This window comes from Macaca nemestrina, chromosome 3, assembly GCF_043159975.1.
Source record: "Macaca nemestrina isolate mMacNem1 chromosome 3, mMacNem.hap1, whole genome shotgun sequence".
NCBI lineage: Eukaryota > Metazoa > Chordata > Mammalia > Primates > Cercopithecidae > Macaca > Macaca nemestrina.
In genome coordinates this window covers 61,339,222-61,411,310 of record NC_092127.1, presented here as the reverse complement: position 1 = coordinate 61,411,310, position 72,089 = coordinate 61,339,222, and the positions used below count along the sequence as shown (strand labels likewise).

The window sequence follows — 72,089 nt, the reverse complement described above, 5'->3', positions numbered from 1 at the left end:
CCCCCTTTCTACTAAAAATATCAAAAATTAGCTGAGCATAATGACGGGCACTTGTAATCCCAGCTACTCAGGAGGCTGAGACAGGAGAATTGCTTGAACCCGGGAGGCAGAGGTTGCAGTGAGCTGATACCACGTAATTGCACTCCAGCCTGGGCAACAAGAGCAAAACTCCATCTCAAAAAAAAAAAAAAAAAAAAAAGATAATGGAACTAAAGAATTCCTATTGCCTAGTGATGTCATAATGTCATGACATTACTCACATGTTTGTGGTGATGCTGGTATAAACACACCTGTTCTGCTGCCAGTCATAAAAGTATAGTACATACAATTATGTACAGTACATAGTACTTGACAATCAACAACTATGTAACTGGTTTATGTATTGATTCTATTTTTCAATGATCCTTTTAGAGTTTACTCCTTCTACTTATTAAAAACAAAACAAAACAAAACTGTAAAACAGCCTCAGGCAGGTCCTTCAAGAGGCATTCCAGAAGAAGGCATTGTTATCATGGAGATGACAGCTCCTTGTGTTTCATTGCCCCTGAAGACCTTCTGGTAGGACTGGATGTGAAGGGGAAGACAGTGATATTGATGATCCTGACCTTATGTATACAGGCCTAGGCTAATATGTGTGTGTCTTAGTTTTTTTAAAAAAAAGTTTAAAAAGTTAAAAAAATAAAAAATTTTCAAAACAGAGAAAAGCTTACGGAATAAGCATATAAAGAAAGGATTTTTGTCTTAGTTGTTTTTAAAGTTTAAAAAGTTAAGAAAACAAAAAATTTTAAAAGTTGAAAAAAGCTTATAGGACAAGGATTAAAAAAACTCTTTGCACAACTGTTTTTGAAACTTTTTGTATAGTATATGTAATAACACTTAGTTTTAAGCTAAGTGTTATTACAAAAGCATCAAAACCTTAAAAAAATTGAAACGCTTATAAAGTAAAAAAGTTACAGTAAGCTAAGGTTAATTTATTGAAGAAAGACAAATATATTTTATAAGGTGTAGCCTAAGTGTACAGTGTTTATAAAATCTACAGTAGCATAAAGTAATATCTAGGCCTTGACATTCACTCACCACTCACTCACTGACTCACCTGGAGCAATTTTCAATCCTGCAAGTTCCATTCATGGTAAGTGCCCTAAACAGGTATAACATTTTTATCTTTTATACTGTATTTTTATTGTACCTTTACCATATTTCCTGTATATATGAGTCTACTTTTATGAGCTACTTAGCATAGGCAACTTCAGAGACAGAACCTGTATCAGAGATTCCTGGTTGGTATGTTTAGATACACAAATGCTTACCTGTGTTACAGTTGCCTACAGTATTCAGTAGAGTAACATTTGTGCAGATATGTAGCCTAGGAACAATAGCTATACCATGTAAGCTAGGTGTATAGGAGGCTCTACCATCCAGATTTGTCTAAGTACACTCTATGATGTTTTCACAATGATGAAATTGCCTAATGACACATTTCTCAGGATGTATCCCTGTTGTTAAGCAACATGACAGTATAGTCAATTAATTTTTGACAGGAGAGACAAGATCATTCAATGGGAAAAGGATCATTCAACAAATGGTTCTGGGAAAGCTGGATATCCACATGCAGGGATATCCATAATGAAGTTGGACCCTTAATTATACCATATATAGAAATTAACTCAAAATGAACCAAAGACCTAAATTTAAGACAAACTATAAAACTCTTATAAGAAAACGTAGAGGAAATCTTCATGACCTTGAATTTGACAATGGTTTCTTACGTATGTCAACAAAAGCACAGGCAACAAAAGAAAAAATAGATGTTGGACTTCATCGAAATTAAGAACTTTTGTGCATCAAAATATACCACAAAGAGAATGAAAACAAATTATGGCAGAAAATATTTACCAATCACATATCTGATCAGGGATTAGTATCCAGAATATATAAGAAACTCCTATACCTCAACAACAAAAAACCTCAATTCAAATATAGATGAAGGATTTGAATAGACATTACTCCAAAGAAGATATACAAAAGGCCAATAAACACATGAAAAGATGCTCAACATCATTAGTCATTAGGGAAATGCAGATCAAAACCCAAATGAGAAAAACTCACTTGAGTTATTCCCTAACGACTAATGGACCTTTTTTTTTTTTTTTTTTTTTTAGCTCCTTTTACTGTCATTCCCAGTTGAATGGGCTATTCTAAAGCAAACTAAACAAAACAGAATCAGAAAATAACAAATGGTGATGATGTGGAGAAATTAGAAATCTTACGTATTTCTGGTGAAATATGAATGGTGCCTCCCCTGTGGAAAATACTTTGGCAGTTCCGCAAAATATTAAACTTAGAGTTACTATATGACAAGCAATTTCACCCCTAGGTCTGTGTTTAAAAGAATTGAAAACAGGGACTCAAACGCATAATTGTACACTAATGTTAGCATTATTCACAATAGCTAAAAGGCTGAACCAATCCAAGTACCTATTGGCAGATGACTGGATAAGCAAAATGAGGTCCATCCGTACAATGGCTATTCCTCAGCCATAAAGAGGAATGGAATTCTGATACACACGACAACACAGATGAGCCTTAAAAACAAGCTACACAAAAGAAGTCACACATGAAAGGAATATTTTATGATTTCACTTTGTAAAATATCAATTACTTTGGGTACATATGATTCCACTTTTATGAGATACTTAGAATAGGCAAGCTCAGAGACAGAACCTAGATTAAAGATTACCAAGGGGTAGAGGGAAAGGGAAATGGGAATTGTTGCTTAATGAGTATAGCGTTTCTGTTCGGGGCAATGGAAAAGTTTTGGAAACAGGGAGCAGTGATGGTTGCACAATGTTGTCAATGTGTTTAATGCCACTGAATTGTACACTTAAAATGGTAAATGTTATGTTATACATATTGTATTTTACCACCATAAAAACAGATTTGAACATAATTTTTGAAAAATTACAGACTAGTTAACTTCATAGAGATAGAGAAGCAGAAATCCACAGGTGCTCAGAAAATAATCATAAAGCTAGTTGGAAAGAAGGGGTCAGGATGTGAGTGGCTGAAACCAAGAGGGGTGAATTGGAGACAGCTTCAAGGAAAAGCCTGTGGAGTAAGAAGGGAAAGAGGACGGGTGTTAAGTAATCATCATTTGGCAGACTCCACGGGGAAAGCTTTTATGTACTTTTCATTTTACCCTCATGGCAGTTGTGTGTGGTACATCCTGTTAGTCACTTGTTTCATATGAAGGAACAGAACCTTAAGTTAATTAAGTCACTTGCTCAAGGACTCGCCCAGTGAGTGGCAGAGCCAGAAATCAAAACCCAGTCTGTCGCTTCCAGAACCCATATTCTAATTCTGTCAATCTCAACTTTTTTGGTTAAGAACTGGAACAGGGCTGGCTGCGGAGGCTCGTGCCTGTAATCCCAGAGCTTTGAAAGGCTGAGGTGGGTGGGTCACCTGAGATCAGAAGTTCAAGACCAGCCTGGCCAACATGGTGAAACCCCGTCTCTACTAAAAATACAAATTAGCCGGGCGTGGTGGTGGACACCTGTAATCTCAGCTACTCAGGAGGGTGAGGCAGGAGTATCGCTTGAATCTGGGAGGCAGAGGTTACAGTGAGTCGAGATCGCACCATTGCACTCTAGCTTGAGCAAAAAGAGTGAAACTCAGTCTCAAAAAAACAAAACAAAACAAAACAAAAAAACTGGAGACAATGTCCACCCCACAGAGTTGTTGTGAGGGTTAAATGAGAAGTACTTTTTAAACTGGGAAGCTCTAAATATAACAGGATTTTACATTTTTTTTTTTTTTACTGCTTTATCCTCTATTCCCCCATACAAGACTGAGACCTTTTTTTTTTTTTTTTTTTTTTTTTACCATAGTAGATAGTTCACTGAAGATCGTTCTAACATTTGTGCATTTCACAATGGCAAAAACTCTATTTTATTCACTGTTAAAAAGGTGTGTGATTTTTTTTTTTTTTTCAGATGGAGTTTGCTCTTGTTGCCCAGGCTGGAGTGCAGTGACGCAATCTCAGCCCACTGCAACCTCCGCCTCCTGAGTTCAAGCGATTCTCCCGCCTCAGCCTCCCAAGTAGCTGGGATTACAGGCGCCCACCACCACGCCTGGCTAATTTTGTGTTTTTAGTAAAGACAGGGTTTCACTATGTTGGACAGACTTGTCTCGAACTCCTGACCTCGAGTGATCCCCCACCTTGGCCTCCAAAAATTCTAGGATTACAGGCATGAGCCAGTGCGCCTGGCCCTAAATGTTTTTTAAGTGAAGGTGATGTTTGAGTAGAATTTTGAGATGAAAAACATTGCAGAAAAGATGGACAAAGATCCCTATAACAACTGCATTTGAAGGCCAGACAGGCTTCTCATTGGAGTGGAGGGCCAGAGCTCCAGAGCTGGCCTATCATATAGGGAAGAAACGAGTTGAGACAGGGAAACAATTAGTGAGAAATTTGGATCTGAACAGCCTTTGGACTCAATGTGAGATTCTGGGAAGGAGACAGATCTCTGGAGAACATGGGTGACTTCACTGTGTAAAGGATCCTTTGGATGGGAAAGAAGTGACAATCGGCAACAAGATCAGCATTCTGAACTAGAACAGTCGTTGTCAGGAGGGGAGATGGGATTTTGAGGTGTCGGCATCAAACATCGCCTCTGTGCGTACTACTCCAAAAGCTTCCTGAATCCCTACTGCACCAAATGGTATCATTGCATCCTCATGGTCCTCACCATCATCAATGCTATTATCTTCAGTAGCAGCAATAATAACCACAGTAGCAGTGAATATGCTATGAGAGCCTACTGGGTGAAAACCACTAACCAGAGCTACAAACAAAAGTTTAAGCCTCTGCTTTTTTTTTTTTTTTTTTTCTTTTTCTCTTTTTTAAAGATGGAGTTTTGCTCCTGTCACCAGGCTGGAGTGCAATGGCACGATTTCAGCTCACTGCAACTTCCGCCTCCCAGGTTCAAGCGATTCTCCTGCCTCAGCCTCCGGAGTAGCTGAGATTACAGGTGTGAGGCACCACGCCCAGCTAATGTTTATATTTTTAGTAGAGACGTGGTTTCACCATGTTGGCCAGGCTGGTCTTGAACTCCTGACCTCAGTTGATCCACCCGCCTTGGCCTCCCAAAGTGCTGGGATTACAGATGTGAGCCACCATGCCTGGCCTAAGCCTCTGCTTTCAAAGTATCTAAAAAGGTGCTAGATCCTCCCACCACCCTCTACCCTGTCCTCTGATGCCAGACTACTTTTCTTAAATGCCACGTAAATAATGTCATTCAGTGTTGCTGAAAAGAAAACATCATAACTCCTTAGTGTTTAGGCCTTCCAAATTGGGATCTTAATATTTTTTAAAAATAATTTTAATTCTTTTTAGAGTAGATTTTACATTCACATGGCTCAAAAAAACACCTAGGTATATGGTGAAAAATCCTGCTTTCCATTTTTCTCTCAGTTCCCCCATTCGTTTCCTGTGTGCCCTTCCAGGAGGGTTTTTAAGTATGTCTTTTTAATATTTCCCACACCACCCACACAGTTTTCCCATCGGATCATCCTGTCTTTGCATGTGCCTTTGCTGTTTTTCTTTCTGCCTGTAAAATACTCCTTCTACCCGACTATGAATCTATTAAATCAAGAAATATCCAGGTTTTCTCCGGGGTTGTGATTTATTGACCAAAAAAAGGAAAGGAGAAAAGAGGAAAGGAGCTAGCTTCTGTATTTTGGACCCAGGAAGTCAGGAAGAGACAGCAAAATGCTACTGAAGACTTTTGGTGATTATGGAGCAGTGAAAGTAACCTCCCTTTCACACTTATTTAAAAACAAAACAAAACACGAAAAGTCCAATACTTTTTAAAACAAGACACTTTTAAAGCCTTTAAATCTCACTCTAACACCATTAAGTGCCTGTCTAGGAGGATTAATTCCAATTTGACTTCTCTGACCAGATTTGGTGAATCCCATTCCCTTCAGAGCAGCAGTTATCAAAATTATCTGGTTCATATTAAGATGAAGAACATTCTGGCACCCTGAGAAGGAGGATTACTATGTGCAAAAGAGCTGTCCAGTGATGTTGGGGGAGGGTCCTGTGGGGTCCTGTGGGGAGCAGCTGTCTTTCCCCAGCTGCCCCTTAGTTACCCCTGACCTAATGATTAACAAAAATTGCAAGAAACTCCTGATGTTGAAATGTTTATTGTTCACCCAGTTGATAGCATCTGTAGAGCCTGAGACTCATCAGATAGGGCCTTGTTTGTGGATAACATTCTTGTCCTTGCCAGTTTATCTTATGAATGATTGTATCTAGTAGCTTAACTACTAATGATCATATCTAGTAGCTTAACCATTGTCTAATCTACAATGAAGAGAAAATCTGAGCACAAACCAGATTAAACAATGAGCAGATAAAAATATTTATATTGTTCTGAAAAATGGCTTATTTTATTTTTACTTATTTTATTTTTTGAGACAAAGCTTTGCTCTTGTTGCCCAGGCTGGAGTGCAATGGTGCAATCTCAGCTCACTATAACTTCTGCCTCCTGGGTTCAAGCAATTCTCCTGTCTCAGCCTCCCGAGTAACTGTGATTACAAGCATGCACCACTACACCCAGCTAATTTTGTATTTTTAGTAGAGATGGGATTTCTCCATGTTGGTCAGGCTGGTCTTGAACTTCCGACCTCGGGTGATCCACCCACCTTGGCCTCCCAGTGTGCTGGGATTACAGGCATGAGCCACCGCGCCTGGCCAAAATGGTTTAATTTTTTAAACTGTACAATATTATGCTTTCAGAAATCACCCCTCTGAGAATAATCTACAAACTCACTAATTTACTCAAAAGTACCACCACTAAAAATGAAAAAAGATAAAGTATCATAACTAATGTCTTAAAAATATTTGGCTATAATAATTTTACTTATTCTAAGATCATGCTGTTACTACTTGAATTGAGAGCACATTATGGTATATTTGAAAGCTTTATGAAACTGGTTTACCCTTTCCCTATGAAATATTATTGAAAAATAGTATTCAAATACTCTACAGGCTTTATATATTCACTAATTTAATTTCACCGTAAATCACTTTGTATTAAGACACTCAGTATCTGTGAACAGAAAAGTGTTTGAAAATATGCAAAACACAAAAAGGGCAAAGAAAATAAAGTGTACAGGCCAGGGGTGGTGGCTCACACCTGTAATATTTGGGAGGCTGAGACGGGTAGATCGCTTCAGCCCAGGAGCTTGAGACTAGCCTGGGCAAAATGGCATAAAGCCCGTCTCTACAAAAAATACAAAAATTAGCTGGGCATGGTGGCACGAGCCTGTGGTCCCAGCTACTTGGGAGACTGAGGTGGGAGGATGGTTTGGGAGGGAAGCAAATGTTGCAGTTAGCTGTGGTTACACCGCTGCACTCCAGCCTATGCAACAGATAGAGATTCTGTCTTTAAAAAAAATAAAAATAAAAAAAGTGTATTTTTCAAGCTCAAAAAAAATTCTTGTTCTGAAAACCGAGAAGCACTAAATGGAGTGAAAATTATCTGTCACATATAACCCACCAAACTGGAAGATGAAATGGTGCATTTTGTCAACATTACAACCTAAGTCGAGAACTCCCTAAAATATCAATATTTTTCTTTGTATTTTTAATTTACTGTGTTTTCCTACTTTATTCCATAAAGAAATTAAAGTGACTTACAAAATTTCTAACCTTATGCTAAATGGAAATTTTAAAAGCAAATGGTTCAAAGCTAGGATCACATGCAGATTTATAGGTCATAAAGTGTTAGATGGCTATTAAAATTGGGCTGCAATTTTTTTTGAGGTGCTTAACAATCAAAGTAAAAAGAGAAACTTGATAGGTTAAAATTTCACATTCCATTAAATGATAATTTAATCTCCTAGAAGAATGGAAACTATTCCTGTCATTTAGGTCTATAAGACATCTGTGTGGGTTTTCATGTATGGGCATCAAGTGACACCTGGGCATCTTTAACAACATCCTGAATACACACAATAGTGGGTTCTGTCTGTAGTTTCTTCTACCATTAGTCTATGTAAACCAAACGTATAACTGTGCAATGTAAATCAAAAAGGTAATATGAACAAAGAAAAAACAACAGATACCACAGGCAACTTTGTGATAATTCAGAGAATAAAAGTGAGATAGCTTAATAGGGTAACTGTATGTTCTTCAAGATATAGCTTTGCATATTTCCTTCAATTGGGCTTTTGATAAAAGTTGAGCAGGAGGGAATTCAGTACATATTCTTTTACATGGGCCAAGTATTCAGATATTCTCTGTAGTTGAATAAGAGTGATCCATAGACTTGTTTTCTTACCTTATCTTTAGAGATGGGGTGTTGCTCTGTCACCCAAGCTGGAGTGTAGTGGTGCGATTATGGCTCACTATAACCTTGAACTCTTGGGCTCAAGCCATCTTCCTGCCTCAGCCTCCCAAGTAGATGGGATTACAGGTGTGCACCACCACCACCCTCAGCTAATTCATAGACTTTAAACATAAATTAAGACTGGGGGAGCTCACCACCTTTATAAAAACTGGAGGCCTAGTATCATGAGGATGCTTTTGACTGCAACTTCCAGAGAGCCCAACTCAAAAGAACTTAAAGACATGGGTAATTTATTTTAATATTTCTTGTTTTTGAAAAATTTATTTAAAGCTATAAATTTCCTTCTGAAAAATGCTTAGGCAAATCTCATAGATTTTGGCATGGAGTTTTTCTATTATCACTTAAAACCTTTGTGTTTAGTACATTTTTCAGTTTTAAAAAGGTATCTTTTGGTTGTTAACATCTAATTTTATTGCATGATGGCAGGTTAATTTACACTATTCATGATAGCGACAAAAACTTTATAGGACTAAAACAAGAATAAAATATTCTAAGACAAAAATGTAATATTTCCATGAAGTAAACTTTAAAGTGCTAGTAAGGGACATGGAAAGGGATCTGATTAAAGCTTAACACGGCAGCTCACACCTGTAATCCCAACACTTTGGGAGGCTAAGGAAGGCAGATCACTTGAGGTCAGGAGTCCGAGACCCGCCTGGTCAACATGGTGAAACCCCATCTCTACTAAAAATAAGAAAGTTAGCCAGGTGTGGTGTAATCCCAGCTACTCAGGAGGCTGAGGCAAGAGGATTGCTTGAACCTGGAGGTTGTAGTGAGCCAAGAACACACCATTGGATTCCAGCCTGGGAGACAGGAGAGAAACCCTGTGTCCAAAAAAAAAAAAAAAAAAAAAAAAAAAAAAAAAATGTGGGGATGGGAGTTAAATGGAGAGATACTCTTTTTTTTTTTTTTTTTTTTTTTGAGACGGAGTCTTGCACTGTTGGCCCGGCTGGAGTGCAGTGGTGCAATCTCGGCTCACTGCAACTTCTGCCTCCTGGATTCAAGAGATTCTCCTGCCTCAACCTACCGAGTAGCTGGAATTATAGTTGCCCGCCACCATGCCCAGCTAATTTTTTTTTTTTTTTGTATTTTTAGTAGAGACAGGGTTTCACCATATTGGCCAGGCTGGTTTTGAACTCCTGTCCTTGTGATCCACCTGCCTCAGCCTCCCAAAGTGCTGGGATTACAGGCGTGAGCCACCGTGCCCAGCGGTTTGTGAATTCTAATAAACGCACCATACTAATGTAAGATGTTAATAATGTGGGAAACCGTGTGTGGGGTATAGGGGAACTCTCTGTACTGTATTCTCCATTTTTATATGTTCATAAATCTAAAATGATTCCAAAAAATAAAATATATTTAAGAAAATATATATGCAAACAAAAAGATTCTCATGGAAATGCAGTGGATAGGAGCAGAGTATGAGGATATAGAGAATAAACAAGTGGAACAGAAGTAACGTGCAGGGCGCCATGGTGACTGTGTGCCTCACACTAAGAATGGTCAGTAAAGCGATCCTCTGTGCCACAGGCCCAAAAACAAATCAATAAAAGAAAACAGTAAGCAGGTAAACTAAAGCAACAGTCAATTCTCACTCCTAATCTCACTGGACTTGGCAGCGTTTGAGTCTTTTCTTCTTGAACCACCTTATTTGGGTCTCTCAGTCCACCCTCTCCCTACACACTCTCCTTTTGGCTCTCTCTTATAGCTCATCCTCTAAAACAGGGGGACTTTTGCAGTTGGTAGTGCTATGAACTCCTTTGGTAATCTGTTGAATCCTAGGCACCCTTTCTCAAAATACTATTTTTAAATGTATAAGATAAAATACATAGAATTGCAAAAAAAACCAAATGTATATTGGTTTGATTGGTATATGTGTGTGTGTGTGTGTGTATATAAAAACAAACAATGGGGTATATATATGGTATACACATATATATACCATTATATATGATATGCCATATAAATATACACACACACAAATGATATATATATGTATACCATTTTGTAAACAGAAATTGATTCTGAGCCCCTGCTTCTCAAAGAGTTCTAGTCCATTGTCATTTGGATAAACAAAAGTGCTTGATTGTGCCATTCCTGCACACCACTCTGATGGACTTGATGACTTGACATAGTATAGTCTCTAGAATAGGCCTCCTTTATTACAGAAGAAAATAAATTATATTGAAATATAGTATCAAACATGTAAAAATTATTACATATTAATATAAAGGCCTAATTGTTAACTCATTAAACAATAAGATCTAGGAGTCTGCCTACTAACTACCACCATTTAGAAGCTGTAATGAATATAAATGATATATATATATTTTTTTTTTGAGACAGAGTCTCACTTTGTCTCCCAGGCTGGGATACAGTGGTGCAATCTCAGCTCACTGCAACCTCTGCCTGCCTGGTTTAAGCAATTCTTCTGCCTCAGCCTCCAGAGTAGCTGGGACTACAGGCGTGCACCACCATGCCTGGCTAATTTTTGTATTTTCAGTAGAGACGGGCTTTCACCATATTGGCCAGGCTGGTCTTGAACTCCTGATCTCATGATCTGCCCGCCTTGGCTTCCCAAAGTGCTGGGATTACAGGTGTGAGCCACCATGCCCAGCCCATCAATGATATTTCATGAGAGATATTCTCAGTCAACCAGGAATAGAAGGAAACTCCCTCCACCTGACAAAGGGGTTCTACAAAAACCCTGCAGCGATATTTTACTTAACGGTGAAAGATTGAAATGTTTTCTGTACAAAATTTGGAACAAGGCAAAGATGTTTGCTCTTAACCACTCGAATTCAACATTGTACTGGAGGGTGTTAGCACAGTAAGGCAAGAAAAAGAAATAAAAGTCATCCAGAGTGGAAGAGAAGAAGCAAAACTATCTTTGCTTGCAGATAACATCATTGTTTATACAGAAAATCCTAAGACAGCTACAAAACACAAAACAACTCTCATAATATGACAGACAAGGAAATTAAATATGGGCAAAAGATTTTATCAGATACTTCACTAAAGAAATGTGTAAATCAGGCCAGGCACGGTGGCTCAAGCCTGTAATCCCAGCACTTTGGGAGGCTGAGATGGGCGGATCACGAGGTCAGGAGATCAAGACCATCCTGGCTAACACAGTGAAACCCCACCTCTACTAAAAAATACAAAAAACTAGCTGGGGGAGGTGGTGGGCGCCTGCAGTCCCAGCTACACGGGAGGCTGAGGCAGGAGAATGGCGAAAACCTGGGAGGCAGAGCTTGCAGCGAGCTGAGATCTGGCCACTGCACTCCAGCCTGGGCGACAGAGCAAGACTCCGTCTCCAAAAAAAAAAAAAAAAAAAAGAAAAGAAAAAAAAAAGAAATGTGTAAATCACCATTAAGCACATGGAAAGATGCTCAAATGCATTATTCACCAGGGAAATGCAATGTGATATTACAATGTGTCTGCCCACCAGAATTAATAAAATTGAGAAGCCTTGTAGTACTGAATGTTAGTGAGGATACTGAGCAACTGGAACTTGCATATACTATTGGTGGAAATATAAAATGATACAACCACTTAGGAAATACAATTTGGCAGTTTCTTATTAAGTTAAACACACACTTAGCATTCATATCAGCAATTCCATTCTTAAGTATTTATCCAAGAGAAGTAAAAACCTCTGTCCATGTAAAGATTTATTCAAAGAGGTTTTATTAATAACAGCTGCAAATAAGAAATAACCCAAACAGGTGAAAGAATGAAGTTGTGGTATATCTATACAAAGAAATACTAGTCAACAATAAAAAGGAATAAAGCTTTTATTGCAACAACATGCGTGAAACAACATGGATACATCTCAAAACATTATAGTAAGTGAAAAAAGCAAGATGTAACATATCTGTTAAAGGAAAAGGCAAATCTAATCTAAAGTGAGATTATATCAGTGGTTACTTAAGATAAGGCAACTGGGGGCAGTTCCAAGATGGCTGAATAGGAACAGCTCCACCCTCCAGCTCCCAGCATGAGTGACACAGAAGACGGGTGATTTCTGCATTTCCAACTGAGGTACCGGGTTCATGTCACTGGGGCTTGTCGGACAGTGGGTGCAGGACAGTGGGTGCAGCCCACCGAGCGTAAGCCGAAGCAGGGAGAGGCATCACCTCACCTGGAAAGTGCAAGGGGTCAGGGAATCCCCTTTCCCAGCCAAGGGAAGCTGTGACAGATGATACCTGGAAAATCAGGTCACTCCCACCCTAATACTTCCCTTTTCCAATGGTCTTAGCAAATGGCACATGAGGAGATTATATCCTGTGCCTGGCTCAGAGGGTCCCACGCCCACGGAGCCTCGCTCATTGTGAGCACAGCAATCTGAGATCAAACTGCAAGGCAGCAGCGAGGCTGGGGGAGGGGTGCCTGCCATTGCTGAGGTTTGAGTGGGTAAACAAAGTGGCCGGGAAACTCAAACTCAGTGAAGCCCACTGCAGTTCAAGGAGGCCTGCCTGCCTCTGTAGACTCCACCTCTAAGGGCAGGGCATAAGCCGAATAAAAGGCAGCAGACCTCTGAAGACTTAAATGTCCCTGTCCGACAGTTTTGAAGAGAGTAGTGGTTCTCTCAGCACAGAGTTTGAGATCTGAGAATGGACAGACTGCCTCCCCAAGTGGGTCCCTGACCCCTGAGCAGCCTAACTGGGAGGCACCCCCCCAGAAGGGGCAGACTGACACCTCACATGGCTGGGTATGCCTCTGAGACGAAGCTTCAAGAGGAACAATCAGGCAGCAACATTTGCTGTTCAGCAATATTTGCTGTTCTGCAGCCTCCACTGCTGATACCCAGGAAAACGGGGTCTGGAGTGGACCTCCAGCAAACTCCAACAGACCTGCAGCTGAGGGTCCTGACTGTTAGAAGGAAAACTAACAAACAGAAAGGACATCCACACCAAAACCCCATCTGTACATCACCATCATCAAAGACCAAAGGTAGATAAAACTACAAAGATGGGGAAAAAACAGCACAGAAAAGCTGAAAATTCTAAAAATCAGACTGCATCTCCACCTCCAAAGGAACACAACTCCTTGCTAGCAACAGAACAAAGCTTGACGGAGAATGACTTTGACAACTTGAGAGAAGAAGGCTTCAGACGATCAAACTTCTCTGAGCTAAAGGAGGAAGTTCGAACCCATCGCAAAGAAGTTAAAAACCTTGAAAAAAGATTAGATGAATGCGTAACTAGAATAACCAGTGTAGAGAAGTCCTTAAATGACCTGACAGAGCTGAAAACCATGGCACGAGAACTATGTGACACATGCACAAGCTTCAGTAGCTGATTCAATCAACTGGAAGAAAGGGTATTAGTGATTGAAGATCAAATGAATGAAATTAAGGGAGAAGAGAAGTTTAGAGAAAAAAGAGTAAAAAGAAATGAACAAAGCCTCCAAGAAATATGGGACTATGTGAAAAGACCAAATCTACGTCTGATTGGTGTACCTGAAAGTGACGGGGAGAATGGAACCAAGTTGAGAAACACTCTGGATGGTATTATCCAGGAGAACTTTCCCAACCTAGTAAGGCAGGCCAACATTCAAATCCAGGAAATATGGAGAACGCCACAAAGATACTCCTCGAGAAGAGCAACTCCAAGACACAAAATTGTCAGATTCACCAAAGTTGAAATGAAGGAAAAAATGTTGGCTGGGCGCGGTGGCTCATGCCTGTAATCCCAGCATTTTGGGAGAGGTCAGGAGATCAAGACCATCCTGGCTAACACAGTGAAACCCCGTCTCTACTAAAAATACAAAAATTTAGCTGTGCGTGGTGGTGGACGGCTGTAGTACCAGCTTCTCGGGAGGCTGAGGCAGGAGAATGGCGTGAACCCAGGAGGCGGAGGTTTCAGTGAGCCGAGATCGCGCCACTGCACTCCAGCCTAGGTGACAGAGTGAGACTCCGGAAAAAGAAAAAAATAATGTTAAGGGCAGCCAGAGAGAAAGGTCAGGTTACCCACAAAGAGAAGCCCATCAGACTAACAGCGGATCTCTCTACAGAAAGTCTACAAGCCAGAAGAGAGTGGGGACCAATATTCAACATTCTTAAAGAATTTCTCAAACCAGAATTTCATATCCAGCCAAACTAAGCTTCGTAAGTGAAGGAGAAATAAAATCCTTTACAGACAAGCAAATGCTGAGAGATTTTGTCACCACCAGGCCTGCCCTACAAGAGCTCCTAAAGGAAGCAGTAAACATGGAAAGGAACGACCGGTACTAGCCACTGCAAAAACATGCCAAATTGTAAAGACTATCGATGCTAGCAAGAAACTGCATCAACTAATGAGCAAAATAACCAGCTAACATCATAAAGACAGGACCAAATTCACACATAACAATATTAACCTTAAATGTAAATGGGCTAAATTCTCCAATTAAAAGACACAGACTAGCAAATTGGATAAAGAGTCAAGACTCATCAGTGTGCTGTATTCAGAAGACCCATCTCATGTGCAGTGACACACATAGGCTCAAAATAAAGGGATGGAGGAAGATCTACCAAGGAAATGAAAACAAAAAAAGGCAGGGGTTGCAGTCCTAGTCTCTGATAAAACAGACTTTAAACAAACAAAGATCAAAAGAGACAAAGAAGGCCATTACATAATGGTAAAGGGATCAATTCAACAAGAAGAGTTAACTATCCTAAATATATACACACCTGATACAGGAGCACCCAGATTCATAAAACAAGTCCTTAGAGACCTACGTAGAGACTTAGACTCCCACACAATAATAATGGGAGACTTTAACACTACGCTGCCAACATTAGACAGATAAATGAGACAGAAAGTTTAGAAGGATATCCAGGAATTGAACTCAGCTCTGCACCAAGCAGACCTAATAGACATCTACAGAACTCTCCACCCCAATTCAACAGAATATACATTCTTCTCAGCACCACATAGCACTTATTCCAAAATTGACCACATAGTTGGAAGTAAAGCACTCCTCAGCAAATGTACAAGAACAGAAATTATAACAAACTGTCTCTCAGACCACAGTGCAATCAAACTAGAACTCAGGATTAAGAAACTCACTCAAAACCACTCAACTACATGGAAACTGAACAACCGGCTCCTGAATGACTACTGGGTACATAACGAAATGCAGGAAGAAATAAACATGCTCTTTGAAATCAAAGAGAAGAAAGACACAACATACCAGAATCTCTGGGGCACATTTAAAGCAGTGTGTAGAGGGAAATTTATAGCACTAAATGCCCACAAGAGAAAGCAGGAAAGATCTAAAATTGACACCCTAACATCACAATTAAAAGAACTAGAGAAGCAAGAGCAAATACATTCAAATGCTGGCAGAAGGTGAGAAATAACTAAGATGAGAGCAGAACTGAAGGACATAGAGACACAAAAAACCCTTCAAAAAATCAGTGAATCCAGGAGCTGGTTTTTTGAAAAGATCAACAAAATTGATATGCCACTAGCAAGACTAATAAAGAAGAAAAGAGAGAAGAATCAAATAGATGCAATAAAAAATGATAAAAGGGGATATCACCACTGATCCCACAGAAATACAAATTACAATCAGAGAATACTATGAACACCTCTATGCAAATAAACTAGAAAATCTTGGAGAAATGGATAAATTCCTGGACACATACACCCTCCCAAGACTAAACCAGGAAGAAATTGAATTCCTGAATAGACCAATAGCAGGCTCTGAAATTGAGGCAATAATTAATAGCCTACCAACCAAAAAAAGTCCAGGAGCAGACGGATTCACAGACAAATTCTACCGGAGGTACAAGGAGGAGCTGGTACCATTCCTTCTGAAACTATTCCAATCAATAGAAAAAGAGAGAATGCTCCCTAACTCATTTTATGAGACCAGCATCATCCTGATACCAAAGCCTGGCAGAGACACAACAAAAAAAGAGAATTTTAGACCAATATCCCTGATCAACATCAATGTGAAAATCCTCAATAAAATACTGGCAAACTGAATCCAGCAGCACATCAAAAAGCTTATCCACCACAATCAAGTCAGTTTCATCCCTGGGATGCAAGGCTGGTTCAACATATGCAAATCAATAAACATAATCCATCACATAAACAGAACCAATGACAAAAACCACATGATTATCTCAATAGATGCAGAAAAGGTCTTCAACAAAATTCAACAGCCCTTCATGCTAAAAACTCTCCATAAACTAGGTATTGATTGAATATACCTCAAAATAATAAGAGCTATTTATGACAAACCCACAGACTATATCATACTGAATGGGCAAAAATTGGAAGCATTCCCTTTGAAAACTGGCACAAGACAGGGAAGCCCTCTCACAACTCCTATTCAACATAGTGTTGGAAGTTCTGGCCAGGGCAATCAGGCAAGAGAAAGAAATAAAGGGTATCCAATTAGGAAAAGAGAAGTCAAATTGTCCCTGTTTGCAGATGACATGATTGTATATTTAGAACACCCCATCATCTCAGCCCAAAATCTCCTTAAGCTGATAAGAAACTTCAGCAGTCTCAGGATACAAAATCAATGTGCAAAAATCACAAGCATTCCTATACACCAATAACAGACAAACAGAGAGCCAAATCATAAGTGAACTCCCATTCGCAATTGCTTCAAAGAGAATAAAATACCTAGGAATTCAACTTACAAGGGATGTGAAGGACCTCTTCAAGGAGAACTACAAACCACTGCTCAATGAAATAAAAGAGGACCTAAACAAATGGAAGAACATTCCATGCTCATGGATAGGAAGAATCAATATCATAAAAATGGCCATACTGCCCAAGGTAATTTATAGATTCAATGCCATCCCCATCAAGCTACCAATGACTTTCTTCACATAATTGGATAAAACTACTTTAAAGTTCATATGGAACCAAAAAAGAGCCCACATTGCCAAGACAATCCTAAGCAAAAAGAACAAAGCTGGAGACATCACGCTACCTGACTTCAAACTATACTACAAGGCTACAGTAACCAAAACAGCATGGTACTGGTACCAAAACAGAGATACAGACCAATGGAACAGAACAGAGCCCTCAGAAATAATACCACACATCTACAACCATCTGATCTTTGTCAAAACTGACAAAAACAAGAAATGGGGAAAGGATTCCCTATTTAATAAATGGTGCTGGGAAAACTGGCTAGCCATATGTAGAAAGCTGAAACTGGATCCTTTCCTTACACCTTATACAAAAATTAATTCAAGATGGATTAGAGACTTAAATGTTAGACCTAAAACCATAAAAACCCTAGAAGAAAACCTAGGCAATACCATTCAGGACATAGGCATGGGCAAGGACTTCATGTCTAAAACACCAAAAGCAATGGCAACAAAAGCCAAAATTGACAAATGGGATCTAATTAAACTAAAAAGCTTCTGCACAGCAAAAGAAACTACCATCTGAGCGAACAGGCAACCTACCAAATGGGAGAAAATTTTTACAATCTCCTCATCTGACAAAGGGCTAATATCCAAAATCTACAAAGAACTCAAACAAATTTACAAGAAAAAAACAAACAACCCCATCAAAAAGTGGGCAAAGTATGTGAATAGACACTTCTCAAAAGAAGACATTTATGCAGCCAACAGACACATGAAAGAATGCTCATCATCACTCACCATCAGAGAAATGCAAATCAAAATTACAGTGAGATACCATCTCACAGCAGTTAGAATGGCGATCATTAAAAAGTCAGGAAACAACAGGTACTGGAGAGGATATGGAGAAATAGGAACACTTTTACACTGTTGATGGGACTGTAAACTAGTTCACCCATTGTGGAAGACAGTGTGGCAATTCCTCAAGGATCTAGAACTAGAAATACCATGTGACCCAGCCATGTCATTACTGGGTATATACCCAAAGGATTATAAATCATGCTGCTATAAAGACACTTGCACATGTATGTTTATTGCGGCACTATTCACAATAGCAAAGACTTGGAACCAACCCAAATGTCCATCGGTGACAGACTGGATTAAGAAAATGTGGCACATATATATCATGGAATACTATGCAGCCATAAAAAAGGATGAGTTCATGTCCTTTGCAGGGACATGGATGAAGCTGGAAACCATCATTCTCAGCAAACTATCGTAAGGACAAAAAAACCAAATTCCACATGTTCTTACTCATAGGTGGGAATTGAACAGTGAGAACACTTGGACACAGGAAGGGGAACATCACACACCGGGGCCTGTCATGGGGTGGGAGGAGGGGGAAGGGATAGCATTAGGAGATATACCTAATGTAAATGATGAGTTAATGTGTGCAGCACACTAACATGGGACATGTATACATATGTAACAAACCTGCACATTGTGCACATGTACCCTAGAATTTTAAGTATATATTAAAAAAAGGAAAAGATCAGGCAACCTAGGCAAGAGGGAACTTTTTGGAGTGAGAAAGAAGTTCATTACCTTGACTGTGTTAATGGTTGCATGAGTATAGATAATTGTCAAAAGTCATTGAACCATATTCTTAAAATGAATGTATTTGTTGTATGTTAATTATATATCAATAAAGCCGATTTAAAGATACTGAATTTTGAAACTCAAGACAGAGTTAGTTGACTGGAAATAAAAAGAGTCTTTGAGTTCTAAGAGCCAAGATGTTTTCAGTCCTGAGCTGAAATCCTGGTTTAAACAATCAACATCAGACTGGGTGCAGTGGCTCATTCCTTTAATCCCAGTACTTTAGGAGACCAAGATGGGAGGATCACTTGAGCCCAGGAGTTCAAAACCAGCCTGGGTAACATAGTGAGATTCCATTTCTACAAATAATCTAAAAATTAGTCAGGTGTGGTGGCACCTTCCTGTGGTCCCAGCTACTTCAGAGGTTGAGGCAGGAGGATTGCCTGAGCCTGGAAAGTTGAGGCTGCAGTGCACGCTAAGATCACACCATTGCACCGCAGTCTGGGCAACAGAGTGAGACTATGTCTCCAAAAAAATAAATCAACAAAACAAAAAACAATAAGCGTTGAACATGAAACATAGAACAAGAGCGTAGCCTCGTTACCCCCAGCAGCCCAACTTTATCGAAAAACTTACTAGGCTGGGGAATGCAAAGGAGAGTTCAATAGGAAAGAAAGTGAGCTATTGGTTGGGGTCCCAAAGAAAGGGTCCTATATCACCCTTGTGCCCCTTCATCTTCCAACCAAGTCAGATCAACTTGTAGGGACAAGCTGGGAGGGTCCTCTTGCCGTGGGAAGTAGCAAGCCCCACAGGGCATTCCTGAGGCCACTGTAGCAGGGAAGATCAGGTGGGGCTCTGGCAGCCTGAGGGATGTCCTGTATGCTCAGCATGCTTGGAAGAGTGGCTGGCAAAACCTTAAGAAGCAGGAGATCTGGAGGGGCCTCGCAGCTAGAAAGAGGGGAGACTATTATATCAGTGGCTGCAGCAGAGGCTGTGTGGCTGGAGATACCATCGAAGAGATAGTAACAGTGGAGAACCAAATGGGAATTTATTTTGGTGGATGCTAACATGAAGGGGTTGATGACAGAGCCATGGCACTGATACCACGAGCCCACAGAAACCTTGTGGAACTTACTTGCCACTTCAGGGACAAGGCTGTGGGTGGGGAATGAAGGCAGGGGAAAAAATTCATTTGAAAAATGCTTTTTGGGCCTCTCTTGGAGTTGCCTTGCTTTTGTCTCTGCTAAAACATCAGACCAGCCCTGTTCTCCCCAGGATTCTCTGGGAACTCTGAGATGTGGTGTAGGGGACAGATTGGATCCCTAATTTGCTGCCAACCTCCTTTCTGCAAACTCATTAGACTAGACCAATGTGAGCACTGCAAGGTGTAAGCAAGGGAAGCTGTCATCGATAATGCACCATTTCTACTTTCATTCTGAACTCTTAACTGACACATTTACAGAACCTCTTACAAAAATGAAAAGTTCAAATATCCCTCTGTTGTAAAGAAACAAGATGGGCCCAGTGGAATAGTCCATCTTGTGTCTTTACTCTTTTTTTTTTTTTTTTTTTTTTTGAGACGGAGTCTCGCTCTGTCACCCAGGCTGGAGTGCAGTGGCCGGATCTCAGCTCACTGCAAGCTCCGCCTCCCAGGTTTACACCATTCTCCTGCCTCAGCCTCCCGAGTAGCTGGGACTACAGGCGCCCGCCACCTCGCCCGGCTATTTTTTTGTATTTTTTAGTAGAGACGGGGTTTCACCGTGTTAGCCGGGATCGTCTCTCGATCTCCTGACCTCGTGATCCGCCCGTCTCGGCCTCCCAAAGTGCTGGGATTACAGGCTTGAGCCACCGCGTCCGGCCGTGTCTTTACTCTTTACATTTGGATGAAGAACCACACCATTTAGTCTTGGGATCCACTTGAGAACTCTCCAGGACTCAGATTTCTGTTCTTATTTCTCATAAGGCACAGTGTACATGTGTCATCCTCTGAGCTGTCTGTGATGTTTTCCACCTGACCACAGCTCGTGCTCTGTCTCCCACCATGGTCAGGCAAGCTGTGTGTACACTTCTTGAGAAGGCTGATTGTTGTGAAAACCTTTGCCATAGAAACAAAAACAAGGTGCTGGCTCTTTCAGATACATTCGTCAGCAACTTTTCTCTTATGACCTCTGGAACACAATTGCATCAACTCAGACATGTGACTGGGCAGAAATATCAGCTCAAAGACCATCTGGTTAAGAATGAGGCATACTTCCCAGCTTGGTGGATGGCAAAATGCCAGAATTTTCAAAATGCCCCAGGGGAATCTGCCTCACCTCTCATTCTTAAAATATTAACAGGCTGGCTGGTTCTGACCCAGCCTCAAAAAGGGGGGTTTCCCCTGGCAGAAGTTAAGTGATCCTGCCCTCAGGTTCTATGTCTTTTGGAGCACCATCAGGGGCTTCTGTGTTTCTGGAGCTAATCTAAGGAATAAGTGTTGTTTTAGGACATTCGTAATTCAGTGAAATTTATTGATTCACTCACTAATAACTGTGAGCAGATACTGTCCTAGGGAGTAGAGATACTGTTTTAGTCTCCCTGTGCTGCTATAACCAGATACATGAGACTGAATAATTTATGAAAAACAGAAATTTATTTTCTCACAGTTCTGGAGGCTGGGAAGTCCAAGACCAAGGCAGGTTCAGTGTCTGATGAAGGCCGGTTGTTCATAGACAGTACCGTATAGATGTCGTTACTTGGCAGAAGGGACAGAAGAGCAAAAAGGGGACAAACACTGTGTCCTCATGGGCAGAAGAGTGGAAGGGCAAACTTGCCCCTGCAAGCCCTTTATAAGGCACTAATCCATTCATGAGGCCTCTACCCCCATGGCCTAATCACCTCCTTATAGCCCCACATTTTAATGCTGTTGCATTGTGGATTAAGTTTCAACATGAAATTTGGAGGGGACACAAACATTCAAACCATAGCAGGCACAAAGATAGCCAATTTCTGCTCTTAACAGATCAGGCAACGCGGGGAGGGTCTAAGAGAGGGAGGAAAGAGACAATTGATTAGATGCTGATGACACAGGGTGGCCATGCTATGACAGAGGTACGTGAGCATAGCAAGGGAGCACAGAGGAGGCACACCTCACCCCAGAGGGCTCATGGGAGTGGTGTTAGTAAAGGCTTTTTAAAGAGAAGGATCCTTGGACTCAGTCTTGAAGAAAAAAAATTGGAATTCACTAGGCAAAGGGTGAGAGAGTTCCTAGAAGATGAGATGAGATGTGCAAAGGTGCAGAGGCAAGAGAAGGCCTAGGGCGCTGTACCACGTGGAGTGCATGATGAGAGATTAGGTTGAAGATGGCAGCGGAGGCCCAGTGATGAAGGGCCATGAATGTAATGCTAACAGCTTGCAGTTTGTCCTCTGGGGACAGGGAACCACTGGAAAGAGAGCCATTTTGTCAGTGGAGCGATCTTAAATGTGTGTTTAAGAGAATATATGGAACTGTGGGGACAGATCCCTGAGAGGCAGTGGGAGGTGAAGAAATGCAGAGGCCTTCTAAGATGATGAGGAGTTATATTTGGCAGAGCTGGGTGGGTGGGTGGATGTGGAGGAGAGAGCATGGGCCAAGGAAGACTCCAGGTTTCTGGCGTGGGTGACTGAGGACAGTGCTGTTGGCAAACGGGAAGGCCAGAGGATGGATGGTCTGTTTTCTTTTTTAGTGGAGAAGCTGATGAATGTCTTGAACACACCAAACTGGGGGAACCTGTGGGCCATCACGAGGAGGGACTCAGTGGGCAAAGGGCACTAAGGTTGGTGCCCGGGACAGAGTCATCAGTCCAAAGATGGAGGTGACAGTCAGGGGAGTGGCAGAGATTGCTCAGGTGTGTATGGGAGTGAGGAAAGAGGCCCATGAATGCTGGGGGCAGCCACTTTTGCATTGGCTGAGGAAGAAACTGAGTCCTGAGGTACAAGCCCAGGGTGGGGTGGAGTCCTGCTGTCAAAGTCAAGGAGAATGCAGTGGTGGCCATGTGGCAAAATGAGGGCAGAAGAATTTTTCTGAGAATGAATCACAAAAGGAATTGCAGGTCCCGGGAGCCTACTCTGAAAAGGAACAGGGGCTGGAAATTCTGGCCCTCTGGGTGGGCCTCCCTTCAGCAGCCTCTGGATCCCTTTCTGGAGCCCTGCTCACTCTCCTCCAGGAACTGGCCCCCAGCAGGACTTCTACCCAAGCCGTGCTGCATTTTGTCAGAAGCTTCCAAGGCCAAAAGGTGCTGGGAGCGAGTCATGTCTTTTTGGGTTGTTAGAGTGCCCTCCAGAAAATCGCTATCCTTTCCAGGTTATTTTTTCCTTCCAGTGTATTCCTTTCCTGCTACATTTAAAAACACACAAAAAAATTTCATTTTTCCCTCACATAATTCTCTTATCTTAGTTGTTTTCTGCTTTTAAATGTCTATGTTGCTAGCAGAATCCTTTCCCCAACCTTTTTAAAATGTGAAATACACTTTGTCCTGCTATGGCATGTGAAGGTTCAATCAATTCATTGCTCTAATCAGTAAACATTTGCGGCATGCCCACTTGGTACCAGGTGTGTACCAGGTGCTGTGGCAGCAGAAAGACCACCTGAGAGATAGCTTGAGGGGAATGAATGCCAGGAAGATCAGAGGAAGCCCTCTCTCACTCTCCCCTGCCACAGTGCCCTTTTTTATTTTGTCCTCCCTAGTGTTTGAGGTGTGGAAGACCCATACAGCATGGAGGCCAAGAGCACGAGATGAGGTGGCAGCAGTTCCTAATACTTTCTGAGTCCAGAGGAGGCTACGCCCTGGAAGTGGACTCTGAAAGTAGGTCCCCACTGTGCCAGTCATCTTACCATGTCAACCATAGAGCTCCCTTTGCCTTTCTTTAAACACACACGTAGCTTCCACTCTGAGCTTGTAAGAAACAAACAAGGAAAAAACAACCAAACAAAAACCAAAATAACCCTACACATGAAGGTTCATTCAAAGTAGTGAAACAGCAACTTAAGTTGCTGGCAGGGAGAGGTAGGACAGTCAGAGAATGGCAACTTTGCTGACTATTCTGCTGTACATCTCTGGTGAGTCACTGTCTTTAGGAAATGCAGGCAGGACTCAAAGATGAATGGAGGCTACCATTAGTGATAATGGGTCCATCCCAGGCATAGCAGACTCTTCTCACCTCCTTCCCCATTGGACACCTGGTGAAGACAGACATACACTTAACATTTCCATAACACGCTTTAGTTTATCAAGTACTTTCCCCCCTACTTTAGTTCACTGAATCAAAAGAGGTAAGCTGTTGTGGTAAATGTAGACATTTCTTTTAGGTACTAAGGAGCTGTTTGAAATCATTATATGGAAAATTAGACTTGAAGTAGTTAAAAAAAAAAGAGGCAGATTTTACCTGTAATACTTTAGAACTATTTCCAAAATACATTAATGAATTAAACAAACAAGTCTGCAGAATAACACACAGTAGGATGCCATTGATGTTAGGAAAAAAAGAGGAGGATGATAATAGCTAATACTTTATAGTGCTTACGATGTGCTTGACACTGTTCTAAGTGCTTCACATGCATGAACTCATTTGATTCTCTAAGCAACACTACAAATCTGGCACTATTATTATCTTCATTTTACAAATTTGAGAACTAGGGCACAGAGAGGTTAAGTGACTTGCTCAGTCATACAGCTAATAAGTGATGGAGCAAGGATTTAAACCCATGCAGTTTGTCTACAGATTCTGGACCATAAGCTCTGCAATATTTTTCATAGGTATAGCTATATGAATATAAATGCTGATAGGGTTTGGCTGTGTCCCCACCCAAATCTCAACTTGAATTGTATCTCCCAGAATTCCCATGTGTTGTGGGAGGGACCCAGGGGGAGGTAATTGAATCATGGAGGCCAGTCTTTCCCATGCTATTCTCATGGTAGTGAATAAGTCTCACAAGATCTGATGGGTTTAACAGGGGTTTCTTCTTCCTCATTTTCTCTTGCTGCTCCCATGTAAGAAGTACCTTTTGCTTCCTACCATGATTCTGAGGCCTCCTCAGCCATGTGGAACTGTAAATCCAATTAAGCCTCTTTTTCTTCCCAGTCTGGGTAATGTCTTAATCAGCAGCATGAAAATGGACTAATACAAATGGTTAGAAAAAAGGTCAGTCATGTCCCAGATGTTAGGCAAATGTGACACCACTGGTATTCAGATGACTATTCAGCTTTTGCAGCTGATAAATCCCTAGTCTCTCTCTCTCTTCCTTTCCTCTCCAAAGCAGTTAACCTAAGACCACTTCATGTTGAAGTCAATGCAATTTTCTGTGATGCTACCTTTCTAAGTTGGGATATGAGAAATAACTATATTTGGGGAAGAGTTAAATATATGTGACCCTGACTTTCAAATCAAGTTGTTGTTTTTTAAATTTTCCTCAGTCAGGTTATAAAGTGATGAAATAGGGAGGAAAATTCAAATGCCGAACAATGAATTGTGATTGATGAGATGAAATCCCTAATGTTCTTAAACATTTAAGAGTAAAATTAAATACTATCTGTTATTTCATATACTTTTCAAATGTAGTGGCTAAAGTCTACTTCTCTACATTTTTGTAGTTTACTTTGGTTACTAAAATCCTACAGAATAAAATATAAGTGAATTACAGACTGTGAACCCTGAAAATCTGAGACAGGTCTCAGTTAATTCAGAAAGTTTATTTTGCCAAGGTTGAGGTCATGCACCTGTGACACAGCCTCAGGAGGTCCTGATGACATATGCTCAAGGTGGTAGGGGCATAGCTTGGGTTTATACATTTTAGGGAGACATAAGACATCAATCAATATATGTTAGATGCACTTTGGTTCAGTCTGGAAAGGTGGGACAAAGCGAGGTGAAGGTAGGACAACTTGAAGTAGTGAGGGAGCTCCCAGGTCATAGGTAGATAAGAGGCAAATGGTTGCATTCTTTTGAGTTTCTGATTAGCCTCTCCAAATAAGGAAATCAGATACACATTTGTTTCAATGAGCAGCAGGGTAACTTTGAATAGAATGGGAGGCAGGTTTGCCTTAAGCAGTTCCTAGCTTGACTTTTCCCTTTAGCTTAGTGATTTTGGGCCCCAAAATTTATTTTCCTTTCACATTTCCCCCTTTTTCTTTTTAAAAATCTTTTGGAGAAAGCATTTTAGGAGAAAATGAGTCTCTGGTCTTAGGTTTCCTCTGATCTGTCATGGCTGGGATGGTTTATTCCTAGATGGGTAGGAAGGAAGAAAAACAACAAGCCAAAGAACAATTCTGGAAGGCCAGATGTGGTGCCTCATGCCTGTAATCCCAGAACTTTGGGAAGCCAAGGCAGGCAGATCATTTGAGGTCAGGAGTTTGAGACCAGTGAAACCCCGTCTTTACTAAAGATACAAAAAATCAGCCATGCACAGTGGCACATGCCTGCAATCCCAGCGAATCAGGAGGCTGAGGTAGGAGAATTGCTTGGACCTGGAGGTGAAGGATGCAGTGAGCTGAGATCATGCCACTGTACTCCAGCCTGGGCAACAGAGCTAAACTCTGTTTCAATAAAGCAAAGCAAAACAAACAAAAAAAGAACAATCCTGGAAAATCACTGTAGGCCATATTACTCTGAAGTCCATACATCAGTAGGCAGGTATGAAAGTGGCTTATATGTGTAAATCGGTTGCTATTATTTTCTTCTGAAGGTTAAGTTGCCTAGCTTCAGTTCACAGGGCTTTACGAAAGCACAGCTTAGTTTTCAGTGACTCCAAATTAGGAAAAATGAGGAAAAAAGAAGGGAAAAAATGGAAAACATTATTTTGAAGACTTATAGCCAAGAAAAATTAGAATTCAGTCCAAACTGCAGAAAATAATTAACATTGAAAAACATTAGGCAAGACTAGAATCTAATAGCAGGTGTACTGTAGTTTTTGAAAAATAATTTTTCTCTCTCCAGTTTTCCATTTTTAGTAAAGACAAAGCATGGTAGGATTGGTTTGCTTTATTATACTTGGCCCGATTATTTGTATACAGTGCAGCAGGAATAATTATTTTCTTACATAGGCTTTTAAATTGGCTTTGATGGAACTTTGTTTCATAGAAGGAAACTTGGAGAATACTTTTTTTTAAAGCCGAGTCCAGCCATGGATTTGTACCATCAAATACCTATAAGTTGGGTGAATTCCTCTCCTCTTAAGATTCTGAGATAAACTTGGGACTCCTGTACCTGTCAGAAAGTGACATTCTTCATTTACCACAGGTCAGAAACCCTGTACAGGGACTGGATATACAAGGTAAGAGGCCAGTTTTCCCATAAGTCAAGTTTGATTCCTTAAAGGAAAGCACAGCATTCCAGTCAAAGCCTTGGTAAAATAACCAGTTTCCCCAGCTGTGTTCTGTTATAAATGAAAACAGATTCTTACTGCACTTATGCAAATAACTATATTACCATTAGTTAAGAATACTCAAAAATAGTTCCCAAATTCTGGAGAAATCAGGTAGAGAGAAATCAATATGTTCTAAATTTTGTTCACAGGAGCATACTAAATTATTAAAAGCTGTCAATAGCTCAAAAGGAAAGTTTCCTTTACTCTGAAAAAATAAAACAAAGGATCAGCAATGTCTTAAGCAAAAAGTCAAAAAGATTACTTCTGTCTGCTATTAGTTCAGTCCATGTAGTTAATTTCTGTTCTGCTTGATGTTCATGAACGTTTTTGTTCTCTGAGTCCTAAAAGTTTTTTTCTATTCTGATGTCACAATCTCCAAAGTTTTCAAACACTTGTATTCAAAAGCACCTGTTAGAGTTTTATAGCTGATTATAAAACCACCTTCTAAAAAGGACCAAAACAAGACAATGATTGTCCATGGATGACAAAAAGTTTTAAGGCAGCCATAGTTGAGAACGCAATTGACAAGGAAATTTTTACCTCTATGGCACACAAAAATTTAACATAGCAATTGTAATTATTACTAATAATGTATACTAAGTCATATCAGAATTATAGGAGTTTCCCATAATTTTGGAGCACATACCAACAGCATATTTATACAAACACAACCCAAAGAAATCAAACACCATTTCATATTTGACAATGTTTCCTGTATAATTTTTATACCAAATAAGCCAAATTATGTCATTTTTGGACTTTAGAGAACCTAATATCTTAAAAGTTTAATTAGGTCAGAAAAAGACATAATTTATAATTTGGTTTCAAAAAGTTTGTCAAATATCAAAGGTTTAAAACACTAGATATCACAGGTCATTGTAAAACAAGCCATTAATCTGACCAAAGTGCTAACTCGAGGATTAAAACAAACAAACAAACAAACAAACAAAAAACAAAAGGAAATCCTTCACTCTTTGAGAGAGGGGACTTAATTTTCTAAACAATAAGCCCTAATAAAAACAGCATGAAGCCAATTAAATTTGTTTTTCAAAATTTTATAAACAATCTTTTTTTTTTTGAGACGGAGTCTTGCTCTGTAGCCCGGGCTGGAGTGCAGTGGCCGGATCTCAGCTCACTGCAAGCTCCGCCTCCCGGGTTTACGCCATTCTCCTGCCTCAGCCTCCGGAGTAGCTGGGACTACAGGCGCCCGCCACCTCGCCCGGCTAGTTTTTTGTATTTTTAGTAGAGACGGGGTTTCACCGTGTTAGCCAGGATGGTCTCGATCTCCTGACCTCGTGATCCGCCCGTCTCGGCCTCCCAAAGTGCTGGGATTACAGGCTTGAGCCACCGCGCCCAGCCCAAAATTTTATAAACAATCTATAAAATGTTAATCTTGATTGTAAGATATAACTGCTATAAGCCTTTTATAATCTTTATAACCTTTATTAAAGAGTTGGTTAATGCTTCAAGAAAACCTTGTTAATCTGACATAGGGGCCCATATGCTGATCTTGCATCAGTGTGCCTTTGACATCAATGATTAATTTATAGGGAAACTGAACTTATGTCCTCTCTCAAAATTGGCTTTTACAATCTCACATGTCCATCTCTTCTGTGATAGTCCTGGGGCCTTGAGGAGTTGAATAGCTTTATTTTCTGGTCCTGTGTCTCAGGAATGCAGTGTATTATTATTTTTTTTTTTGAGATGGAGTCTCGCTCTGTAGCCCAGGCTGGAGTGCAGTGGTGCGATCTCTACTCACTGCAAGCTCCGCTGCCTCCCAGGTTCATGCCATTCTCCTGCCTCAGCCTCCCGAGAAGCTCAGACTACAGGTGCCCGCCACCATGCCCGGCTAATTTTTTTTTTTTTTTTGTATTTTTAGTAGAGATGGGGTTTCACTGTATTTGCCAGGAGGGTCTTGATCTCCTGACCTCGTGATCTGCCTGCCTCGGCTTCCCAAAGTGCTGGGATTACAGGCATGAGCCACCGTGCCCAGCCTGCAGTATATTTTGATTGGCATCTTCTACTGTGTCTGAAGATGAGGCTCTAACTGCTGTTAGTGTTTAAAATTTAGCAGGAATTGGTGTCCGTTTTAGATCCAGGAGTCAAAGCCCTGTAACTCAATGTCACAAGTACTTTAAAAGCACAAACAGAAAAATACACGGACATAATAACCTTAATTTAAAAAAAAATTTTTTTTTAGGTAGTTCACGCCTGTAATCCCAGTGCTTTGGGAGGCCACGGTGGGCAGATCATGAGATCAGGAGATCGAAACCATCCTGGCTAACATGGTGAAACCCCGACTCTACTAAAAATACAAAAAATATTAGCTGGGTGTGGTGGCAGGCACCTGTAGTCCCAGCTACTCAGGAGGCTGAGGGAGGGGAATGGCATGAACCTGGGAGGCGGAGCTTGCAGTGAGCTGAGATCTTGCCACTGCACTTCAGCCTGGGCGACAGAGAAAGACTCTGTCTCAAAATAAAATAAAATAAAATAAAATAAAAAATTTAAATCTCTTTTCTTCCCAAGCAAACCAAAACTTAATAATGATGGTATAGGAATTGTTTTGGTAAACCATAAAATCTGTTGGGCCAGTTACCAAAAGACAAAAGAAAAGACCTCTGCACTGCACAGTATATTATGTTGGAAGAAAACATTTCCTTTAGGCCTTTAGCATCAGGCCACAACAAACAGAACTCGAGGAAAAAAACTTATATGAACTGAAAATGAGTTGAAGGAGAGTGTTACTATTTTGTACCCTTTAAAAGGGGAGAGAAAACTAAAAATGGAGAGATGCAATAAAAGTTGAACTTTGGGTTTAAAAAAATTAATTGTTCTAACAAGTTATTTAGTGTATAAGTTTTTTTTTTTTTTTTTTTTTTTACCTCTAGCATAATCCCTAGAAAGACCATTATAATTTCTCTTTAATTAATAGACAGCTTGATAAATGTTTTTGCTTTTTTAAAATAAATCTTCTTGTGACTTACATAGACCGTTCATGATGTGCTTGGACTTTCTGGTTTATCCTGAACATCCTTCTTTCTTCAACAGCAGTCATTTTATTCTAGGACTAAATCTACCATACAATATTCTTTCTCACATAAAATTATTTCTCTTTAAGCTTTCTTCCCCCCCAGAAAAACCACCTCTTTATTTTTATGACTTTCTTTACATCTCTCTTGTTTCCTGGTTCCTTTTACCTTGTCTTATACATAAAATTTATATAAGCTTTGATTTAGACAAAATTGTTAACCTTTTTAAAATGAACACACTTTTTTTTTAGAAAGAATGTTTCCCTACAAATATATTTTTATTGGAAAAAATACTCAAATAATAAAATATATATTATTTAATTTAATATAACTGCAGATTCTAAATTATGATGAGGAACTGTGTTTATAGTTTAGTTTTGAAATAAATGGTAATAGTCCCTTCCCAAAACAAACCTTACTACCTGTGGACTAAATTGCCTAAAGCCACAAGATTAGAAGTTGTGGTAATTTTACTAAATTCAAGATGTAGCTATTTTTCTTAAATGAATATCAATGTCTTATTTATTATAGATTACACAAGCAGAGATCATTCTGTTTTGGGCTGAGTTTATAGTTTTGTAACCTCTATGCCAAATTTTGACACCTTAGATGATTTGGCAGGTATAAAGATGAAATTGCTTGTTTAATAAATACAAACAAAAATGTATGCTGGAAATTCTTAAGACATTTCTAATATTACTTTACCAAAAATTTCAAAGATAGCTTATTTATTAACGATTTTACTTAAGTTATTTAAATTTGAAAAAGCATTTGACTAGTTTTTTCTTTTTTCCTGATAAACTATTTTATTCAGACACTTTTGTTTTCTTAAGCCAATTAATTAGAGGTCTTTTATATATTTTCAGTAGTTAAACATTGTGTACACAGCATGTAAATACGTGGACATATTAGGCATGCCAATAGAAGTGCATCTTATAGAGTCATAAAAACCTTTTTATTCTATCTTAGACTTTCAAATTATTGATAACCTGCTTTACTACCCTAGGCGGTTGTCAGCTAAATAGCCTTAAATTTGCATATTAAAGGAAACAACTCAGGTGAAAATCAAATAGCAAAATATACCTCATAAAGTACAAAGAGAAAAAGTATGGTGTGCTAGAGAAAAACTAAAATGGATTTAATTGCCAATTAAACATAAAATTACAGAAATTATGAAGGCCTTTTAATATATACACAAACACATAAACACACACACACAAAGATCCTACGGCTTTTACTTCAGAACTTTAGCCATGAGATAAATCAAATTCACTGGCTTGCAAAAAGAACCTGTTGGATCCAAACAGTCGTTTTTATCTTAATAGAAAAATAACAGCAGATTTAAAGCAGGCAGAAAAGAAAAATAGAGAAAAAGAGAACTTAGGTCAACCTCAGGGCTCTTTTTCCTTAATGTAAAGGTGCACAAAGACCATATTACTTCCATTTTACATAAACTCTGGCAAGTAGAGTTGCCATAAAACCTACAGAGTGCTTGAAAGGGGGTCATTCTCCTTGCTTTCTCCTCATTCTTAGATTATTTGTTTCCCACTTTTTTTTCTTAAAAGGAAGGACTGATGCTGGGCACGGTGGCTCATGTCTGTAATCCCAGCACTTTGGGAGGCCAAGGTGGGTGGATCACGAGGTCAGGAGATCGAGATCACCCTGCCTAATATGGTGAAACCCCGTCTCTACTAAAAATACAAAAATTAGCTGGGCGTGGTGGCGCATGCCTGTAATCCCAGCTACTTGGGAGGCTGAGGCAGGAGAATCGCTTGAACCTGGGAGGAGGAGGTTGCAGTGAGCCAAGATCATGCCACTGAACTCCAGCCTGGTGACAGAGCTAGACTCTGTCTCAAAAAAAAAAAAAAAAAAAAAACGGAAGAACTGAGGGGTGGCCTAGGGTTTTTGTGTGGTGGATCAATGTGTGCTGTTTGTGGGCACACACAGTGTGTCACCACTGAGCCGTTTCTGCCCTCTTACATGTCTCAGTTTCTCTCTCCAAAGGTCTATCACCTCTGAAAGGGCTCAAAACGTGAGGTGATCAACTCTTATATGCATTTCCTGGATGACTCTTTTTTTAACATTAATTTTTACTGGAATTTCCCTGTGGGGCTGCTGCATGTCACAGGAGGTCAACCCCCAGGCCTCCCATGAGGTCCTCGGTCACCCAGGGAATGCCTTTTGGCTGGGAAGAGCAAATGCCCTTTCCTTTTGGAGCTGAAAAAACTCAGTCTCTCATTTACCTATGAACGACAGTTTAGTTCCTCATGCAAGTGTGCACAGACAAGCTGAATAGGGATTTATTTTGGGAGAAAAAGCAACAGAGAAGACCCTTTAGAATGTGTCTCTGAACTAGAATTAGGATGCTTAAAGAACAACTTCTTGGGAGAGAAAAAAGGCCAGCCAAGACCACTTCCTGTAAACTGTGTTCAGCCACCCCTGCTTGGTAGCTCTTGTCTGCTATCACATATGCCAAGGTCAATTCCTCTCACAGTATAAGGTCATCTCTGGTACCCCTAGAGCCAAAGAGGTCAGGTCATACAATATAGGAAAACAGAGCTTTAGACCTAAGAAGAATCTGCCCATGACTCTTGCAATTCCACAAAGATAACAGAAAACCCCAAAGGGATGAGTGGCACCTTTGTTCTGAATTCTTTAAAGGGGTTCAAGTAATTAGAAGCCTTCTCTAGATTTTTTTGGTACTGCAGATGGCAAAGGCGGAAGGAGGTATATGGTGGAAGAAAAGTAAACAAACATTTATTTTCTTTTTTTTATCTAAAATAGGAAGCAAACACAGAAACCAAGTGCATGGTTTTTTGGGGATTTTTTTTTTCTCTTTTGCAGCTGTGAGAAATTGTGGCCAAATTGAGAGGCTTTGTTACCCATAATTTGGAATTCTCACTTGGATTTGGCCAAATCAGCTAGATTTGGTCAAATCTGATAGAAGAAAGACTGAAATGAACAACAACAACAACACCACCCAACAATATGGTCACCTAGTGCTCTCATGTTAAGGAGAAATTAAAACCAGCTGGTTGTTAAACTTTAGCCAAGACAAAACCCCAACTCAGCTACTTACCTAGGACTGGGTCTCAGGCTGAAGACTGCTTTCTATCATCCTAGAAGCAGAAAAAAAACAAAAACAAAAACAAAAAAATCCTCAAACTCGTCTTCCCTGCTGGGTGCAAGCCCAAACTCCAGAAAGAAGTTACCTGGCTTTCATCATCATCGAAACAGGAAATCTTGCCTTCCTTCTTGGAAGCAAGTAAAGCACCAAAAGAAGGGAGTTGTGCAGCAAAATAAACTTTAGATCTCGACCAGATTTTAGGAGATCAGGGATTCAATGGAGGGGGTACCCTCAGACCTCAGCAAATTGTCCTATTTGAGCCATAAAGTTAGCTCGTGATGGTGCCAAGCAATGATAGGAGATTCATCAAAGGTCAGGGGCATCTCCACTCAGAATCCCTTCATGGTTACCAAAATGTGAACCCCGAAAATCTGAGACAGGTTTGAGTTAATTCAGAAAGTATATTTTGCCAAGGTTGAGGACACATGCCTGACACAGCCTCAGGAGATCCTGATGACATGTCCCCAAGATGGTAGGGGCACAGCTTGGGTTTATACATTTTTAGGGAGACATAAGACATCAGTCAATATGTGTAAGATGTACATTGGCATATTGGTTCAGTCTGGAAAGGTGGGACAACTCGAGGTGAAGGCAGGACAACCTGAAGTGGGGAGGGGCTTCCAGGTCATAGGTAGATAACAGAAAAACGGCTGCATTCTTTTGAGTTTCTGATGAGCCTCTCCAAATGAGGCAATGAGATATGCATTTATCTCAGTGAGCAGAGGGGTGACTTTGAATAGCATGGGAGGCAGGTTTGCCCTAAGCAGTTCCCAGGTCGACTTTTCCCTTTAGCTTAGTGATTCTGGGGCCCCAAGGATTTATTTTCCTTTCACAAGACTAACCTGTAATTTTCTTTGAAATATGAATTGTCACCTTTTTGGTTCTCAGCTGTGCTGCTTCTTACTATATTTATCCAATATCCCAGATTTCAGGAGCTCATATGTTCCTTAACAAACATCAGATAGATTTGTTCTGTATAGAGATGCAATGTTTATTATCCAATATCCCAGATTTCAGGAGCTCATATGTTCCTTAACAAACATCAGATAGATTTGTTCTGTATAGAGACGCAATGTTTATAATTTGGCTTGTTATTAAACTTAAAAATTGAGTGTTTTTTATATATACATGTTAGAGTATGTAGCAAGTCAGACATAAGCAGGGCAGGAAAGGGCTCCCCTACACTCCCGCCCCCACCACACACACACACCAGGAATGTCAGGTGATCATCAGGTGATGGTCAGGTGGTTGTTAACAGTCTCTCTAAAATAATAATTGGTCTTAGCACCAGGGCAAGTCAGTCTCCCTGTAGACAGAAAAAACCTGAAACTGGTGATCACCAGCTTCCCGACAAGATCTCAGGAGTTGGGCGAGTGAGCTCAAGCATGTGCATTAAGAAGCAAAACAGCAGAGTTTAACTGGTATATGACCTCCTAGGGACATTTGGCTGGAAAGGGAAGAATGCCTCAAGTAAGCGTGTGTACATTTGCAGTAAACACACTGTGCATGCTCCCCTCCCAAGTGCTGGCAGCCACTGTGCATGCGGACAGCCCACCCATTCCTCTCCAAGGGAAGAATTAGGCGAGAAGGGATAGAAGACCCTAAACATATGCCAACATATAAAACCCCAAGTCAAAATGTCAAACACAAAAATGTCAAGTTGCCTGCTTGGCCCTCTTCCAGGTGTACTTTCCTTCCTGTTGTTCCTGCTCTAGAGCTTTCTAATCAACTTTCACTCCTGCTCTAAAACTTGACCTTGTTCTCTTTCTCTGCCTTATGTCCCTCAGTTGAATTCTTTCTTCTGAGGAGACAAGAATTGAGGATGCTGCAGACTTGTACAGATTTGCCACAGGTAACGTACACACATATATATGTCATTTCTATTACACACACACACATACACACACACATAATTAATTGTGGCATTTGCTTCTGTATATGGGGAAAGGATTTGAAGGAATGAACAGTAATAATGAAATATTTGGTGTGGGATGTAAGGAATCATTTATTAAATGCATAAAATGCAATTCAAATTCATGTTAAAAGATCAAAATGGTTTTACAAAAAAGAAAAACAAGGTCAGAAAGATACAGACTAAACCGAAAATCATGGTCATCTTTGGAGAGCAATTAGGAATTGGAGATGAGGCAGGGTTAATTCAAACATTCCATTAGCTGCAATGTTTGAGGTTTTTTGGTCCCTGCATCCCCAAAGAGAAGGAATTCATGTTACTTCTGTTGTTAAATATATGTACAATTACTTTTTATAATATTTTTAAAAAATCAATCTTGGGGTCAATATAAGTGCTTCTAAATAAAATTATTATATTATGCTCCTCAACCTATATGTCACAGGGACTTTGGTGTCATTGAGATCAGAAGTATTAATCATTTCATCTTTCCTCTTGGTCAGTCTCATGACATCTGATGAAATCTTATTTTAGATAATTAGATGAGAAGATATTTCAGATTTTATCTGGAATATTGGGAGGTATATTGGTAAATGTTTTACATTTTAGGGCTGAAATGTCTTTCATAGTTCAGAAATTGAAGCCCAGGTGGCCATATCAGATCAAGTATTAAGTATTGAATGAAGAGGGTTTTGTTATTTAATTACAAAAATGAAGTAAAACTTTAAAAAATCTTATAGTGTACTACTAACAAAATAGTATATTAGGGTATTCAGAAAAACAGAACTAAGAGGTGATGATAGATATCTAAATATGTCTCTGTCTATATTTGTTTAAAGGAATTGGCTCACGTGATTGTCAAGTCTGAAATCTGTAGAGCTGGTTGGCCAGAAATTCAGGTAAGAGCTGATGTTGCAGTCTTCAGTCCAAAATCTGCAGGGCAGGCCAACAGGCTGAAAACTCAGGCAGGGCTTCTGTGTTGAAATACTGAGGAAGAAGAGCTTTTTTTCTTTTTTTCAGGAAACCTGTTTGCTCTTAAGTTCTTCAACTGATTGGATCAGGCCCATCCACATTATGGAGGGTGATTTGTTTTACTTAAATGATTATAAATTGTAACCACATCTACAAATATCTTTACAGCGACATCTAGACTAGTGTTTGACAAAACCCCTGGGCACCCTAGACTAGTCAAGTTGATACAAAAATAACCAGCATGAGCAGATTCCAATTTGAACTAAATTCTGTCTGCTCAAGAATGTGAGTCTAGTGATTGAATTTTTTCACGTCTATTTCCAAAGAGCACTGATTTTAAAAATTTAGGATGACTGAAGTTTTAGTTTGCTTTAAGACTCAGTTGACCAGTCATTTGAGGAAAATCTTTCAACAGTATATTTGCAATGTATTTAGCCATTCTAATCACTAGTTTTGCCTAACACAAGGTGGCTTGTGAAGTCATTCTGAATTATTTCGTGATGGTTGAAAGAAGGCCAACTATAATAAAACAATGCAAACAAATTAGTGAAGCTAAACAGGAAACACACTGGTGAACTCATTGCCATCATCTGGCATTTTCAATTTTGCTTCCAATTTAAAAATAGCTAACATGCACAATGTACTCTACTGTTCTACAGTGAAGATGGTCAGTAATGAGGTGTTTTCACAATTCAATGTAATCTCTCACTTCCATCTCTGATATTTCATTTACAAATGAATCAAGTCATGCAAATGATTTCAGGATAACCCCCACCCCACGAGTCCATAGTCCTAATGAGTTGTGAGTTGGGCATGTAAGAATATTAATAAATGTGGAAACGGTGACTCCTGGCATTGTTGCTAAACTTTAATATTGCATCGATGCTGTGGGACTAAATGTAAACACATCACTACTATGTTGCTGATAGATTAACTGTGGGAAAGCTAGTGATTATTTTTCAGATTTAGGACTATCAGTATAATTAACAAAGGGTTATTCAGATTATTTTAAATAAGACAATTATATATTACCTAAAAATACTTAGAACTAGTCCTTTTCCATGCATGTGGAAAATTAGGCTCAGCCAAGTTAAGAACTTGCTCAAAGCAGCAGACCCCCTCCAGGGCCTGCTTTTCACTACAGATTCTGAAACACAGAAAGAATTAAAATGCTTGCTCTTATATTTTTTTAACATAACAATGATTACTTATTCCTACCTTGTCTACCTTATCTTGCTTTTGTTTTCCTTTCTCATTGTTAGCACTATTTTAAAGGCGAAAGGTCTTTCCCTACTAAAAAGGCATTGCTTCCCAGGAAAGCCTGTCAGGTTGGGCCATTTTCATTGTACTCTCACTACATTGCAGTTTGTCTTTGGGAAGATCGAATTTAAATCTTCTTCTCATTTTAACTGGTCTTTTTCTAAATTGCAACTGGAATAGAATAGGAACAACAAGGAGTGCCTCTGTGTTGGGGGTGGTGGGGCTGGAGGCCAGGGACACAGTGGAAGGGAGCAAAGGGCTCCCCAGGTAGGATTTCAAAGGCATTGAATAGTGTTTTGTTAAAAGAAAAACAATTGGGCGTCCTCTCCCCTCCTGCAATGATGTCTAAGCTGCAGCTGCTGCAGAACAATTTTGACTACATAGGCACTCAGGTCAGGGTTGCGCTGTGGTTTCCATCTTCATCAAGTTGTCAGGAAGACAAATCTGTATTTTGCAGTCATTGAGCTATGCTAGATATTTATGACTGCATGGGTCTGCTCTTGAATTGTACTCATAAGCCAAAAAGGTGCCAGGTGCAGTGGCTCACGCCTCTAATCCCAACACTTTGGGAGACCGAGGTGGGCAGATCACCTGAGGTTGGGAGTTTGAGACCAGCCTGACCGACATGGAGAAACCCCACCTCTACTGAAAATACAAAATTTGCCAGGCATGGTGGTGCATGCCTGTAATCCCAGCTACTCGGGAGGCCGAGGCAGAAGAATCTCTTGAACCTGGGAGGCAGAGGTTGCGATGAGCCAAGATCAAGCCATTGCACTCTGGTCTGGGCAAAAAGAGCAAGACTCCGTTTCAAAACAAAACAAAAACAAAAATCATAACTGAAAAGGTATCAGAGGTCATTGAGTCCCGTGGCTTTCTAACTTTTTTTTTTTTTTGGTAGCATAAAAACCCTTAAAATTCTTAATTGTAAACCCAATAAAAAACAAACAGGAAAAGAGGTATTGCTCTAATGCAGCCCCTAGGCTCTCTTCTCAGACATTGATGTTTCCTTGGAGGTTGGTATAAAAACTACTGTTACTGGTCTACCCTCTCATTTTATCAATTCATTTAACAAAAATATTTTGATCAAACACTCTGTAGCCAGCAGTATATTAAGTTTTGGAAAAACACCGCGCCTAAAATGAGTAGAAATCCAGTCCCTAGCTTATCAGAGGAGACAGATAATTACAACATAGTAAATTCAATGACACAAAAGTAGCCCTGTGATATTATGAAAGTACAGAATGAGGGCTCCCTAATTCAGTCTGGGGACATTGAGTCTGAGACTGAGTCTCTAAGACTGAGCAAATTAGCAAGGAATTGTGTGGTGAGGGAGGTGGGGCTGGAGGCCAGGGACACAGTAGAAGGGAGCAAAGGGCTCCCCAGGTAGGATTTCAAAGGCATTGAATAGTGCTTTGTTAAAAGAAAAACAACTGGGCGTCCTCTCCTTGAGTGTGGGGAAGAGTATAATCCAGACTGAAGAATGGAGTAAGTAGCTAAGGGTATATTCTGGAAGCTACCCCAGAACCAAATTGGAAGTGGTTTTTGGTTTTTTTTTTTTTGAGACGGAGTCTCGCGCTGTCGCCCAGGCTGGAGGGCAGTGGCCGGATCTCAGCTCACTGCAAGCTCTGCCTCCTGGGTTTACGCCATTCTCCTGCCTCAGCCTCCTGAGTAGCTGGGACTACAGACGCCTGCCACCTCGCCCGGCTAGTTTTTTGTATTTTTTTAGTAGAAACAGGGTTTCACCGTGTTAGCCAGGATGGTCTGGATCTCCTGACCTCGTGATCCGCCCGTCTGAGCCTCCCAAAGTGCTGGGATTACAGGCTTGAGCCACTGCGCCCCGCGGAAGTGGTTTTATGTAGCACACTGCGAAGTGGCAACTGGTGAAGAGGTGGGTATAGAAGGCCCTGAGCATTGTCTTGATTCTTTATAAGATCGGTCATTACTGAAGGCCTTTAAGGAGGGAAGCAACAAGGCCAAATTAGAGTTTTAGATTAACAGGAATAATACATTTAATGAGAACAATGAGATGCAGGAAGACCTGTCAGGAGAGTATAGAAGCTCACTAACAGACGATAATAGCAGAAGCAAGTTATCTTGAAGTTCCAGGAACAGTCAGGTAGAGATACCCAGTAAGACTGGATAGGTATCTTGAATCTGGAACCTTGGAGTCCTCAGACTGAGGACTATTCCCAGTATATACATCAAGTCACTAAGGTAGGACAAAAGGTTGCTACAGTCCTATTATTTTATGGTTATTATAAGTGTACCGGGACTCTAAAAGGAACTTGTTTGTATAATGCTATACTACACAAGGTACGTAGCCCAGGAAGTGACCAGCCTGATGTGTGCTTAACCCATCCTTTTTCCTACTGCCCATAAAAACAGGCAAACTTCTAGTTTTCCCAGTCTATGCTTTCCGAGAAAAGAGAAGCATATCTATAGGTGACTGGAAATATGATGAGCGGCCCCCTGAATCATACAGTACTATGGGCCTGCTACTTGGGCACAAGATGGCTTGTGGAGATACCAGATCCCCACTTGCATGCTCTACCAAATCATGCGGTTACAAGCTGTCTTACAAATAATCACTAATGAAACCAGCAGAGCCTTGACTATTCTGGCCCAGCAAGAACCTCAGATGAGAAATGCTATCTATCAAAATAGCTCGGCTCTCAACTACTTGCTAGCAGCTGAAGGAGGGGTCTGTGGGAAATTTAACCATACTAATTGCTGTCTACACTTAGATGATCAAGGGCAAGTAGTTGAAGACATAGTTAGAAATATGACAAAACTGGCAGATGTGCCCATGCAAGTGTGGCATGGATTTGATCCTGGGGCCATGTTTGGAAAATGGTTCCCAGTGCTAGGAGGATTTAAAACTCTTATAATAGGAGTTATAATAGTAATAGGAACCTGCTTACTGCTCCCTTACTTGCTACCTGTACTTCTTCAAATAAAAAGCTTCATCGTTACCTTAATTCACCAAAATGCTTCAGCACAAGTGTACTATATGAATCACTATCGATCTGTCTTGCAAGAAGACATGGGTAGTGAGGATGAAAGTGAGAACTCCCACTAATGAGTGAGGTTCTTAATGTGGAGGAATAAGGAAGGAGACCACCCCTCATATTGTCTTATGACCAATTTCTGCCTCAAAGGAAAAGTAGGAGTTAAAGAAAAGACAGAAGTGAAATCAGTAAGACAGCCCAGCACTGCATTCCAGGCCTGGTAGTTAAAGATTGACCCCTGATCTAACCAGTTATGTTATCTATAGATTCCAGACATTGCATGGAAAACCACTGTGAAAATCCCCGTCCTGTTCTGTTCTGTTCTGATTACCAGTGCATGCAGCTCCCAGTCACGTACCCACTGCTTGCTCAGTCGATCACGACCCTCTCACGTGGACCCCCTTAGAGTTGTAAGCCCTTAAAAGTGACAGGAATTGCTCACTCGGGGAGCTTAGTGTTTGGAGACGTGAGTCTGCCAATGCTCCCAGCTGAATAAAGCCCTTTCCTTCCACAACTTGGTGTCTGAGGGGTTCTTGTCCTGCTACAGAGCTTCCTGCAGTTTCATTAAAAACTTTATTATTTGGGAACAACACTATGCAGTCACTAAAATCATGCTTTCAGAGTATTTAAAGGCATATGCAAATATTGATCAGTCTTCTTACACTAAACATCATGATGTGGTTTTCTTATGTGGATACAGTAAAAGAAAAATTGTGGGAATAAGCCAGTGTTCACAGCATGTCAAGTGCTCTCTTGAATGGAGTAATTGCAGGTAGCCCAAATGTTCTCTCAATCACTAGTGGTGGTAGAACAAATGCAAAGCTGGTACTCAAAGTGACTCAGGAGTATGACAAGTTTTCTGTACATGCTTTTCTGATAGTGCCTAGGAATGATGCTTTTTGCCTAAAAACAGGAAAACTGGGAGGTCTTTATTGGAACTTTCTTGCCATAGCCAAATAAACAATAATCTGTGATGAATATCATCTAAAAAATTGATAGCTGACCTTAATGGAACATAGATACTCAAAAGTTATCTTTTAAGCATTTGCTACTTTAATTAGAAGAATTTGAACAATTCATTCAATATCATTGTTACAATATTCCATGACTCTTATTTTCAATATGCTCAAAGCAACTTGCAAGTTTTACAAATTCTTTGCTACAGTATTACCCGCTTATTCTGATCCATAAAAGCTCTGTAGTTACACACTGTTAACATGTTAATGGCACATCTTACCAGCAACTTGCTGCACTTCCCAGTTATCAATAGAGGTTATGTAAAATACTTGGATGAGGACAGCCCGATCCAATATCGAGTTTTCTACAGAACAAAATATCTCCCAGTAGTAATTCAGCAAATTAGCTTCAAGAATGTGAGTAAAGGTATGTGTAATGTTGGATTCTGCAGATCTACCTGCAGAAACAGATCTACCTGCAGAAAGGCAGGTAGAATTACCGTTAGGAAACACAAGCAGCCTTAGCACCATGGTAAAGGTTTTAAAAACCTGATCTGTAACTGTTACGGGTTCATTTTCTAATGCAGAGAAACTGGCTAGTACACAGAGTATAGATTTAATGTGGGAGATATGCCAACTTGGAAATGCTACCCAAAGATAAAAATCTAAAGACTATCAAAATTTGCTGTTTTCTAAAATCATACATTAGAATTTTGTGAAGTCTCCTGAATGACACAAAACCAAATGAAGGGAATCAGATCAAAATTACCTGAGTAAGGCCATTTCAAGTGCCTGACAAAGATGGTCAATATTAACTTGAAAAATTAGTGTTTCCTAAGTGTTTCTGTTCATAACAATTACCTGAGGCATTCCTTACAAATAAATTCTGAGGCCCATTCTCTTTAGATTCTGGCTTAGCAGGTGGTAGGTCTGGATTGAAGGCTAAGAATCTGTACCTTAAGCAATTCTAATTATCAGGCAAGTTTGGAAAATAGGGCTAAGCAGGAGAGTGTGTGGGGGGAGGGATGGGGGGCAGGGACAGGAACAATACCAGCACTGTCTGGTCCCCTCATTCAAACACTACCTGAAAAACTACCTGAGAATGAGAAACATTCAACTGAAGTTGAGGAATTATCTACAGAACACTGTTTATTTCAAGTCCAAAACATAAATTACTCATTTTTTCTTAACAGACCACATAACTTTTACTGCATGAATAGTTAGGGTTTCTCTAGTCATAAGTACAGTTTATTACCAGACTTTAGGCTCGAATGATTCATATATATAGATATCAGTTTACTACAGAGGACATGTACTTTTAGCATTTTTTGTTGAGGAAATATTTTACATAAAAACACAAAGCATTTACCAGCACTCCACACCTGTCTTCAGCAGATTTGGCTGAAGATGACTTTCTACAAAGCACTCCAAGACTGAGTAGAATGTAGCATTTTACATACTTTAGCTTAGTGTTGCAGTTAAAAGTTCCCCTTTGTTTGATGGCTTCTGCATATAGCTACAAAGCAGAAGTCTTTTAACTGGCGACTTGTTAAATAAAATTGTTTTAAGTGAACTTGTCCCCAGCCCAGAACCTAAGTAGTCATAATGAAATAAAATAATTGAAATATGTGGGGCTTTTAGTAAAGGCTTTTTCAGCCTATTAAAAGAATAATTTAGTATCAGTGCAATATTCTTTTAATGCTTTGTGTTCAATACATCTAGTATAATCAGTTGGCATCAAATATAAAGTAAAAAGATGTACATTTAATATACTAATTCTTACCTGAATAATCTCAGATTTCTGGAGAATGTTCTACAAAGTGGAATTTATTCCTAAAGTTATGCTGAATGTGGTACAATGTGTACAACTTGGTTACCCAGTGCCTGCTTTTCATTTCCAAGATTTTTCCTTGAATCAAATGCACAATCTTACAACTGTTATCATATTGCACTGGCTTACAGTTCTGTATATAAAGTCCAACTCAAGCTTATTTTGGTTTATTGTACATGCTTTATTAAAATGGTACTTGTATTTACAGTATCTGCAGAAAGAGTCCCTTCCAAGGCGCTCACACACACATTCAGACACACCCATACAGATATCCACTCCACAGCCCCATGCACCCACACCAGTGAGATGTGGAGGGTCAGACTCCTAAAATTAGGCAGCTGTTGGGGATAAGAATTGATTTTTCAATTTTTTTTAAAACAGAAAAGCACAGGGGAATGCATTTGGCCATCACAATGCTAATTGAGTTTGTGTATATTACATATATGGCAGTTAACACTGAATATTCCTTTTACATTCTATATACACAGAATGATATCAAGGTTTTACGTTCAACAGAATATTCCAACTTCAGTCTTAATGCTGCTTGTAGTGACTTCTGAATTCATATAGGGGCTTTCCCTAAAAATAATTCAAGTCTATGTTAAGTGAAATAAGGCACAATTAATATTGATTTGATTTAGGGAAAGGGAAGGAAAGAGAAGGGATAAAAACTGGTTTCAAATGATCTTTCTGTTGGGGAACTAGCTCTGACTTAAACCCACCTGAAATTTCTTCTTCTAATTTCCAAAGATTTATAAAGATTTTTTTTTTTCCCTGACAAAGCCAAAAACAAAAGTTTGGGAATTCACATTTTAATGTTCCAGTAGCCTAAACTACTCAAATTGATGTGTACCCCCACCTCCCCTGATCAGGTCGCCTCCCTCACCAATGGTAAAATAAAAACACAGTATGTGACAGAGGAGTCCCTTGACGTTTCTTGAGGAGATCTGTACACTTGAGTAGCAAATACATATCTGGTTGTCTTCGATACATTTTAAAAAGAAAGAAAAAGAAGAAAGGAAAGAAGGAAATGAGGAAGGAAAGAAAAGAAGTAATATTGTGACTTTCTTGCTCTTTAAAGAAATCCCTGTCTCCTTCTTTTCAGGATGATGAAGCCCCACTAGACATTACAAACAACTGCAACAAATGAGTTTGGCAGCATAAATAATGTCTAGTAATCAAATCTTCATAGTGATATTCATTTATCTTGTACACAATTTGTTGAATGTTTTTCGCAGCAGGTGAATCAAACCCAGACGCTGGACATTCTGTGAAAGGGAGTAAGAATTGCAGCTCTGAAGGCCCCTGACTTTGGTTGTTTACAAAGTTCAATCCTGTTTATTGTGATCCTTGGTATCTTCTTCATCTGTATATTCTGATGGTTCTTCTCCTGGTTTTAGGAGTCTGCCTACATAATCATATTTTTCTGAAAGATACATCAAAAGAAAATCAGTGGTGATCAAATTTGTTTCATTATTCCATTACACAGAGAAAAGGCATTTGTCTGTTTTAGAATCATATAAAATATGATACTAGAATATTATGTAAATATTCTAAAATTGCTTCACCATGGCTGGTCTTTATACACATGTAAAGCTTGAACAAAAGAAAACAGGATTAGGGAACTTACAAGGCTTGGGAATTCTTTTCAAGAGAGTGGTCTGTACCAGTGATTCTCAGTTGGATACTGCAGCAGAATCACTTGGACATCTTTTGTAAAAATGAGTTAAGTCCAGGACCCATCTCAGTACCCAGCCAAACCAGAACAGTTGTTCCAAGGGACCCAGGGGTCAGATAAACAGCTGGGACAGCATCACACAAGTGGTAAAAACTGATGTTACGAGGGCATAATAAAGGGGAACGATATTTTTTACCTACATTTCAAGTGTTAAGACCTGTAAAATCATTTTAGAATAAATTATAGTATTGAAATCAGTAATCAATTCAGTTTTAAATATAAGCCTGTATTTTAAAAAAACTAAACCTTAATGAACAAGCTTTAAAGGACTACAAGTATCACAATTTTTATGAGGCTTAGAGTTTGTAACAAGTCATTTTTTAAATATGGATTTTCAAAATAAGTATCACATGTAACAACCATATTTTTATTTAGCTATTTTTTGCAATTTCCTTTTTTGGACAAGTCTCACTATGTTGCCCAGGTTAGTACTTATACTCTTGAGCTCAAGGGATTCCCATCAGCAGCTGGGACCACAGGTGTGTGCCACTCCACTCAGCTTTAGGTATCTTTAAAAATATTATCAAATAATGATGGCAACAAAAACAGATGACATCCTTAGGCTCTTAAAGCATGTGAAATAGTATATATTTTCTTTGAACAAATATTTAATTTTCCAAAGAATCCAACAAAATAAAAATACCTTTAAACTGCATTTCCCATTCTCGAACACTCTCCATTTGTACTGCATTCAAATCTGAGAGATCATCATATTCATCTCTAAGTGCATCTTTATCTAGGCAAAATGTGGCCAGTCCTCTGGAGGCATCCCTACCAGCAAATATTCCATATGGACCCGCTGGAAAAAAGAAAAGAAATTATTTAGATCACCTAACAATATTTTAGAATGTCTCAAAGGAAAAAGTAAAAAACAAAAACAAAACAAAACAACAACAAACAAACAAAAAATCCCTCATAATTCACATTTGTATATATCCTTAATTTCAAAACATGCACAGATACTAGATGGAATAAGAGAAGAAATTTGTTGGAAATCTGCCTTTTGACCAAAGTAAAGCTTTTCACTTACATCTTAAAACCCTCAATTTCAATTACTTCAGATACCCCCAAACTTAAATTCAAAATGAAGACTGTGAGGTAATGAGGGAGAAGAAAAAACTTAAGTGGTTAGGTTTAGAAGCCAGTTTGCTTGAGAGGAAATAATGTTTACTGGTTGCTGTTAATTAATAGTGGCATCCAAAAAAAATAAAAATAATCAACAGAACATCATGTATTATGTACAGACTCAGCTGAATTGTGAATCTGTAACAATTTTCTCTTTGCTATCCTTATGAAGTTTGTAATTCTATGAGAAAACAGACTGTATCATCTTTGTGGTCCCAGTGACTAGTTCAGTGCTCAACACGCATTTAATAAATCTTTGCTGAGTGGTTTAATAAAAAAAGACCCATATTCAAAATAAATCACCTGACTACCATAATATATATACAATGATCTATATAAACTAAGAAAAGTCATTAGGGAAAATAATAGCTCTTACTTGTCATGACTTTTGAGAAACAGAGGAAGTAGCTATAAGGAATAATTCTTCTGGACTGACACATTAAGCAATAATTAGCATTTTACCCAAATAATTAGGTACCGTTCTCTCTGAGGAGAAATGGCATGACTGATGTGCTGACAAAAACCATTCCCACGGTCTGTCCTTGAGAATAGCAATTCGTTCATCTCTGTATCCTCAATGCCTAGCACTGTGCCTGGCATAAAGTAGGAATGAAATAATTTTCTTCCAAATGACTTAGCTGTAGTTCCAAATAAAACCAAACTCAAGATTCTGACCCTTCAAACAGATTCACTTATGGTAGGCAAAGACACTATTATGAACAACAACAGAGTGCTGAAAAAGAGGGCTTATAAATAAAAGAACAAAGTATGTTCTGATAAGCAAACAAGCAGAAAAAAACTAGAACTTCCTTGATTTTTAAATGAGCGAAATGATTATATTCATATGTAAAAGCATTTAGGAAATTGAAAGTTATGTGTCAAAAAGTCTCTACTTTCTGAGAGTAGAAATTGAGGTTTCACTTAAATAGGTATCTAAGCATTTATGAGTATTAACTTGAGTTGCAAACAGCACTGTACTATAAAGTTAACCAGATGTGAAATTCATTCCCTGAAGTTTACTGCATGGAACTAGAAGTAGCATTAGCAATAATTTTAAGAGTAACATTAATAGGAATTGATACAGTAACATGAAAGTAAAGCTAACAGTTCCAGTGAAGTACATTTTTATCCTGCTTTTCTTATTCTTATTGCATTTTCCATATTGCTACTTGGTATCACACGACTATCAACAATTATTTAATCATTGAATGGTTATACATTATCCCACTGAATGGATGTGTACCTGTAATTTATTTTATCTGTCTATTAACATAGGCTACCATTTTATACTTTCAAATGTGTCTTCTATATAAGAATATGGAATACAATTTACCACTGGCCAATATTCGTAACCTTCAAACTTTTTCTATCATCTCAACTGACATTCAAAAGGGTATTAACCAGGCTGGGTGTGGTGGCTCACGCCAACACTGTGGGAGGTGGAGGTGGGTGGATCACCTGAGGTCAGCAGTTTGAGACCAGCCTGGCCAACATGGTGAAACCTCGCCTCTACTAAAACTAAAAAAATTAGCCAGCTGTGGTGGCGTACGCCTGTAATCCCAGCTACTTGGGAGTCTGAGGCAGAATTGCTTGAATCCAGGAGATGGAGGTTGCAGTGAGTTGAGATCACGCCACTGCACTGCGGCCTGGCCGACAGAGCAAGACTCTCAAAAAAAAAAAAAAAAAAAAGGGTATTAACCAGTTATGTCTGTGTGTGTGCACGCACATGTGTGTGCAAAATACACGCTTTGTGGCAATGGGTGTTTTCTGGAGGACAAGGAGAGAGACAGAGACAGAGAACTAGTGTGTGTAAAAATAACATTTCCTGAGAAACAATGACAAAAAAAATATAAACATTATGTTTACCCTTAATGCTGACTAGACCAATGCTTATAAACTTGAAAAGCAAAAAGTGAAACACACAAAAGGAAAAATAAAACTAATAAAGGCCATAACAATCTACAAATGGAAAATGATAGTTTCAATTTTTGAAAGAATTTTCCAGCAACCTCACTTTCCTCTCAGATTTCCCAAAGTGGAAGGGACAGACTTTGCCTTCCTCACTCGGCAGATAAAAAACCGGAGCAGAGGCATTCAGTGTGATTTGCCTAAAATTACTGACAGAACTGGGAGTACTACTTCCACTTTCCTAAATCCTCCAAACAGTGTATCTCAAGAAAACACATAGAAGACTCACAAGTCCAAAGACGGAGTGACAACCAGGAAAACAGGAGCATCTTACTATTTACAAAATTTCAAGAGAATGAAGATTTTCGAATATTTATTAAATCAAAATGGAAGAGAAGTAACAAAAAAGCTCTGCTCAATAGCTCTTCTTAGCATTCTATTATAGTATTTATCTCCATGGCCTGCAAACATTAATATACTTCAGGCACTTCAGAGTATAAGCCATAGAACACATTTAAATGATACAAAGAAGATAAAATCATTATAAAAACAGCAATCAGAAAGTCCTCCATCTTTGAGTATATTAATATATACCAGTGCATTCTCTAATGAATTTCTCTACCAACTTCCCTAAGAAAGCTTCAACACTGAATGAATAAAAAAAAATTTCATAAAATATGCTCTTTCTGGGGTACGGTGGGGGGGAATGATTGACTTAGTAAGAGTGAACTTGAGTCAACAGTTAATAACCCAAGCCAAATTCTAGACAAATGATGTTCTGTTGACTCTTGAACAGAAAAGAATAATTCAGTGATTAACATATTCCCCTACTGCCTAAACTATATTAAGCTGTCTTCTCCATATGTTTAGAATTTCCCTCAGGAAGCATTTAACTTCTGCAAAGGTCTTTTTGGTAATAGTTTTCTATGCTCTTTCCTGTAAGACCATTAACAAATTTTTTTGTTTTGTTTTTTGAGACAGGGTCTTACTCTGTCACCCAGGATGGAGTACAATGGCTCGATCATGGCTCAATCATATTTCACTGTATGCTCTACTTACCTGGGCTCAAGTGATCCTCCTGCCCTAACCTCCCAAATAGCTGGGACTAGAGGCATGGCCCACCAGGCCTGCCTAATTTCTTTTATTTTTTGTAGAGACAAGGTCTCTCTGTTGCCCAGCTGATCTTGAACTCCTGGCCTCAAGCAATCCTCCTGTCTTTGGCTCCCTAAGTGTTAGAGTTACAGGCCTAAGGCACCATGCCCAGCCTTCTGTAAGGTCATTAAAGAATATAACATTAAGAACTAAAGTTGGAACTGGATAGGTTACTCTGAGGAAGGAGGATTTGAGGTCTAATAAAAGGATATTTCCCTGCATTCATAATACAATCAGGAGCTTATCTGAAAAGTCAGCAATACCTTCCCATTCCATTACCCCCTTACATAACAAACTTAAAATATTTACCAATTCTAATATTTTGGTAAGTATACTTGGCTATTCATAACATTAAAACAATAGGGAGCTACCCAAATAAACCAAATTTGAAATGGTTTAAGTCTGTTGCATGGTATAATTTATTTATTTATATTAGTATTTTTTTTGAGACAGTCACACTCTGTCACCCAGGCTGGAGTGCAGTGGTGTGATCTCAGCTTACTGTAACCTCTGCCTCCTAGGTTCAAGTGATTCTCCTGCCTCACTCAGCCTCCCAAGTAGCTGGGATTACTGGGTGTGGCACCATGCCCGGCTAATTTTAATATTGTTGGTAGAGAGGGGGTTTCACCATGTATGGTGACTAGGCTGGTCTTGCTTGAGCTCCTGACCTCAGGTAATCTGCCCACCTCAACCTCCCTGTGCCCAGCTTAATTTATTTCTAAAAAGGCTAGTTTACATAAACTGATCTGGTTATTTTTTATTATTAAGGCTCATTTAGACACTAACAGTTCAGTAATAACTAGAAGAATTAAATTCTGTTGCTTTATCAAATATTAAAATATAATGCTGATCCAAAAATAGCCTCCCAATTTTAAGCAAATTCTTGCTACAAAAAATGAACAGCATTATTCAGTCAAAGCAGATACTCTGAAATGTACCTACATAACAAATATTCAAGGACATCATTTTAAAGATAAATTTTATTTCAAAGCTATTGTTAAATATACCAACATGAGGCAGGCGGATCACGAGGTCAGGAGATCGTGACCATCCTGGCTAATGTGGTGAAACCCTGCCTCTACTAAAAAATACAAAAAATTAGCCGGGTATGGTGGCAGGCGCCTTGTAGTCCCAGCTACTCGGGAGGCTGAGGCAGGAGAATGGAATGAACCTGGGAGGCAGAGCTTGCAGTGACCTGAGATCTCGCCACTGTATTCCAGCCTGGGAGACAGAGCGAGACTCTGTCTCAAAAACAAAAAAACAAAAAAAACAAAAACCAACATGATAGTATACTAGTCAGAATTCAGATTTCATTTAGTTTTTAGAGTCAATCCAACTTGTGGTCAAGGTATTTTAAAGTTCAATAAACCTATTAGTTACTGTATCCTAAAACTGCTTACTTTAATATAATCAGTTAGAATGAGGTGACATATTCTTGAAACAGCAACAACATATGTTCATTGTAAAATGTTTTAAATATTACTTTAATAAACAGAAAATTCCAGGAGGAAGTAAATAAAATATGTAGTAACAGATAATTCTGTGATTATTAGGATGATTATATAGCTACCTTTGTGTTTCTAAGGGGATATTTTAGTTATTCTCACTGTTTAAAAACCACATCTCTGAGAGATGAACTTTAATTAATTAAAGTTTATCAACAGTGCAGTTTTCAGGCCTGTTTTGACAAGTCTTTTGTGATTATAAATTCAGTAACTAATAACACTTAGTATTGCGTAATTTATTCCAAATAAGATTATAATGAGCCTATCAACAAATGAGGCAATACGTAAAAGTGATTAACTGAACTAATAAATTTTTTTATGCTTAGGTCCAGTAAGTCCCAAGACTTTTAGAGAGAATGCAGTATGGTAAAACTGAAATAAAACCTCTCAAGAAGACAGATACTTGGGTTCTAGAGGATCCACTCAACAAGTAACAATGAGCAAGTCTCAATTTCTGTAGTCCTTAGATCCCTCAAATATAAATTAGGAAAATTATTTTACCTGCCTAAAGTTGAGGCCAAACTAAATAATCTCTTGAATAGTATGACTCTATAAGAGACTGAAAATGCAATTTTGCTTCTGAAATTTGAGCTACTGTCAAAAGCTCCCAGCAACACTGTGAACTGAGCATATGGCCTTAACTCCAGGGTCCATGGGTAGGCTGGGGTAAAGACGGAAAAATTAAAACTCCAGGCCCGTGCCACTTATGGGAGTGGGGCCTGAGTTTATCCAACCCATGTAGAATGAAAATTCCAAGGTGAAAAAATAGTATGAACGCAGATATCTACAGGAATGAACACTCAAGATGACTTCAAGTATTGGGAAAAAGGGATTACTCCCCTTTTGGGGAAACATGTTGGGACAACTAGATAACCTTCTGTTAAAAAACACAACCCCTTGGGAGGCCAAGGTGGGTGGATCCCGAGGTCAGGAGCTTGAGACCAACCTGGCCAAGATGGTGAAACCCCATCTCTTATACTAAAAATACAAAAATGAGCCAGGCGCAGTGGTGGGCACCTGTAATATCGGTTACTCGAGAGGCTGAGGCAGGAGAATCGCTTGAACCCGGGAGACGGAGGTTGCAGTGAGCCGAGATGGCGCCACTGCACTCTAGCCTGGGCGGCAGAGCAAGACTCCTTCTCAAAAACAAACAAACAAACAAACAAACAAACACACACCATCCCACCAAATTTGGACTCTAATTTCACATCTTAAAGCAAAATCAATTTCAAATGGAACTAAAAAACTGAAAACATAGAGGTACTAAAAAAACTACACATTTTTAAAAACAATTTTTAAGTGCATAAAGTCTTTAAATATACTACATAACTTAGCAGCCATAAAAGATAAATTTGAATATATAAAACCAAAAATTTGTGTGGTTCAAAAAAAACACCATAAATAAGTAAAAGACAACTAAACTAAAAAAAATATTTGCAGCAAAGGCTGATTTACTTTACAAAGAACAACTAAAATTTGTAAGATCTATATGATGATTGAAAAACTGTGCCAAGGCTGGGCGCAATGGCTCATGCCTGTAATCTCAGCACTTTGGGAGGCTGCGGTGGGCAGATCACCTGAGGTCAGGAGTTCGAGACCAGCCTAACCAACATGGAGAAACCCCATCTCTACTAAAAATACAAAATTAGCTGGGTGTGGTGGCACATGCTTGTAATCCCAGCTACTCGGGAGGCTGAGGCAGCAGAATCACTCGAACCCAGGAGGCAGAGGTTGCAGTGAGCTGAGATCATGTCACTGTACTCCAGCCTGGGCAACAAGAGTGAAACTCCGTCTCAAAAAAAAAAAAAAAAAAAAGAAAAACTGTGGCAAAGAATATATGAATAAGCAATTTGTAGAAAAGGAATCATAAATGACTCAACTTTTTAAAAAGTCCAACCTCACTAAGTAAATGAGAAGTGTAAATGTAAACAAATATTGAGATACCATTTTAACCCAGATTGACATAGACCAAGAAGCTTAATATCACGTTTTTGGCAAGAAGTTAGAAACAGGCATTTTCATCAAGTGTAAATTGGTCTAACCTCTCTGAAGGGCAGTTCGGAAACAAGAATCCAAATTAAAAATGTCCATATCCCAAGCCTCAGTAATTTTATTTCCAGGAATTTACTTGATAATCATAATTTTACACACATGTGTAAAATGACATGTACATATTTATTGCATCATGCAACAGGAGATTGAAAACAAATGTTAACGGTGGACTGTTAAATTATGACATTCATATAACAGAACGTTAAGAACGTTATGCATGTATTTAAAAGAATAAGATGGTTCTCTATACTGATGTGAAAGGCTCTTGTGATATTAAAATATTGTGAAGCGTATGCATAGTATACTATAATTAGAGTGGGGGGAAAGGAAGATATCCACACGCTTGTACTTGCACCGAAAATAGCTCTAGAACAATACGTATACTGGTCCTTTGCCTCTTTGGAAGGGAACCTGGTGGCTGGGAGTAGTTGTGGGAAACAGACTTATTTTTCACTGTATATCCTTTTGAATTTTCTATTTTGAGCATGTATTACTTAATTTAAAAAACCATTGTTTTAACTTACGTGAGGCCCTATTTCACAACACACCCAAACCACTTTACAGGGCCACTTTCACAACTTAGGGCTCATAGAATTTTACAGGAAATACTCCAAAATTAAAAAAAGTAATTACTGAAGATAATAAGTTCACAATAAAAAATATAAACTACATGAAGAAACAAACCATCATAGAGGAGTGAGCACATATAACAGGAGAACTGGCATTCCAAGAATAAATAGAAGCAGATTAAAGAACTAAAGTAAATTTGCTTAAAATTATTAAGAAACAGTACATAAGGAAAGATTAAGAGACATTAAGAATAGATGAAAACCTAATGTATATCTACTAACAGTTCCAGAGGAAGGAACAGAGATAATGGAGGAGGCAATAAGTAACAGCAAATTTTCTGGGGAAAAAAAAAAAAAAAAGGACAATTATGTCCAGACTTGAGTAGACTTTGGTACATGGTAAATAAAATCAAAACCACACCTGGACAAATCCTAGTAAAAGAGGAAAACCCCAAAGACAAAAAGATCTCAACTACAACCAAAGGGAAGAAACAGATTAACAAGAGTAAAGACAAACTACAAGCCGACTCCCCACCAAGTGGAAGACAAGAGCTGAGGTAAAATAAGGTCAATGTACACTTTTTTTTGAGACGGGGTCTCGCTGTGTCACCCAGGTTGAGTGCAGTGGTGTGATGAAGGCTCACTGATCTTCTGGGCTCAAGCAATCTTACTACCTCAGACTCTTGAGTAGCTGGGACCACAGGTGCATGCCACTATGCCTGGCGAATTTTTTATATTTTTGTAAGAGACAGGGTCTCGTCATATTGCCCAGGCTAGTCTTGAACTGCTGGGCTCAAGCAGTCTTCCCACCTTGGTCTCCCCAAAATGGTAGGATTATAGGTGTGAGCCACTGTGCCTGGCCCACTCTCCAATTTTATATTCTGAACCCAAACTATTATTCCTGAGTGAGGACAAACAAAAAAATTTTTCCTGCCAGTGAAAAACTATAGGACATACCTCACTAAAATAAAAAGTGAACTCCAAACCAAGAAATGAGATGCAAGAAACAACAGTAAATTAAAAAATGATAACCATGCTGGTAAATTTAAACAAGAACTATTTTAAAAAGATAATTTCATCAATTTTAGGGTGGACTTTGAAAAAATATAGTGAAACTAAAGTCTAATAGTGATACTGTGGAAAACAGGATGGGGGAGGAATCAGAGTTAAAGCTTTCTAACCAGGGCCTCAACATAAGACTATGTACAATGCAGGGGATACTATCCATATTTGTAGTCATGGCAGTTTTGCTTATTTATTAAGAAATAATCTGTCAAATGTCAGTAAAGTATCTTAAAGAGGCAGCTTTTTCTAATTCACACTAAAATGATGTTTGGCTAAAATTCTTATATTATTCAAAAGCATAGGATAGTCAGCTATAGCAAAAACTTAAGGAAATCACCAAAAGGATAGAAATAGAATACATCGACATCAGTAGAGGGGAGAAAATGGAAGAAATAAATCAGTCTGAGAAGGAAAAATAGTGGGAAGAGAGGCAAAGAAAAGTAAGGTGAAGAGAAATCACAAAATAAGATGATAGAAATAAACCTAAATATACCAGTAATCACAAAACATATACACTAATTAAGCTATTAAAGGACACAGTGCTAATATTAGATTTAATGAAAAAATCCAGCTATATGTCATTAATGTGAGAAGAATAAAACAACACAGATTGACTAAAAGTAAAGGGATGGAAAATGAAATATTGTGTTAATACTAATCAGATAAAGGCTGCAGCCAAATCTGAAAATCAACAGTATTAAAGATGTTTCTAATATGATCAGTTCTAGATCTACTGCTAGATGGCTTTGCTCAGTATAGTAGGCATAGTAATAATCTCACTTCAGAACATTCTCATACCCAGTCTTTGTATGGCTGGCTCTGTTAGGTTTTTGCTGAAATGTCAAGTCCTTTTTCTTGACAATTTAACACAAAAAAGGTAACCTTGCTTAGCCACTTAATCTAAATAAAGTCCTTTGTTATCCTCTATTCCCATTCTATTAATTTCTTTTACAGCATGTTTAATTACAGATTATAATTACATACTGAAATCCTTGTTTACTGCCTGTCTTCCTTAATAGACTATTAACTCCATGAGGATAGGAAAACATCTGTTTTGAAGACTCAGTTAACTCAATTTCTCATATCTTAAGGTTTTACTGTAATGAAATCCAGGGAAGTCTTTCTCAGTATTTAAAAACGGAGCTGAAATCCTATTATTAAAGATCCTGAGGCTGGATATAGGCTCCAAAAGAATACAGGAGTTATACAGTCAGGTCTGTCATGAGTGCACAGGGAAAGGAGTGGTCTATGTCAGAGTGTTGAAAAAATAATTAAAAGAATTTGAATGGCTAATTCCAGATGTTATTAAATCTACTCCTTTCTTCCACCCTGAATAATAGCTTCCAGTTTCAACCTATCCTTTTATAATATGCTTTAGTATTTAACACAAATACAATGCCCTCAAAGATTAAAAACAATGGGATGATGTTGAATTCAGAGCCAACTAAGTATAACTAGTAGAAATTTGAGCAGAATATAAAAAAACCATCAGAAAACCTGGCTAATCCTTTTATCTTACTGGTAGGTAACAGAAGCATATGGGCATTAGCCCAAACAACAAAGCCAGTTGGCTTCAAAGCAAGAAGCTAGGATGAGGTGGGTAGTGTCAACTTTAGGACATCCATGAAGAAATAGGTAAGATTGGGTCCGGTTTTTGTGATGCAACTCTGCAAACATAGAGTTTCCAATTCTGCAAACTAAACTATTAAATAAAAGTGAACATATTGAAGATAAAGTTTAAAATGGAGGAAAAACACTTCAAGGTACATGTGTTTTTTTCCCCAACCTCCTAAATATTAGGCATCTCATGGGGTTCTTCTTATGTGACTTTTTTCTTTCAGTGGAACTTAAAAGGTAAGTTGGAAAAAATATAGCTTTGGTATATGTCAAAGAATACTCTACCTGGGATAAGGGAGCAGCAGTGTTATAAGTTTCAACAACGCGAGATAAACTATCAAAAAGGTCAAGTATAATTTTTTGCCATTCCAAAAAAATAAAAGCACTGTTTTAGTAAAGTTCCACAGCAGTAATATTAAATCAAAGTGTTAAAAATTATACTAGCTGTTTGAGTCTTCAAAACTTATGATTCTGTAAACATGTGAAACTGAATAGACTATGTTATGATACAATGGGAAGGATTGAAGCTATGAAAACCTGGATTTAATTCTTAGTGTTGCCACCAACTAGATATGTGGCTTTGGGCAATCTCATAGGGCTGTTTGAAAATCAGAGATACTAAGCTCAATAAATGAAGTTTCCTCCTCCTCCTCCGACCTTTAGAATCAGTATTTTCAACAACTCTCTGGGAAGACAGAAATACTCTAAAAGGTGCCTTGTTAGTGCAACAGGTGGCACGCCAGTCTCACAATCTGAAAAAAACCTAAGTGCACCGTCCAAAACGGTAGCCATGGGGGTGCTGAGCACTTTATATGTGGCTGGTGTTACTAAAGAACTCAAGTTTTAATTATATCTAATTTTAATTAATTTACATTTAATTAACCACTTGGGGCCACCATTTTGGGCAGTATAACATAAAGCCATAAAAGTATTTTTTTTTTTTTTTTTTTTTTTTGAGAGACAGTCTCATTCTGTCATCCAGGCTGGAGTGCAACGGCACGATCTCAGCTCACTGCAACCTCCACCTCCTGGGTTCGACTGATTCTCTTGCCTCTGCCTCCCGAGTAGCTGGGATTACAGGCACCCACCATCATGCCCGGCTAATTAGAAACAGGGTTTCACCATGTTGGCCAGGCTGGTCTCGAACTTCTGACCTCAGGTGATCTGCCCACCTTGGCCTCTCAAAGTTCTGGGATTAAGGTGTTAGCCACCATGCCTGGCCTTTATTTATTTATTTAATTTTTTTTTTTTTTTTTTTTTTTTTTTTTTTTTTTTAGTAGAGCTGGGGTTTCACCATGTTTTCCAGTCTGGTCTCAAACTCCTGACCTCATGTGATCCGCTTGCCTTGGCTTCCCGAAGTGCTGGGATTACACATGTGAGCCACCATGCCTGGCCGAAAGCATGTTTTTTTGAGGCTTTATATCCTTGGATTTAGGGGAACCAAGGAAGGGTATGCAGAAAAACAACAGTAAGATTCTCTACAAGTTATGCTTGGTGAGTTAGAAAAATAAAAGATTCTCTACAAGTTTATCACAGGATGCAGTTTACTAGAAATAGTATAGATAAGCTTTGTGGTAATATCCATCTGGATTTATCAGACATACATGTGATCCAAGCCAATCTACCTAAAATACCTAAACCTCAGATTCTCCATCTGTAGAGCAGCAATACTTACCAACTTCACTGAGGAATTATGGAGATAAAAAAATTAATGGATGCTTAACAAATCTGGTTTTCTTTCTCCTCCAATATTCGGTTTTACATGACCAAACTTTCCTCACATGCTGGCCAAGCGCCTAATCTGTTACTAAATTTAATACTTGCAAATACAGTTAATGCCAACTGTTTGCCAAAATGTGTATACTCCACCAAATTTATTGTCAATATTTAATTAAGAGTCTGAACTTTAAAAATGTATGTCTAAAAATAAACATATGTTCAGCATTATGGAAAAATCTCACAAAATTTAATCCTAAAACCATTACTGTGAAATTAGAGTAGATATTGGTTAGGCACAGAAACTAACAATTACTGCTTCTGAATTATTCTGCTACAAAACTGCTTAATTTATGAGGATGAAAATAATTAAAAGCAAAACTGAACTTGTATCTGTTTTACAGCCAGAAATTTGGCTTTAAGATTTTTTGAAAAGTACTACTTATTACATTTTCTATTAATATGCAATATCAACATATTCTGAGCCCATAAAATGATCTGGCTTTCTTTAAGGTTCCTTTCAATAATAAAATATTCAAATATCTGTTAGGCTGTTGATTAACTGTAGAATACTAACTGTATATCACTCTTAGGTTGTTCATCAGAACCTAGGAACTGGCAGAAACTAATCTAAAACTGACTTCTCCATTGTAATCTCAAGAGCCTCCCTCAGTGCACTTACCATAAAAAAGCAATCTACCACCTATGACTCTTAATTTTTATTATTTTTTTTAATACAGAGTCTCTCTGTTGCCCAGGCTGGAGTGCAATGGGGCAATGTCGGCTCACTGCAACCCCTACCTCCTGGGTTCCAGCAATTCTCCCTGCCTCCGCCTCCCGAGTAGCTGGTATTACGGGCACCCGCCACCACACCTGGCTGATTTTCTCGTATTTTTAGTAGAGACGAGGTTTTGCCATGTTGGCCAGGCTGGTTTCGAACTCCTGACCTCTGGTGATCCACCTGCCTCGGCCTCCCAAAGCGCTGGGATTACAGGCGTGAGCCACCGCGCCTGGCTTTAATTTTTAATTTCTATCACAGAACAAACATTTGCCTCTGGAGGCTGCCAAACTGCCTCTATGACTGTCTCTCCTAGCTATTTTCAGATACTGCCAAGGCATAATGTGTGAGGACTAATACAATTCTTTGTACTAATACTTTTTCTTCTTCAGTGGCAGTTCAGACAGAGGGTACAAAAGCTGATCTTTCAGCTGGGTAAGGTCTATATTAAAAATTTAAACCTGTACAGGATTTCTAATCACTTAACACACATTTTAATACTAATGGGGAAAAAGCTTGAACTAGGTATAAAATGCTGTGTAAATCCTTGATTTAAAAAAAGTTTACTTCACTTGGCCTGTTTAAATACTGTACTTTGGCCCTGCTCTCTTGTCCCACGTGTGCTTAAGTAAACAAAAATGTATTAACCATTTCAGCTGATATAAGATTTCAGTAGACACCTTGTGTTCACATTTATATAACTAGAAGCAAAAACTCTGTAAGCTATGTATTCACTTGGTTGGATTAAATGTGTATATATACACAGAAGTACAAACAACTAAGAAATAAATTACGTAATTCAACAACAAAAATCTCCTATTTCTTATCTCTAGTCCAATGAACAAACTACAAACCAAAGCACTTCTAAAATATCTTCCAGCTACCAACCACTGAAATCAGAAGTATATATTTTTAAGTGTCAATAAATCTCAAACACTTAGAGATTAAATTAAGGAGAAAACCAGCTTATTTCCAGACTGCCAACCCTGTGACTTTAAGGCTTGGATGTACTCTCTCCAATACCAGGTCACTTTAGGTCTCTAATTTAATTATTTATTCTTATTGTAGTCACCACTTTTCTTTTTTTAAAGCTTAGTACTAATCAGTGCACAACCAGGATGTACAGTGTTGCTCAACTCTATGATATACCAACAGGTTCCATGAGTCTGGAGTTTATTAACATAATCCAAAATGTATGCTATAACCACACTGTAAAACAAGGGCTTCTAAATCAACTACCCTACACAAAGTTCTCTGAAAACAAATTTCTAAAAATCTTTAACTTGCATAACTGGCACATGGGGGTATGAATCTACGACTCTTCTAAGTTTTTTCTCCTCAGTTCTGCTAAGTGAAAACACAAGTCATTATCAACGTGTACTTGAAAAGCAGAAAAAAAAAAAGAAAAAAGAAACGAGAGACATGCCTGCTGGGTATAGGAGCTCCACCCCCAAAACTCAGGGCGAATATCCTTACCAGTCTTTAATAAGCTCTGCATTCTGGTCTGTCCTCATCCCACATACCTTGTTAATCATGGAAAGCAACTCCGAACTAAAACTGGTTTAAAAAGAGTCCGAGGTGTTGCTTATTCGTCCGGACTTCAGAGACTGGAGGGTTGGGACTTTACATGCCCCTAAACGTGGCCTTACGGAGAGCAATACAGCGAGGGAAAAAGATCAGTGGCCAAAAAAAAAAAAAAAAAAAAAAAAGGAGCGTGGGGCGGGGGCAAGGAAAAGAAAGCTGTGAATTACAGAGCGTAAAACTTTAGTTTAGGTCCCAACTTCAGAAATCTCCCTTCCCTGGTGCCCCAACCACCCCAGGAATTAGGAGACTCAAAAGAGGTTAAGGGCCAGCGCTGATCGGTGACAAATGTAACGATTTTGAAAAATCCAGCCAAAAAAAAAAAAAAAAAAGACTGCGAGGAGAAATGGCATGGAAGAAAGATGAATGCTGAGAGCTGGTCGCTGGGGCGCCAGCGGGGACCCTGGTTTCGGGAGAAGAGCTGGAGGTGCCCGCAGCTGCGGGGGGGCGGTGTATGCGTAGGGGCGGGGCGGGCCGTCCCAGGTGCGGCGGCCGAGGCGCGGGGGTCCAGGCGACGAGAAGGCTGGGCAAACTAACCCGGTGCCCAGAGGCCTCCCCGTCCGAAGGGGGTCGTGCTTGAGCTGTAGTGGGTCCTTCCCCTCCCCTTCCAACTCCTCACCCGGGCCGTAGAACTTGCTGCCTTTGGTCACGTCGAAGACTTTCCCATTGACCGCGAGCAGGATGCGCGGGTTGCGGGACCCGTCGTACTGGCGCAGCTGCTCCAAACTGAAGTCCCGCTTCTTCATGCGAGGCAGAGAGGCAGCGGGGCTCTCCTCGCCCGCCCCGGCCCCGGTCCCCAGACCCCGCCGCCCCCAGCGCACCCACAGCCGGTAGGCCCCCAGCAGCACCAGCGCCACCAGCGCCACGTTCAGCAGCATCTCCCCGCCCCCCGTCAGAAGCGCCAACGCCGCCGCCGCCCAGCCGCCCCCTTCCGCTGCCGCTCCCGCGCCGCCCGGACTCTCGCTGCCGCCGTCGCTGCTGCTCTCGCTGCCACTCCCCAGGGTGCCTAGCTTCACGTCCCCATCACCCGCCGCCATCACTGCCCGCCAGCGCCTTCCTCCTCCTCCCCGCCCCCTGCCCTCCCCAACCCCACGGCCGGCCCCGCCCATCTGGGGGCCTCCCAGCCAATAACGTGAGGAGAGGGGGCGGGGTCAGGGCCGCTCCTGATTGGGTGTTGACGGGGTAACGTTGTCTCGGATCTCTCCCGCCGCCTCCCTTCTTTCGCTGGCCGCGCACGCGTACGACGCCCCGCCCACCTCGCCCCACACTTCCCTGCTCTAGCTGCAAGCCTCCGCTAGGTTAAGTAGACGAGGGGGGCGGGTCTGAAGAGAAGATGCTACGGCGGCCGCTCGGACGCTCTTGGGCGGGGCGAGACCACAGCGCGTGCGCCGGCTCCTGAGCGCCACGCGCTCTCCTCTTGCTCCGTAACCCCTACGGGAGGCACGCCCCTCCAGTTCCCTGGCTCTGCGCATGCGCCCGGGAATCGCTTCGCTTCCCAGGCCTGGGTTCGCGTCCGCAAACTCCCGCCTTCTTGCGCTCGCTCCGCCCGGGAGCTTCACGTGCGCCTTGGCGGCTACGGCGGGGGCAGATCCGGGCGGGACGCCTGGCGGAGGACAGATGGCTTGTGGGAGGCTGGGGCATAGTTGAGCTGCAAGGCGCAAACCCATGAGGGGCATCTGCTTTTTCCCAGGGCGCTGTGGCGTTTTTCGGGAAACCGGCAGCTTGGGCGCGCAGACCAGGAAGCGGCGAGAAGTTTTGGCGACGAGCTCGGGTCTTCCTGGAACGGAGAGAAAGCACGGAGCCCGCACCGGGCTTCTCTGGCATCGGCAGTCTACGTGCTCCTCGCCCTGGCACCGAGCAGCCACTCCCCGCTGGGTTTGGCCAAGGCTGCTCTTGTAGAATTTTAAAGGATTTAGAGTCTCGTTATTCCTTGAATCATAATCTCTGCGGCCGTAGGGAAGTGGACAGGTTGAGGTCGTCTTTCTATTCGTCGTTCACTCTTATTTGCAGATTCTGTTTTATGTACTTGGGACGACTCACACCTTAAAATTCTGGTGTGAAAAAGTGACCTCTGAAGTCTCACGCACTCGACTCGTTTGACGTGTTCTGTCTTGCCCTTGTCTGTTGTCTTGAGTCTCATAGGATAGGTTTGAACCTTTCACTGTCGGTTTTGGAGGAGCCACTGAGGATACTGATGGGGCAAGTGACAGGGTCGATACTCTTGTAGAGAGGTTATATAGCAGCCAGATGTCTGAAGGATTAGAGGCAGGGGAAAGAGTGGGAAATCAGTAGGCTAGGGTATTTGTGCGTGAGGTGAGGAGACTCAGAGCTAGTGGAGACATTAGAGCAGGGGTTGGCAAACTTTTTGTAAAGGGCCCGATTATATTTTAAGTCACTGCCTTGAACTACTCAACTCTACCTTATAACGAGAAAGCAGCCATAGACAATACTTGAATGAGTGCGGCTGTGTTCCAATAAAACTATGGACATTGAACTTTTCTTTTTTTTTTTGAGACGAGTCTCCCTGTGTTGCCCAGGCTGGAGTGCAGTGGCCGGATCTCGGCTCACTGCAAGCTCTGCCTCCCGGGTTTACGCCATTCTCCTGCCTCAGCCTCCTGAGTAGCTGGGACTTACAGGCGCCCGCCACCTCGCCCGGCTAGTTTTTTTTTTTTTTTTTGGTAGAGACGGGGTTTCACTGTGTTAGCCAGGATGGTCTCGATCTCCTGACCTCGTGATCAGCCTGTCTCGGCCTCCCAAAGTGCTGGGATTACAGGCTTGAGCCACGGCGTCCGGCCGACATTGAACTTTTAATATAATTTCAGGTATGAAATATTCTTTTGATTTTTAAAAAATCATTTAAATATGTAAAAACTTCTATTTTTTAGTCCTGGAGAGGTGTAGAAACAACTTATGAGCCATATTGCTGAGCCCTACATTAGAGGTACTTGAGGGGAGTGACACAATTGGTAATGAATAACCATATACTCTATCCTTCAATATGGAACACTTTTGGAAGTAAAGTGGGGCATTAATAATTATAGCCAGAGAACAGGAGTTAAATCAGTTTATCCCAGGCAAACCTAAAGGAATAATCACCTTAAGGTTAAGGGTTAGGAGAAGTCAAAATTGCTTTAGGACTTAGTAACAGAAAATGGGAGGTGCCAGTGAAGGAAATAGGAAGATAAAGAAGAAACTGGTTTTGAGGAGAAGATAGCTATAGCAGTCCCAAGAGCCATATACAGTTGGAACAACATTGATAGGAAAGAAGAAAGCATCCCAGAAGCAGGCCACTCCTTATATCTTATTGACCAGAACTGGGCTATTAGATGTCCCTAAAGCAGTAACAGACAAGGAGCATGGGACATCCATGATTGCCTAGTGTTTATCTGACTTTTCTAGTTCTTATTCAGGACTGTGTTGAGCATTGCTGGACATTTACCATCTCTGATTCCTTCCAACTAAATGTCAGTAGCACACCTCAGGCATTGTGACACCATAAAGCAACCCTTCTCCGTTCCCACCCCCCAGAGGTGTGCTACTGGTTGAGAACCACTAGCTTAGAACCTCAGGATTTACTTTGGGGCTGAATTATGTGTGTGTAGGTTTCTTTTCCAATTGGTTTGGAGGGAAGAGAGGAATTGGACAGTATTAAAGTTCTGTTGTCAAGGAAGTGAGGTGGGGAATGTTGGGTAGCTAACCAACATTGGCTGCCATGTGAAGTAAAAAGTTTTCCTTTATACCCTTGATAAAATAGTGTCTCGACTTCTTCACACTTGAAGCCTCCCAGAAACCCCAGCTTTTTTGATTCTCATTGTAAGCCCCTTGAACTGGACTAATTGGGAGTTCTTATTTTCCACTGTAAGTAACAAGCTCTTGTCCCAATAGGATACACCTGCTTTGAGTACTGCAATAACTTTCCGATTGGTGACTTGCTGTCAGTCTTTTCCTATTTCATTCCCACACGAAGAGACTAGACCTGTGTTCTGATTTCCTTTGCTCAGGCACCAATCTCCAGGGGTGCTCTGTAATTTAAAGAGGACAACTCAGAAAGCTCAGTTTGCACTCAAGGGCCTCTGTAAGTCCCTTCCCTGCCTTCCCGTTCTCCAGCAAACAATCCCTTGGATACCCTCTATTAATGATGCATTTCCCCTTACAATACCTAGTCCCTTGCCCCATATATGCTATGTGCATTCCCCACTCTAGGACTTGACTCGTGCTGTTTTCTCACTGAGCATGCCCTTCTTATTTCCAACGATACAAATTCCATTGCCTTTCCATTCTTTTAATTCTACCTCCACCTGAGGCCTCTATCAGCCCACATTAACCTATCTTCCTTGAATTTCTATGTGTTCCTTGTCTGTACCACCCATTTTGGCCTTTCATTTTATGCTCTTCTTGACTATTCTGTTATTGAAACTGTGCTTTAGATCCCTCTACTTTTCTCTGTGGATGCTTTTTTTTTTTTTTTTTTTTTTTTTTGGGACTTCTTTCTACCCTCCTTTTCCTCTTACATCCTACCTTGCCTAGAGGATATCTTGAAGAATCCGTCATCTACATTCTTTTCTCCTATTGTTAGCTTTTTCCCCCTGACACTTCATCTATTTACTGATTTACTTGTAATCTCTTCTCTGGAAGATATTAGTACTAGCCATAAAATATTTCTATTTCTTTTTCCACACACATAGTAATTTGGATTTCCCTACTCCTTTTACGTCAAGAGTGGCCAATGAAATGTGATTGGAAGTGACTTGTGTCATTTCCAAATAAAAGCTTTAAGAGCCTGTGAACATTTATCCTGCTCTCTTTCTGCTGACAGTGATGAAATATTTTAATTATCTATTGTTCCATGACAAAGCACCTTAAATCTTAATGGTTTAAAGCAGTCACCATTTTATTATCTGTTAACGGTTTTGTGGGTTGACTAGGCTCATGGGCGGTTGTCTAATCTTACTTAGGGTCTCTCGTGGTTCCAGCCTGGTATTGTCTGGGGCTGGAGTTTTTGGAGGCTCAAGTGGGTTGATAGAGTAGCTGAGCTCTACCCATGCGGTTCCAAAGACTCTGATTCGCATGGCTTCTTCAGCAGAGTAGCCTGACTTCATGCATGGTGGCTTAGGATTCGCAAATGCAAAAAAGCAAAAACTTCCAGGTTTTGTAAGTCTTAGGTCTGGAAATGACATATTGTATTGGTAAAAGCAGTCATAGGGCCAGCTCAATTTTAAGGGGAGAGGAAATAAACACTTGATAGGGGTGGAGGGAGAGTGACAAAGAATTTGTGGCCATCTTTATTTATTACAAACATTTTTGTCAACCACAGAGTTCCAAGAAAATGTGGCCATCTTTAATCACTACTCCAATGATGTTTCAAATTGTGTGGGCTTCCTTCAGCCAGGGTCTCGGAGACAGGACAAAGTGGAAAATGGCTCCCTGCTAACCCATACATAGGTATATGAATAAGAAATACATCTCTGCTGTCCTGAGTCACTTAGCTCTTTGGAGTTGTTTGGTATCAACTTTTGCACACTAATAGAAAAATTGGTACTGGAAATAGGGTGGGGCTATAACAAAAATCTAAAATATGAGTCACTGACATATATAATAATTGTGTTAGAAATATTAGTGGTTGGTTGGTAGGCAGCATCCAGCTTTGACTCACTTATGCATTTCCCAGTGAACCTAGCTCAGAAGTTTGCACCATGATATTCAATAAATAATTCTTAAATATGAGAGATTGTTTCTTGTAATTTTTCCCTATTTTAGGGAAAAACATTTTTTTTCCCCATATCACATGTTTCTTGAAACATGGAGTGCCATGAACATATTATTTGATGCTCTGTTCCAGGGCCACCAGTGAGTTTACTGACATGTAAGTTTGGCTCCTGGACAGCCCACCTTCTTCCTCTCCGCTTTTTCTTGGGAGCCATCCTGATCATGGAAAGTGTGCTTTCTCCTCTGCTACCTCACACAAGTTTTAAAAGAGCTTGTTTCTGCCAAGGGAGGCTTGGGGTAAGCCGAACAGTGTCAGCTCCCTGGGGGAAGGGAAATTTCAGGTTTGGAGCTAAGTTCACTTCCAGGGAGTGACAAAGCCTGTTTGAACTTTAATTCACAGAGTAAAAGAGTTCAGTGTTGGCCATTCATGACTTTGGACTTTAACATGAAGTTGGTAGTGATTACTTTGGGCTATAATTTAGAGTGATTTAATCTCTGAACTTTTAATTTCTCTCTGGACAATTAATACTGGGAGAGGGTCAAAATCAAATTGAGAACATCTTGGTTCTTAGTTATTAAAGTATTTGATCACATTTTAGAAATTTTGATAACGTTAGACAAGCTGACAGGACATAGTTTGAGATGGCAATAGAACATATTGTGAATTACAGCCTTGGGGACAGAATAGCATTGGAACTGATGTAATCGATATATTGTTCTGACCCATTCAGGGCATTTTGGGAACAGACTCTACAGTTTACTAGTGGCCCCAGGAAGTCCTACAAAACAGATGAAATCAGTATTGGAGAAGTGGTCTCACGAAGATGGGAGCAGGATTACTCCAATTGACTGCTGACTTCTCACCCTAGGAAATAACCGTATCCCAGCCTGATCTCAGTGGATAAACCCACAGGGTTAAGGTAATGGTCTTCATACTTTTGCTGACACATCCCTAAAATAGTTTTTAAGTTGACATGTAAAATATTGTGACCCTAGTTGCAAAACATGTAATTTTTTGCGTAATATAAATGTGAATATTTTAAAATAAAAAAGATTATGTTACTTAAAATGCAATCTAAATGAAATCTAAATCCATAGAAAAGGAATACCATCATTTATTTTCACAGAAATTTTACATTATGCCTTTTCCTATTTGAATTTGTATTTTCATTCTACTTCCCTAACATAATTTTATTTTAATATATTTTGTGCCCAAATGTATTTTATTGCTTACTCTATTATTCTTTTCCACAATAATAAGTTATTTATAGGCCGGGCACGATGGCTTACGCCTGTAATCCCAGCAGTTTGGGAGGCTAAGGTGGGTGGATCCTCTGAGCTCAGGAGTTTGAGACCAGCCTGGCCAACATGGTGAAACCCCCGTCTCTACTAATAATACAGAAATTAGCTGGATGTGGTGGTGGACACCTGTAATCCCAGCTACTTGGGAGGCTGAGGCAGGAGAATTGCTTGAACCTGGGAGGTGGAGGTTGCAGTGAGCTGAGATCATGCCATTGCAGTCCAGCCTGGATGACAAGAGAGAGACTGTCTCAAAAAAAAAAAAGTTGGTAATTTAAAAAAATTCCTATGACTATAAGGTTCTAAGTGGCAAAAATTTATTTTGAATTATAATTACAATTATTGTTAGTACATAATAATCATACCTACATTATAAATTTTTACAAATAATTACTAAAGAGAACTAAAATTTTGTTGGAAATATATCTCTCAGTGAAGTGAATGGAGCTCCCCTCTCCTCAATTAGTTCATGTATTTATAGGTAAATACAACTTTTTGCTAGGCAACAAAATGGGAAAATATGTTGGAAGATAATTAGGTGTAGGGCTTACAAAAACAAATAAATGATTGTTGTTAAATGTGTTGTTTACAATAGAAAAGAATGTATCTAAATCTATTACATGAATGGTAGGAATGAATAATGAGGTGAGAAATGTTTAGCAAATAACAGTGAGCAGACATACTTGGGTAAAAAAATGAATATAGATTTACTGTATTCAATCTTTTGACAAAAGTTAATTAGAATATTTTCTCCTAAGATCTGAATATCTATTCAAGAAAATAAGAAACATTAACTTTCTAGTTATATATGTTCCTTTTTCATGTGACACTGATCTATTGAAAGGAAATTTGGAATTTTTTTACATTCTTTTCCTTGAAATCATTTGGAATTTGCAACTGAGACACAGGAGAATGAGATTTTACATCAAATGCTCTCATTCCGGAGCAGGTGTGCCTTGTAGCTAATTGGTATTTCCCAGAATGATTTTCACAAATCTTGCATATCCGAATTTTGAGATGTATATGTGGAGCCTGGAAACTGACTGTGAGTTCGTTATCTGGATGAAGTAGGGTACAATCTCCTTTAGTATTTTTGTTTGCTCTCTCAACCGCGTTCTTTGACATCATCAGGAAATGGAAGAGGAAATAGCATTAGACAAAAATTAGCACAGCCCCTGCCCTGCCCCAGTGTATCTACACTCAGAATACCTCAACATAGACCAAAATACCCAATTTCTAGCACCATGCTTTTCTCTTAACAGAAATATATATGAGGAAAGCCAGGAAATCCTCATGTAGGTTTCTTATACCCTGATTAAATCAAATATTGATTTCAAGACAGTATTTGGAATTGTTCCTTTGTATGCCTTAGAGGTTTTTTTGCACACTAGAGCAATTTGCTATAGAAGGATCTGGGATGGGTAAGAAGATGCCTGTCTTTTATAAGTGGGAAAAGATGATTTTTTTTTTTTTTTAACTTGTCACTGACTTGAAGCTTAAAGAATGATTTTTAAAGGGAGTTGTAAAAATAGAATTGATGTGACATCTCAACCTCAGTCATGTTTCAGGCAGCTCAATTTTGGGAAAGAATAGGTGAAAGTTGAATAAAGGAATAGATTTCCTTAAAATTTCCTATGCCTGTATTCTCCTTAGAAAGTAGTCATGGAATCCCAGGGTAGACTTACGCCGGTGTGAAGACTACTAAGTTAAGAGAGTAAAATTGAGTGGGGAATGTGATGTAGTTACAGGGGTTCCTGTTAACACTCCTGGCCTCTTGGGTCACCCCTTCCTCTTCTCCATGAAGTAAGATACCTGATGGTGAGAAACTCCTTGAGAAACCTTGGCCTCTTTGGCCAGTCTTACTTTTAGGGCCAGGCTTCTCTCAGGAATCATGCCTTCTGGCCTATTTCTTTGTGCTGCAGATTTTACAGGGATAGGCCTGTGGAGTGAGGGGAGGGGAGGATTGCCATTGCCCTGCACTGTCAGTTAGCACCTCAGTGTAAGCCTGCCTCATCCTACAGTTTGATGTTGGGAGGCCCATTGTTGCTATGCAGTCTCCAGCATCAGCTTTATCAGTAGGCGTAGTAGTTTTCAGCTCTCTACTCTTTTGTGTTAGATTGAATTATGTACAAATCTATGAAATGTATACAAAATATTGACAAGCTTTACTTCGTTATGATTACTGAGTGAAAGTTCTCCAGTAGAACACCTGACTTTTAGCAGCATGCAGGTGCAGAAATTTCTGATGAGAAGAACCAAAAGATCATAACTTTGATTCTTTATTTTCTCTTCTCTCCGGTATCCAATGCAGTCTCTCATTGTGGTTTATACCTTGATGAGAAAGAGGAGTGTGGTTTACTTCCAAGCCCTAAATACTCTCAGTCCTTAACAGTACTGTGCATATTAATACAATAAGTACTGTGAATTTTCCTAAGTTCTTTTTGGCTATGAGGGTATGTTCAATCCTGCTTTTTCCCTTTAATAATATTTTATATACATTTCATAGATTTGTACATAGTAATTATATTTTCAAAATATTGTTTTCTAAGAGTCTGTTACTGAGCAATATATATAAAGCTTCAAAAGAGTTAGGTTCAGGAGAAAGAAAATAGCTCTACAGCCTTAAACAGTTAGTTCTTTGAGAGTCACTATTGCTGGAGTTTCACAGAAGATGAATGAATACATTAAGGATTGACTCGAAGGAAGCCAGCTTGCCATTCTGTTTCTACCTGTGCTGTAAGCGGTCTGGCTTGCTAAGCCTTGGTTTTAACGTTCATAAAACTGTGATATGAAACACGGCCATCATATGAGAAAATAAGACTAAAAAGCAAAATAAAGAAGTGATTACTGTAATAGAAGCTATGTGCCTATAGATCTCTAATATAGAAATGGTGCTTTTTAAAGGGGATACAAATTGATGTTGTTTTGTAAGTACTTGGGTCTTTAGAAAATGAGCTGCTTTTCAGATTGCAAAAAACAAACAAAAAAACCCCTCAGAAGCTAAGAGCCTTAGTTTAATGCAAAATAAACTGTTTTTGAATCCTCTGTAATAAATTGGCACACATAGTTTGAGTATTGTCATGCAGAAGCAGAAATTTTGACTAGCTTTACATTGTGATGGTTGCTGAATGAAAGATCTGCATTAGAACAATTGACTTTTAGCGGTATGCAGGTGTAGAAATTTCTGATGAGAGAACCAAGAGATTAAATCTTTGATTCTTCTTTTTCTCTTCTTTCCAGTATCCAATCTATCAAGTTCCATTGGCCCTCCAAGATATTATCCCAAATCTGACTGACCACCTACCATGTTTATAGCCACTATCCTAGTGCTTGCCATCAGCAGCTCTCATCTGAACCTTGACAACAGCTTCTTGACTGGCGTCTTGGTTTCCACTCTTGTCTTCTCAGAGTTCATTCTGTTATTAGCCATTTAACAATACAAATCAGACCTATCACTTCCCTTCCTATACTTCACTAATGTCTTTGCCTTGCAATTAGAATAAAATCCAAACTCCTTATCATGGCCTATATGACCTATTCTATACCTTCCCTTTGATTGCTTTCAAATTGCCTTCCTTGCTCATTATTATGCAGTCATATTGCTTTTCTGTCTTTGCTTGAATACTCTAACCTCATTCCCACCTTAGAGATTTTGCATTTGCTCTTCTTCTAGGTCTGGAATTCTCTACCCCATTTCTCTTGGCTGACTTGTTCTCATCCCTCAAGTCTCAGCTCAAATATCCTCTCCTCTGAGAAGCCTTATCCTGACCACCTGTCTAAAGAGCTCTCACCTCCTCTCCCCCAACTTTAATCATTCTCTATCCTGCTTAATTTTCTTCATAGCATTTAGCCCTACCTGAACTTATCTTATTTTTTACTGTTTATTATCTGTTTGTCTGTTAGCCCCTAGTAGAATGTGGAATGTGATTTCATGGTGGTAGAGCTTTTCTGTCTTGTTTCCTGGTCTATCCTCAAAGCTTAGAACAAAGGTTGGCATTTGGTGGGGATTACTAAATATTTGCTGAATAAATTATTAAATCAAGGCCCAGATGTACCCAGAAAAGGCCTTTCATCATACTAATTTTTCATAGTTCAGAGTTGTGGCCCTTCGTTTTGAATGCTAAGAAATCTGCTTTTGGCAGCACATGGAAATTTTTTTTCTCCAGGAAAGAACTTTCATGAACTGAGTTACAAGAGTGACATATAAAATCCCTATGCCAATTTATTAGTTTCTAATGAGCAATATAACTGTCACATGGACTCAGAGTTGCACTGATATGATGTGTTGAAAAATTTCTGCCTATGGGCTGACATATATAGGATAGTGAATTAAATCAGAAAGCTTTTTGAAAAACATTGAATACTAGAAAGGGAAATTCGTTAGATGGCTCATGTATTTAAAAGCATTCATTTATTTCACAAATATTTCAAGATCTCTATCCTTTGTGTTCTGTGCTGGGTATTGAGGAGTCAACAGGGAATCATATCAAGTACCAGTTCTTAAAGATTTGCAGTCTAGTTGGGGAGGCTGACAATAAGCTGACAATTATAAATCAATGTATAAGTATTTTTTAAGCATAATCTTGGTGTAATCTGGGAGGATCTAGATGGGAAACAGCCTCAGGGGATTGAGGTGAGCTCTGAGGAGTTAGCGCAGCATGAGGAGGAAGGGCACTGTGTGTAGAAGCTGTGACCTGAACCAAGGTCTGGACGTGGAGAGGGCAGAGTTTTCTAAGAAACACAGGTAGCTGAGCACGGTGGTAGTGAAGAGCTGGAGGGTGAGGTGAGAAGGCTACAGATAAGGCTCGTGGACTTAGGCTTGGACTTTATCCCTATACAGAGTAAAGAGGAGCCACTGAAAGTTTTGTTTCAGTGGGGAGGTGGAATCTGTTTTTCAGGTTGCCAGAGCACAGCTGATACTTTGCATTCCTTTCTTCCTAAGAACTTTCCATGAATATCTGGCTAAAGT

At 39.7% G+C, this 72,089-nt stretch overlaps 1 protein-coding gene across 1 annotated transcript; it reads right to left on the bottom strand.

Moving 5' to 3' along the window:
• Positions 1–42,609: 42,609 nt before the first annotated feature.
• On the bottom strand, positions 42,610–61,176 carry LOC105486093 (progesterone receptor membrane component 2). The gene is made up of 3 exons (XM_011748780.3): positions 60,735–61,176; positions 45,691–45,846; positions 42,610–44,735 (listed from the first exon to the last, which is right to left on the bottom strand). The coding sequence occupies exons 1-3, from the start codon at positions 61,150–61,152 to the stop codon at positions 44,638–44,640; spliced, it is 672 nt and encodes a 223-aa protein (XP_011747082.2). The 5' UTR covers positions 61,153–61,176; the 3' UTR covers positions 42,610–44,637.
• Between the last annotated feature and the right edge of the window lie 10,913 nt (positions 61,177–72,089).

Bases quoted from the DNA above. Each gene is read 5' to 3' on its own strand.
- LOC105486093 (XM_011748780.3), bottom strand. From the start codon at position 61,152: ATGGCGGCGGGTGATGGGGACGTGAAGCTAGGCACCCTGGGGAGTGGC. The intron at 45,847-60,734 runs GTGAGGAGTTGG...TCTTTTTTCCAG, and splicing joins CAGCAAGTTCTACGGCCCGG to CGGGTCCATATGGAATATTT. The intron at 44,736-45,690 runs GTATTTTTATTT...TGTATCTTTCAG, and splicing joins ATGGGAAATGCAGTTTAAAG to AAAAATATGATTATGTAGGC.